Source organism: Triticum urartu, chromosome 5 (genome assembly GCF_003073215.2).
Source record: "Triticum urartu cultivar G1812 chromosome 5, Tu2.1, whole genome shotgun sequence".
NCBI classification, from domain to species: Eukaryota; Viridiplantae; Streptophyta; class Magnoliopsida; order Poales; family Poaceae; genus Triticum; species Triticum urartu.
The window spans coordinates 386,436,277-386,508,365 of NC_053026.1; the positions used below are offsets into that span (position 1 = coordinate 386,436,277).

The following is a 72,089-nucleotide window of genomic DNA, read 5'->3' on the forward strand; positions in this document are numbered from 1 at the left end:
TCTCTATAGATCTTGAAGCTCAATATGTAAGCAGCTTCACCGAAGTCTTTCTTTGAAAAACTCCTTTCAAACACTCCTTTATGCTTTACAGAATAATTCTACATTATTTCCGATCAACAATATGTCATTCACATATACTTATCAGAAATGCTGTAGTGCTCCCACTCACTTTCTTGTAAATACAGGCTTCACCGCAAGTCTGTATAAAACTATATGCTTTGATCAACTCATCAAAGCGTATATTCCAACTCCGAGATGCTTGCACCAGTCCACAGATGGATCGCTGGAGTTTGCACATTTTGTTAGCACCTTTCGGATTGACAAAACCTTCTGGTTGCATCATATACAACTCTTCTTTAATAAATCCATTAAGGAATGCAGTTTTGTTTATCCATTTGCCAGATTTCATAAAATGCGGCAATTACTAACATGATTCGGACAGACTCAAGCATAGATACGAGTGAGAAACTCTCATCGTAGTCAACACCTTGAACTTGTCGAAAACCTTTTGCGACAATTCTAGCTTTGTAGATAGTAACACTACTATCAGCGTCCGTCTTCCTCTTGAAGATCCATTTATTTTCTATGGCTTGCCGATCATCGGGCAAATCCATCAAAGTCCATACTTTGTTCTCATACATGGATCATATCTCAGATTTCATGGCCTCAAACCATTTCGCGGAATCTGGGCTCATCATCGCTTCCTCATAGTTCGCAAGTTCGTCATGGTCTAGTAACATGACTTCCAGAACAGGATTACCGTACCACTCTGGTGCGGATCTCACTCTGGTTTACCTACGAGATTCAGTAGTAACTTGATCTGAAGTTACATGATCATCATCATTAGCTTCCTCACTAATTGGTGTAGTAGTCACAAGAACAGATTTTCTGTGATGAACTACTTTCCAATAAGGGAGAAGGTACAATTACCTTATCAAGTTTTCTACTTTCCTCCCACTCACTTCTTTCAAGAGAAACTCCTTCTCTAGAAAGTTTCCGAATTTAGCAACAAAAGTCTTGCCTTCGGATCTGTGATAGAAGGTGTATCCAATAGTTTCCTTTGGATATCCTATGAAGACACATTTCTCCGATTTGGGTTTGAGCTTATCAGGTTGAAACTTTTTCACATAAGCATTCGCAACCCCAAACTTTAAGAAACGACAACTTTGGTTTCTTGCCAAACCACAGTTCATAAGGCGTCGTCTCAACGGATTTTGATGGTGCCCTTTTAATGTGAATGTAGCTATCTTTAATGCATAACCCCAAAATGATAGTGGTAGATCGGTAAGAGAGATCATAGATCGCACCATATCTAATAAAGTTCGGTTATGACGTTCGGACACACCATTACATTGTGGTGTTCCAGGTGGCATGAGTAGTGAAACTATTTCACATTGTTTTTAACTAAAGGCCAAACTCGTAACTCAAATACTCTTCTCTACGATCAGATCGTAGAAACTTATTTTCTTGTTACGATGATTTTTCACTTCACTCTGAAATTATTTGAACTTTTCAAATGTTTCAGACTTATGTTTCATCAAGTAGATATACTCATATCTGCTCAAATCATCTGTGAAGATCAGAAAATAATGATACCTGTCGCGAGCCTCAATATTCATCGGACCTACATACATCAGTATGTATGATTTCAACAAATCTGTTGCTCGCTCCATTGTTCCGAAGAGAACAGAGTCTTAGTCATCTTGCCCATGAGGCATGGTTCGCAAGCATCAACTGATTCATAATCAAGTGATTCCAAAAGCCCATCAGCATGGATTCTTCATGCGCTTTACACCAATATGACCTAAACGGCAGTGCCACAAATAAGTTGCGCTATCATTATTAACTTTGCATCTTTTGGTTTCAATATTATGAATATGTGTGTCACTACGATCGAGATCCAACGAACCATTTTCATTGGGTGTATGACCATAGAAGGTTTTATTCATGTAAACAGAACAACAATTTATTCTCTTACTTAAATGAATAACCGTATTGCAATAAACATGATCAAATCATATTCATGCTCAACGCAAACACCAAATAACACTTATTAGTTCAACACTAATCCCGAAAATAGTAGGAGTGTGCGATGATTGATCATATCAATCTTGGAAACCACTTCCACACACATCGTCACTTCACCCTAACTAGTCTCTGTTTATTCTGCAACTCCCGTTCGAGTTAATCTTAGCACTGAACCAGTAATCAATACTGAGGGTTGCTATAAACACTAGTAAAAGTACACATCAATAACATGTATATCAAATATACTTATGTTCACTTTGCCATCCTTCTTATCCGCCAATCACTTGGGGTAGTTCCGCTTCCAGTGACCAGTCCCTTTGCAGTAGAAGCACTTAGTCTCAGGCTTAGGACCAGACTTGGGCTTCTTCACTTGAGCAGCAACTTGCTTGCTGTTCTTCTTGAAGTTCCCCTTCTTCCCTCTGCCCTTTTCTTGAAACTAGTGGTCTTGTCTACCATCAACACTTGATGTTTTCTCGATTTCTACCTTCGTCAATTTCCGCATTACGAAGAGCTTGGGAATCGTTTCCGTTATCCCTTGCATATCATAGTTCATCACGAAGTTCTACTAACTTGGTGATGGTGACTAGAGAATTCTGTCAATCACTATCTTATCTGGAAGATTAACTCCCACTTGATTCAAGCGATTGTAGTACCCAGACAATCTGAGCACATGCTCACTAGTTGAGCGATTCTCCTCCATCTTTTAGCTATAGAACTTGTTGGAGACTTCATATCTCTCAACTCGGGTATTTGCTTGAAATATTAACTTCAACTCCTGGAACATCTCATATGGTCCATGACGTTCAAAACGTCTTTGAAGTCCCGATTCTAAGCCATTAAGCATGGTGCACTAAACTATCAAGTAGTCATCATATTGAGCTAGCCAAACGTTCATAACGTCTGCATCTGCTCCTGCAATAGGTCTGTCACCTAGCGGTGCATCAAGGACATAATTCTTCTGTGCAGCAATGAGGATAAACCTCAGATCACGGATCCAATCCGCATCATTGCTACTAACATCTTTCAACACAATTTTCTCTAGGAACATATCAAAATAAACACAGGGAAGCAACAACGCGAGCTATTGATCTACAACATAATTTGCAAAATACTACCAGGACTAAGTTCATGATAAATTTAAGTTCAATTAATCATATTACTTAAGAACTCCCACTTAGATAGATATCCCTCTAATCCTCTAAGTGATCACGTGATCCAAATCAACTAAACCATGTCTGATCATCACGTGAGATGGGGTAGTTTCAATGGTGAACATCACTATGTTGATCATATCTACTATATGATTCACGCTCGACCTTTCGGTCTCCGTGTTCCGAGGCCATATCTGTTATATGCTAGGCTCATCAAATTTAACCTGAGTATTCCATGTGTGCAACTGTGTTGCACCTGTGTATTTGAACGTAGAGCCTATCACACCCGATCATCACGTGGTGTCTCAGCACGAAGAACTTTCGCAACGGTGCATACTCAGGGAGAACACTTATACTTTGATAATTTTAGTGAGGGATCATCTTATAATGCTACCATCAATCAAAGCAAGATAAGATGCATAAAAGATAAAAATCACATGCAATCAATATAAGTGATATGATATGGCCATCATTATCGTGTACTTGTGATCTCCATCTCCGAAGCACCGTCATGATTCACCATCGTCACCGGCGCGCCACCTTGATCTCCATCGTAGCGTCGTTGTCGTCTCGCCAATCTCATGCTTCGACGACTATCGCTACCGCTTAGTGATAAAGTAAAGCATTACATCACGATTGCATTGCATACAATAAAGCGACAACCATATGGCTCCTGCCAGTTGCCGATAACTCGGTTACAAAACATGATCATCTCATACAATAAAATTCAGCATCATGTCTTGACCATATCACATCACAAACATGCCCTGCCAAAAACAAGTTAGACGTCCTCTACTTTTGTTGTTGCAAGTTTACGTGGCTGCTACGGCTTAAGCAAGACCAATCTCACCTACGCATCAAAACCACACGATAGTTTGTCAAAATAGACTCCGTTTTAACCTTCGCAAGACCGGCGTAGCCCCATACTTGTTCAACTAAAGTTGAGAGACAGTCGCCCGCAAGCCACCTATGTGCAAAGCACGTCGGGAACCGGTCTCGCGTAAGCGTACGCGTAATGTTGTCCGGTCGTCTCGCTCCAAACATGCCGCCGAACCAAAGTATGACACGCTGGCAGGCAGTATGACTTATATCGCCCACAACTCACTTGTGTTCTACTCGTGCATATAACATCAACATAAATAACCTGGCTCGGATGCCACTGTTGGGGTTCTTAGTAATTTCAAAAAATTTCCTACGCACACGCAAGATCATGTGATGCATAGCAACGAGATGGGAGAGTGTTGTCTACGTACCCACGCAGACCGACTGCGGAAGCGTTGATGCAACGTAGAGGAAGTAGTCGTACGTCTTCCCGATCCGACCGATCAAGCACCGAAACTACGGCACCTCCGAGTTCGAGCACACGTTCAGCTCGATGACGATCCCCGGACTCCGATCCAGCAAAGTGTCGGGAGAGTTCCGTCAGCACGACGGCGTGGTGACGATCTTGATGTTCTACCAGCGCAGGGCTTCGCCTAAGCACCGCTACATATTATCGAGGAATATGGTGGAGGGGGGCACCGCACACGGCTAAGGAACGATCACGAAGATCAACTTGTGTCTATGGGGTGCCCCTTGCCTCAGTATATAAAGGATGGAGGAGGAGGAGGCCGGCCAAGGCTTAGGTGCGGCCAGGATGTGGAGTCCTACTAGGACTCCAAGTCCTAGTAGGAGTCCACCAAGAGGGGAGGAAGGGAGAAGGAAGTGGAGGAGAAGGAGTGGCCGGCCCCCTTTTCCCTAGTCCAATTCGGACCAGAGGGGAGGGGGGCGCAGCAGCCCCTTGGCCCTTTCTCCTCTTCCCACTAAAGCCCATCAAGGCCCATTGCTTCTCCCGTAACTACCCGGTACTCCGAAAAATACCCGAATCACTCGGAACCTTTCCGATGTCCGAATATAGTCGTCCAATATATCGATCTTTACGTCTCGACCATTTCGAGACTCCTCGTCATGTCCCCGATCTCATCCGGGACTCCGAACTCCTTCGGTACATCAAAACTCATAAACTCATAATATAACTGTCATCGAAACCTTAAGCGTGCGGACCCTACGGTTCGAGAACAATGTAGACATGACCGAGACACGTCTCCGGTCAATAACCAATAGCGGGACCTGGATGCCCATATTGGCTCCTACATATTCTACGAAGATCTTTATCGGTCAGACCGCATAACAACATACGTTGTTCCCTTTGTCATCGGTATGTTACTTGCCCGAGATTCGATCGTCGGTATCCAATACCTAGTTCAATCTCGTTACCGGCAAGTCTCTTTACTCGTTCCGTAATACATCATCTCACAACTAACATATTAGTTGTAATGCTTGCAAGGCTTATGTGATGTGCATTACCGAGAGGGCCCAGAGATACCTCTCGACAATCGGAGTGACAAATCCTAATCTCGAAATACGCCAACCCAACAATCACCTTTGGAGACACCTGTAATGCTCCTTTATAATCACCCAGTTACGTTGTGACGTTTGGTAGCACCCAAAGTGTTCCTCCGGCAAACGGGAGTTGCATAATCTCATAGTCATAGGAACATGTATAAGTCATGAAGAAAGCAATAGCAACATACTAAACGATCGGGTGCTAAGCTAATGGAATGGGTCATGTCAATCAGATCATTCAACTAATGATGTGATCTCGTTAATCAAATAACAACTCTTTTGTCCATGGTTAGGAAACATAACCATCTTTGATTAACGAGCTAGTCAAGTAGAGGCATACTAGTGACACTCTGTTTGCCTATGTATTCACACATGTATTATGTTTCCGGTTAATACAATTCTAGCATGAATAATAAACATTTATCATGATATAAGGAAATAAATAATAACTTTATTATTGCCTCTAGGGCATATTTCCTTCATTCATCATCAGCAAAGCGTTGGGTAACGACTCCTACTACCTAATCGATGCTCAGAAGCCCCGAGCAGGCAAGAGGAACGACTTCGGCAAAGAGACGGATCGGCCATGGAATGCAAACCTCCTCCGAACATTTTATAGTTAATGCAGTATGTATCACGCTACCTTTTTGTATTAAAGTACGAAGACCTCGGGCCCCTCGAGAAGAGCTCGGGGACTGCCTTCTTTTATCTATATGATAAAGAGTCATGCCGATGAGTATGTTATTCTTTGTTATACCACTTGGCACCGGGTTCGACTAGTCGGCCCGGGGACTTGCCACTTGGCACACGGCTAAAGATCAACTTGTGTGTCTATGGGGTGTCCCCCTCCCCCGTATATAAAGGAGGGGAGGAGGATGCGGCCGGCCCTAAGGGGGCGCGCCCAATGGAGGGAATCCTACTCCAAGTAGGAGAAGAAGGAAGGAGAGGGAGAGGGAAAGAGGGGCCGCCCCCCTCCCCTAGTCCTATCCAGACCCCCTTGGGGGGGCGCCACCTCCTGGCTGCGGCCCTCTCTCTCCCCTAAGGCCCACTAAGGCCCATTACTTCCCCGGGGGGTTCCGGTAACCCCTCCGGCACTCTGGTTTTATCCGAAACCACCCGGAACACTTCTGGTGTCTGAATGTAACCTTCAAATATATCATTCTTTATGTCTCGACCATTTAGAGACTCCTCGTCACGTCTGTGATATCATCCGGGACTCCGAACAACCTTCGTTACATCAAATCACATAACTCATAATACAAATCATCATCGAACGTTAAGCGTGCAGACCCTACGGGTTCGAGAACTATGTAGACATGACCGAGACACATCTCCGGTCAATAACCAATAGCGGAACCTGGATGCTCATATTGGCTCCTACATATTCCACGAATATGTTTATCGGTCAAACCGCATAACAACATACGTTGTTCCCTTTGTCATCGGTATGTTACTTGCCCGAGATTTGATCATCGGTATCATCGTACCTAGTTCAATCTCGTTACTGGCAAGTTTCTTTACTCGTTCCATAATGAATCATCCCGCAACTAACTCATTAGTCACTTTGCTTGCAAGTCTTATAGTGACGAGCATTACCGAGAGGGCCCAGAGATACCTCTCCGAAACACGGAGTGACAAATCCTAATCTCGATCTATGCCAACTCAACAAACACCATCGGAGACACTTGTAGAGCATCTTTATAATCACCCAGTTACATTGTGACGTTCGAAAGCACACTAAGTGTTCCTCTAGTATTCGGGAGTTGCATAATCTCATAGTCATAGGAACATGTTTAAGTCATGAAGAAAGCAATATCAATAAACTAAACGATCATAGTGCTAAGCTAACGGATGGGTCTTGTCCATCACATCATTCTCTAATGATGTGATCCCGTTCATCAAATGACAACACATGTCTATGGCTAGGAAACTTAACCATCTTTGATTAACGAGCTAGTCTAGTAGAGGCATACTAGGGACACTCTGTTTGTCTATGTATTCACACATGTACTAAGTTTCCGGTTAATACAATTCTAGCATGAATAATAAATATTTATCATGATATAAGGAAATATAAATAACAACTTTATTATTGCCTCTAGGGCATATTTCCTTCAGCTTCGGTGAGAGAGAGATGAATAAGAGGTGATAGTAGAAACACACACACTCTCTCTCTCTCTCTCACACACACACACACAGAGAGATAGAGAGATGGGTGGAAGATGTAGTGGAGTGTGGTGGTAGATAATTAGGGGTTTTGGAGGTTCAAGTGGTAGGTGGGTAGTATGAATGAATGCTAAAGATGAAATGTAGTAGATTTTCTGCATACATCCATCGATGTTGTTCATATGTGTATTACATTTTGTCCCTCCATTCAGCTCACGTTCATATGTTCAATGTAGGACGACAATACTGCTTTGGGAAACTCCTCCAAGGGCAAGAAGGTTGTGTTCGACAAGAAAGGAAAGATGGTAAGTGATACGTCTCCAACGTATCTATAATTTTTGATTGTTCCATGCTATTATATTATCTGTTTTGGATATTTATATGCATTATTATGTTATTTTATATTATTTTTGGGACTAACTTATTAACCTAGAGCCCAGTGCCAGTTTCTGTTTTTTCCTTGTTTTTGAGTTTCGCAGAAAAGGAATATCAAACGGAGTCCAAACGGAATAAAACTTCATGATGATTTTTCTTGGAACAGAAGACACCCAAGGGACTTGGAGTCCAAGTCAGAAGAGCCGCGAGGCTGCGGCAAGGGTGGAGGGCGCGCCTACCTTGTGGGCCCCTCGAGACTCATCTGACCTAGCCCTTCGTCCTATATATTCACATATATTTCAAAGCCCTTCAGGAGAGCCACGAAACCACTTTTCCTCCACTGCAACCTTCTGTACCCGTGAGATCCCATCTTGGGGCCTTTTCCGGCAATCTGCCGGAGGGGGATTCGATCATGGAGGTCTTCTACATCAACCCTATTGCCCTTCCGATGAAGCGCGAGTAGTTTACCTCAGACCTATGGGTCCATAGCTAGTAGTTAGATGGCTTCTTCTCTCTCTTTGATTCTCAATAGCATGTTCTCCTCAATGTTCTTGGAGATCTATCCGATGTAATCTTCTTTTGCGGTGTGTTTGTCAAGATCAGATGAATTGTGGATTTATAATCAGATTATCTATGAATATTATTTGAAACTTCTCCTGAATTATTATATGCATGATTTGATATCTTTGTATTTTGGTTTGTCCAACTAGATTGGTTTTTCTTGCAATGGGAGAGGTGCTTAGTTTTGGGTTCAATCTTGCGGTGTCCTCACCCGGTGACAAAGTAGGGGTAGCGAGGCACGTATTGTATTGTTGCCATCAAGGATAAAAAGATGGAGTTTTCATCATATTGCTTGAGTTTATCCCTCTACATCATGTCATCTTACTTAATGCGTTACTCTGTTCTCTTGAACTTAATACTCTAGATGCAGGCATGAGTCGGTCGATGTATGGAGTAACAGTAGTAGATGCATGCAGGAGTCGGTGTACTTGGTACGGACGTGATGCCTATATGCATAGTCATTGCCTTGGATATCGTCATAACTTTGCGCTTTTTTATCAATTGCTCGACAGTAATTTGTTCACCCACCGTATTATTTGCCTTCATGAGAGAAGCCTCTAGTGAAACCTAAGGCCCCCAGGTCTATTTTCCATCATATTAGTTTCCAATCTACTATTTTGCAATCTTTTATTTTCAGATCTATAAACCAAAAAACCCAAAAATATTTTATCTTTTGTTTAGTTTTATCTATCTCTATCAGATCTCACCTTTGCAAGTGACCGTGAAGGGATTGACAACCACTTTATCGCGTTGGGTGCAAGTGTTTGATTGTTTGTGCAGGTGCATAGATTGGGGACTTGCTTGTACCTCCTACTGGATTGATACCTTGGTTCTCTAACTGAGGAAAATACTTATCTCTACTTTGCTGCATCACCCTTTCCTCTTCAAGGGAAAAACCAACGCAAGCTCAAGAAGCAGCAGTAAGTTGAGCTCGGTAGCGCCCAAAGAGGCCTAACAACTACGACCATTTCCATGAGGACGTTTTCCTAAGACACTTCTGCAAGGTCATCCTTGCACCCAAGTTGGAGTGCCTGTCGATGCACCTTGAGTTCACCAAGCACTTGACCACCATCCCAAAGGAACTCATGCTGAGGACGAACACCGGCTGCGCCTGGAGGGTCACAGTCCGGACGATCAACAACAAGCTCACCCTTGATAAGGGTTATGCCCCCTTCGTCGTTGCTCAGTAGATCAAGACGGGTACCTCATCGCCTTCAAGCTGGCGACTCCCAACACCTTGAAGGTGATTGTCTTCAATGATGACGGAGTTGAGGTGGTGACCAGGTGCAAGAGGCACAATGAGGCATTTCCCATGGATCTTTAGGAGGTTATCTCTGGACCAATTGGAGACTTTTGCGTTGGATGTTTAGTAGTGTAAGACTTTGTCACAACTGTTTGTCAACTTAACTGCTTATTAGTGTATGTTTAAGACTCTGGTTTATGCTACACCTGTTATTAGTTGTTTATGTTGTGTCTCTGTGTGTGTGCTCGTAAACTCACACTTCAATAGTGAGGTTATCAAACCACATGCAAGGCATGTAACCAATTAGCAATGCTTTGCATTATCTTAGAACAGGCTTGCAACCAAACACCATGACTGCGTTCTGCTCAACCATGGTTTGTTGCCTGTTTTCACTCAACCTGGCCGAGTCGGGCCACATATGTAAAGTGCACAAAATTCATGCATATAACAAAACATACCCTTCAAGGCCCGAAGGAGTGCCACTTCTTCACTTACGAAAAAAATAGATCTGTTGTGCTTTAAATATCCATGGAAGTTTCTGATATGACATTTGCTCGGTGGATCAAAAGCTATTGTAGACACCAAATTCTTCCAATAAAGGGAGCATAGAAGTAAGAAAAGCATCTGCTCAAAATCTTGCGACGTTGACGCGCCCGCATGGGCGCACTAAAAAGGTACATGCACACAACTCCAATCATAGTCATAGGGAAGTTTGCGGTTATCTTTAGTTTCTGCGAAAATCCATCCATTTAGTTGTTTCTGGTAATTATCTTCAAAGCAGTCTTTCGTTTTAAATGGTTGATTGAAAGTTATGATCTGGTAAAATTGCCGATGGTTAAAGTTCTGTTAGGTTACAGTAAACAATCAACGATCTAATAATTGTGTGTGTATGTGAACGTCTTCGACTGTACCATGCTCAAAATCAACAATCTACGAAAAGAAAGATCTAACCGTGCAAAAGATCAAAAAAGGTTGAGATTCCAGCACACATGCATCAGACAGAAACCTGAAAAACAAAGACTAATCCGAACATATATACGCTCTTTACTCTCCTCTTAATTTACAATCTAAACAGCACACGCATGCCATACACTCTGTCCGGAGCCACATACATACATGTCACCGCCACCAAGAACACATGACCTCGAGCTCGATCGACGTCTCTCGCTTCACGGAGGTTCTCACATGACGGAGCAGGCGTTGGGGTTGTCGTCGCTGAACATGGTGGTGAGCCGCTCCTCCTGCGCGCCGGCGCCGGGGCCGCCGTAGCTGGCGACGGGCATGACGGCGTCCACCTTGCGCACGTAGCCCGGGGGCGCCTTCTTGTCGTAGGTCTGCGCGGCGTAGGGGTGCGCCACGAGGTTGTAGGGGATGTATGGCCAGATCTCGGCCTTCTTCCCGGTGGCCTGCACCCGCTTCACCACCTTGTGCGGCTCCACGAACCCCTGCACCGTCACCTTGTACTGCTTCCGGTTGATCTCCACCGACTGCACCCCTGCAGCAAGCACAACAATAAAAATGCCTCTCAGTTTTCCAGCATTTTTCTTTCTTGGCCATAATTCTTTTGAAAGGACATCATCATTCCGTGATTCTTTGAGTTGTTGAAAGGTAGGATATGTGTATGTATGCATACCTTTCATGCCGGAGAGGGCGTTCCTGACTTTGAGCTCGCAGCCGTCGCAGTCCATCCTGACCTTGAGCTCCACCGTCTGGAACTGCTTCCTCTTCTGCTTGTAGCTCCGGCGCCGGCCGCCGCCGCCGAGAAGCTCGGACAAGTAGTCCAGAGTGCCGCCCACACCCATCCTCTCAGTCCAATTTGTCTTGTCAAGGAAAGCAACAAGAAACAGAGTCAAGAAAACACCCAAGGACCGGACGAATCAGGCTCTGCTCTCTTCCTGAATCAGTTGGTCACACGGTCGCACTGACAGCACAACTTCACCAAAGCTTAGCTACAAATGAGATGGCTGGAGACTTGATGGACACAAGATGGGTTGGTGTCTGTCCCTATATATATAGGCCCTTGGCAGTTGTTGGGTGGCTTTGTGGCAAGGCGGTACTCTACCCAGCAAAGCCTTACCAAAGCTGCCTGCTTTCCGGAATCTGTTTTGCTTTGTTTTGTTGCACAGCTAGCGGCGAGCCGGCCGGCCGTCTGCCCGCCTCCGTATTTTTCTGATGCCCGCCAGAAGCTTCCCAAGATACCTTGCCCCTCGCCGTACCTGCCTGCCTTGGTGGTTGGTGCTCGCACTGTACCTTTTGTTGAATCCCTCCGGTCGACCCCAACCGACTTCAGAAATAAATATGGACTTGTAATGTAAAGGTAGGGCATAAAGCTAGGCCATTGTTATCAGTAACGTTTCTCCCCCGCGCTAAGCAAGTGGAGACGTACCGTGTGCCGGGCGCCTCCTGATCCATTTCTTCTCGCGTGCATGGCTAGCTTGTTTCTCAGTTACAGTAGTTTTCTTCATGCAATATACTCCCTCCGTTTCTAAACACTTGTCTTTCTAGGCATTTCAACAAGTGACTACGTAGATACTCATCGTCTACTTAAACATTTGTCAGCAACTTTACGGGGCTGCGAGAATTGCGCGGTGGTGTGTTCCTTATGATTGCATTGCATTGAGCTGGCCCCAGCCTCCCAACTGGTTTCGGTTTCGGTTTCCAAAGGGCAATGCATACAACAGAAAACCAAGGTCATGCGTTCGCTGTGTGCTGGTTGGTGCCAGCGGGGAGAGAGGGGATCCACATAGTCATCCTAGGACCAATCTGGGGCTGCCAGCTGCCACGTCTTGTTGGCTGAGCTCCCTGATTGGGTAGCCGGGCCCCACTTTACAGGTCTTACAAAACTCTGTCATGGTTGGTTCACCAGCCAGCCTCCTTGTTCCATCTTGCATACAGCATGTCCCTCAATTCACTGAAACCTTTGGGGCAAAGAAACTCCTCTTGGCCATGCCCGGCATGCATGCTGCCAGAAGTGGTTCACTCATTGCTCATAGACTCCATCATTATTGGTACTCGTTGCGTTTAGGATAACCATATCCTTAATTTGCATGTCAGGTCTTGGATTTTCTAATGACACTTCTGCCTGAATAAGATGCTCATTGTGTTTCTTCATTTGAGATAAGGCGTTCGCCATTTTGTAATTTTGCTATAAAACTCGAGATGTTTTCATCTATCCTCCAAATTAAATCACGGGCATTATGCACAAAAAACAAGTGAACGACAAAGCTCTGAAAGGCTTGGTATGGAACTCTTGTGCTATCGTATCGGCATGATGCGACGATAACATAGAAGTTTTTGTTGACAATTTTTGTTATCCAGGTGGCCACTTGGAATGCCCATCTAAAAATAATAATTGCATATTTCTAGGTCGGCTTGTGGTACATTGTCGTGTGCTCACGAAGGATATGTTGCAAGCTAGACGTTGGTCTTCCTACTCCGCCATTGACATTTCGGAAGAGTAGAGTAGGGGAATCTCTAAGCTCTAAGTATACATCGTCAATACCAGGAACGCGGTGGCGGGGGTGATGTGGCGCACCGGCGAGCTCCATTGGCGCTGCAGTGTGGACGGCGCGGGTCTGGGGCCCGAGCCCAGATCTGGCGCGGCCGGTGGCTGCTGCGGCGGGCCACCGCGGGTGGCAGGCTGGTCGGGACGTGGCGGTTCCGGCCGGGAGCTGCAGGTCCGTGGCGGTGGCGGCGTGCCACGGAAAAGGACGGCGACGCGGCGGCGTCGCACGGGACGGGCGGGCGCGGATCCGGGCGGGGCTCCGGCGGATCTGGTGTGTGGCGGCCGGTGGGAGAGCGGCTCGAGGTGTTCCCAGCTTGTTGGTGCTGGGTCCCGGCGGCGTTCGGGGCGCGGATCCGGGCGAGGCTGCCCCGGATCTGGTGCGTGGTGGTCAACCTCGACTTCGGCGGGCTGTGGGCGGCGTTGCGGCGCGTTGGCTACGGCAGCGAGGAGGGAGGATGGCGGCGCGGCGGTGCCGCTCTTGGCGGTGGGTGCGGGGCTGCCATGACGGCGCGTGGTGCCGTGGTGGTTTTGCTTGCCGTGTAAGAGGCGGTTGGCGGTGGTGATCGGTGTAGAGTGCTCGGCCGCCGCCGGTGGTGATTGGTTGTGGTGAAGATGGGTTTGATGAGCTTCGGGTGAAAGCCTAGCTCGACCTCGGTCGATGCCGGCGTCGACGACGTCCTAGGATGTCGTTCCCTTGTTGGAGGTGGCGTCGTGGAGCCCCTTCACCTCCCTCGTCATCTCAGCCACGGGCTCTTCGGGTGAAAACCCAAACTTCGGCCTTGGCCGAAGTGGGCGTCGGCGGCGTTCCTCGTCGCTTCCCTCGTGGGGGCGACGCCTTTGGACGTCCGGTCCTTCAGTGGGCGTCGGCGGCGTTCCTCGTCGCTTCCCTCGTGGGGGCGACGCCTTTGGACGTCCGGTCCTTCATCTGCTGGTGGTGGCTCTGTGGCTTTGCAACTTCGTCGTCGGCTAGGCGTGTGCGCGGCCTCGGGGCTGGCGTGGAAGTCAGAGCGGCGGCTCCGGGTATCTCCTTCGTGTGGTGGTTGGCTTTGGTCGCGAGGGCGACATGGTCATTGACTAGGTGGGTTCGCGGCCTCGGGGCCGGAGTGGAAGCCGGTGCAGCGGCGGCGGTGATCTCGTGTGCGTTGGGTGTTGGCTTTGGCCTCTAGGGCGGCGGAGCCATCGACTAGGCTGGTGCGTGGCCTCGGGGCCGGTGTGGATGTCGGAGCGGCGGCTCCGGAGCCCATTGTTCTATTGTAGGTTGTCGTCTCTGGTCACTTGGGTGACAGTGTCGTCGACTCGAGTGGTGCGCAGCTTCGGGGCTGGCGTGTGTGTGTATCACAGATGTATCAGTTTTCGGCCAGTTTTCTTTATAAACTGGTCGATTCTCTTCTTCTCAATGAAAAGGCAGAGCTCCTGCCGGTTGCTCGAAAGAAAAAATCTACTTGGCCAATGAAATGGCCAGTTATAGGCATTTAGCCTTTTATAGAATTGTCTCCATGATAAGAATAATTGAGTTTTCCTAGCAATGTGTTTTAGGTTTTCTGGTTTTGTTGTTGCTTTTCTAAGCTGCTTTTGGTGACCCTTGTTCTTGTAGGTTCTCTCTGTACGGTTCAAGTTTTACACCTAAGAAAATAAGCAGAATTCCTACCATGCATCAGAAGAGAAAAATAGCAATATCTTCAGTGTGGAATGTGTTGGTGTCAAATTGAAATTGTGTGTTTATATCTGATAGGTATTATGCATTATGCGAATGCACATGGAAATAGTAAAAAGAAATCATAATAAGGAAATCTCAATTTCATAAAAATATAATGACCAGAGTAGTCGATTTGAAAGAAAGGATAAAACAAACAACCTACAACTAGACAAAGCTTAAAACATAATCACAAACTCCCGTCCCTTTCATACATATGTGATGTTTTGGACATGCCCCAAGTCAAACAATATCATTTTGGTTATTCATATGGAAATTATAGAAGTCATATGCATATTTGTTTTAAAAAATATTACTAGTAAACTTATAAATGTCTTGGTCTTTTACATATATTAAGATATTAATTAGTAGCCAAAGTTACATCTTGAAGCCCTGTCATAGTCCAAAACGTCGTTGTTTTAACCTGAGAACGTCACATATTTGTGACAGGGAGGTAGTATATTACATATATCAAACCTCCTCCAGGATTTGGCTCCGATTGTTGAGAGATTCCTGAAAAAAAATGCTCATTGGGAGATGACTTGCTGGCCAACAAGTCAAATTTAGTGGTCGGAAAGTGGCGTGGCAGAGGAACCATAATCTCACTTATTCAATACTTCAAGATCACAAAATCCATCTTTCAAGTTAGTGGAAGCTACGTCCTTTATCATGAAAATGAATGGTAAACTAGTGAATTTAGATGATCTTCTAGCATCCTTCTGCTTGCTAAAACTTGTAGTTTTGAACAATGACACAAATTTTTTTAAAAAAAATTGACCACTAGTTTCTGTTACTATATTTGTAAAATACAAAATAATTCTATCTTCTAACACTACTATTTGAGAAATTCACATACATGATTTTCAAGTGTCAAATCAAACTATATTTATAGATATTAGTAGTGAAATATTTGAAAGTGTGACAACATTTATATCCTAAATGGCAGCTTTCAAGAACCGGAGGGATTATATATTTTAAACCCATAGAATAACTAAGTGGTGAACATAGACACACCACACATAGTACCTATTGAACCGTTTTGGCTTCTGGGTCACTAGGAGATCAACTTAAACTGTCATAATTTTTTGAAAAGACCTCACATGCACCTACATGTAGATGCGATCTGCATACCATATAAAAAAAATCCATTTGTGTGCCGCACAACAATAAATGTCTGGATCTATATGTAGTATTGAAGGGTAGATCCATCATATATCCACATACTTGTTACTTTTATGTAGCCCTCACAGAAACATGTTTTGTAAAATTTACTGAATATATAATGAGAATGTATATGCACTTATTCAAAAACAATAATTTTCATATATTTTCAAAATGCATTTTATCTTTCTTTTTTCTTAAAAAAGGCCAATTGACCACAACTCATTTTATGTTTTTCGTATGGTACCAAGCTACATTTGTTGAGGGGTCGGCATGACAAAGGAACCATGATTTTTAATACATCTAGAAGTAAAATAAAGATGAACCGAAAGTTGCAGACAAAATCCATCTTTCGAGTTAGTGAAAGACTGAAAGCTACTCTCTTTTACCCCATATTGAAAAGTAAACTAATATGATTGTGACACTGGCTTGGAATCTAAGGTGGAAATGTGAAAAGACCCTAGCTACTCATCTGAAGCATGGTAGTTTACTTTGAAGGTGATGCCTAACCTCTTTAATCCCCAACCAGCCGCCCCTCTTTCGACCAATTCTGTTTCCACTTCCTTTGGATAAATGTTGGCATTGATCCTGTTGCTATGGCACCTACCCATAGCAATTAGCGTTAAGTAGCAGAATAATTGAAGGTGTCTGCAACTACAAGTTATTTGCAATTAGATAAAGCTAGCAGAAGTGAACTTAAAAATAATATCTTTTTCATAACGACCATCACTATTGAAACAAAGCAATCAGCACTATATTTGTGAGATAGCGACCAATAAATAATTGGACATTGGTCAAAGAGATCATATGTCTCTATTGATTCGGAGGAGTTATAGTGCCCAGTGGTAGTCAATTTTCATGACTCATGTGAATACTAACCTTATTTAGAATAAATTCTTTCAATCCAAAAAGAAGGATGTTCTGCAATGTTGAATGACAAAAATTGAACAAACACCTAGCCGGCCAATGGAATTTGGAATATTAATCAATGGCTAATCTCCGACATGATAGACCTCCACTAATCAGCATATAAAAGAGAAATTAAATAACATACCATACTAGCAACAACTAGCTAAGTGATATGGATTTCATTTGCACCATCAATACCCTCAAAAGTAGTACATTGTGAATATTGACTGCACTGGCATAAATCCCAAGCTAGCTCTGTAGCATAGCTATACCTATATCTATGTGGCTAAATTGTTAAATACCATCTCCAAACTTCCATGAGGATGCTAAGGAGATGCCAAATCGCATACCAAATTAAATACATGCCCCTTCTTTTGAGAGGATATCTATTGGAAACTGATGAGAACCAAGTGACAAATATGTTTTAAAGCTTTGAAAAAATTCTGAAAACAAACACAATATGTTAAGAAGGTGATATTGTATTAGCATCTTTTCTGGAATCTTCGCGGATTCGGCCATGATGGTCGGCGTCGCCAACTAGTGGACTACATGCGTGAAGAGAATATTGATATAGTGGCAATCCAAGAAACGATGAGGACCGAGTTCTCTCTCTCGGAACTTGATCGATTGAGCAGACACTTGTTTGCATGGCACTGGTTGCCATCTAGTGGGGTGGCGGGACACTCCGGTGGCATCCTTCTCGGGGTGAAGGATGACACCTTTGAGGTTGGCTCCATGGATCGCGGAGATTTCTTCGTGAGTATGGAAGTATGGGAGAGAGCAATTAACTTCAAATGGGAAGTGATTGTCGTTTATGGCCCGGCTGACCATAGCCGCTCCGCCGCTTTCCTCGCCGAACTGCATGCCAAGATTAGGGTGGCCACTCTCCCCGTGATCGTTGGGGGTGACTTCAATCTCCTTCGCTCCGTAGCAGACAAGAATAATGGTCGGGTTGACCAGTCAGGCATGCAACGTTTTAACGACTGGATTGCCGACCTCGAGCTCCGGGAGTTAGATAGGGTCGGAGCCCGCTTCACCTAGACTAATAAACAGGTGAATCCGACCCGAAGTGTTCTCGACCAGGTATTTATATCCCCTGAATGGGAACTCCGGTTTCCCTTAGCTACTCTACAGGCCATCACTAGGATTGGATCCGACCATGTACCACTCCTACTATCATCCAGGGATGAGCGCCCCCGACCGCCCCCTCGCTTTCGGTTTGAGTCGTTCTGGCTTCGCCATCCGGACTTCATTACGGTCGTCCGAGATCACTGGATCGCGGCTCGTGCTGAACCTCACCGGACTATGTCAGTCATGGACGAATGGCATCACCTGGCCAAGCGATCCCGACAATTTATGAAGGGGTGGGGTGCAAATATTGGACGAGACCTACGGGTCCAGAAGCAGGCTCTACTAATGGAGATCCGAGCTCTTGACATTCGGGCGGACGGCCCAGGTCTATCTTCGGAGGAGTGGTCCCTGAGATATAGTCTGGAAGATACCCTCACTGACATCTACGCCAAAGAGGAAGAATACTGGCGCCAGCGTGGCGCTGTCAATTGGGTCTTGTTTGGCGATGCCAACACGGCTTATTTTCAGGCCATCGCCAATGGCCGTAGGCGACGTTGCACCATCCCCATCCTTTGGGATGGGGACCGATTGTTACAGGACCCAGATGAGATTCGGGCTCATGTTGATGGGTTCTATACAACCCTGTTTTCCGCCCAGACGCGAGGGGGCCTCGCGCTAGCTGAGAACTTCTGGGAGGAGCATCTCCGCGTTTCCTCCGAAGAGAACCAAACCCTCCTTAACCCCTTTGAGGAATCTGAGGTAGAGGCCATCATCAAGTCCATGAACCCGACCTCTGCCCCAAGCCCAGACGGTCTCCCGGTTCGGTTTTTTCAAACTTTCTGGCACACCATCAAGGGTGAGATTATGGAGCTATTCCGGGAGTTCTCGAGGGGAACCCTTGATGTATCTCGCCTGAATTATGGGATCATTTCTCTAATTCCCAAGGTCCAGGGGGCATCGGATATTCGCCAATTTCGCCCAATCACGGTGATTAACGTGATCTTTAGGATCCTAGCTAAAGGGTACGCCACTAGGGCGGCTCTGCTGGCTCCAAGGATCCATCACCCGAACCAGTCGGCGTTCACTAAAGGCCGATTCATTCTCGATGGGGTTCTAGTGCTTCACGAGATCCTCCATGAGGTCAAGAGGAAACACCTCCGTGCGGTTTTTTTCAAGATAGATTTCCATAAGGCTTATGATACGGTCCACTGGTCCTTCCTCCGTGAGGTCATGGAGAAGCGTGGGTTTGACCCATATTGGATAGCTTGGGTGATGCAGCTGGTTACGTCCGGCCGTACGGCGGTCAATATCAATGGGGAGGTTGGCCCCTACTTCTGCATGTTGGGGAACGTAGCATAAATTCAAAATTTTCCTACGTGTCACCAAGATCTATCTATGGAGTCATCTAGCAACGAGGAAGGAGTGAATCTACATACCCTTGTAGATCGCGCGCAGAAGCGTTCAAGAGAACGGGGTTGATGGAGTCGTACTCGTCGTGATCCAAATCACCGATGATCCTAGCGCCGAACGGACGGCACCTCCGCGTTCAACACACGTACGGAGCAGCGACGTATCCTCCTTCTTGATCCAGCAAGGGGGGAGGAGAGGTTGATGGAGATCCAGCAGCACGACGCGCGTGGTGGTGGAAGTAGCGGGATTCCAACAGGGCTTCGCCAAGCGCTGCGGGAGGAGGGAGATGTGTCATGGGAGGGAGAGGGAGGCGCCAGGGCTTAGGTTGGGCTGCCCTCCCTTCCCCCCACTATATATAGGGCCAAGGGAGAGGGGGAGGCGCAGCCTGGCCCTTTCCTCCAAGGAAGGGTGCGGCAGGGAGGAGTCACCTCCCAAGGCACTAGGAGGTGCTTCCCCCTTTAGGACTCTTCCTTTCTTCTTACTCCTTGGCGCATGGCCTCTTGGGGCTGTGCCCCTTGGCCCATATTAGGCCCAAGCGGGCACACCCCTACAGGCCCATGTGGCCCCCCCCGGGGCAGGTGGACCCCCTTGGGTGGACCCCCCGGACCTTTCGGCACTCCCGGTACAATACCGATAATGCGCGAACTTTTCCCGACCAAAACAACTTCCCATATATAAATCTTTAACCTCCGGACCATTCCGGAACTCCCTCGTGACGTCGGGATCTTCATCCGGACTCCGAACAACTTTCGGGTTACCGCATACTAATATCTCTATAACCTAGCGTCACCGAACCTTAAGAGTGTAGACCCTAACGGGTTCAGGAGACATGCAGACATGACCGAGATGACTCTCCGGTCAATACCAACAGCGGGATCTGGATAACCCATGTGGCTCCCACCATGTTCCCCACGATGCTCATCGGATGAACCACGATGTCATCAAGGACTTAATCACCCGTATACAATTCCCTTTGTCTAGGTAACATACTTGCCCGAGATTCGATCGTCGGTAATCCCGATACCCCTTGCTCAATCCTCGCGTTACCGGCACTCAGTCTCTACTTGTTTCGTAACACATCATCCCGTGATCACTCTTGATCACATTGTGCACATTATGATGATGTCCTTACCGAGTGGCCCAGGAGATACCTCTCCGTTTACACGGGTGACAAATCCAGTCTCGATTCGTGCAACCCAACCAGACACTTTCGGAATACTGTAGTGCCTTTTTATAGCCACCCAGTTACGTTGTGACCGTTTGGCACACCAAAGCACTCCTACGGTATCCGGGAGTTGCACAATCTCATGGTCTAAGGAAATGATACTTGACATTAGAAAAGCTTTAGCATACGAACTACATGATCTTGTGCTAGGCTTAGGATTGGGTCTTTGTCCATCACATCATTCTCCTAATGATGTGATCCCGTTATCAATGACATCCAATGTCCATGGTCAGGAAACCGTAACCATCTATTGATCAACGAGCTAGTCAACTAGAGGCTTACTAGGGACATGGTGTTGTCTATGTATCCACACATGTATCTGAGTTTCCTATCAATACAATTCTAGCATGGATAATAAACGATTATCATGAACAAGGAAATATAATAATAACTAATTTATTATTGCCTCTAGGGCATATTTCCAACAGTCTCCCACTTGCACTAGAGTCAATAATCCAGTTCACATCGCTATGTGACTAACACTCAAGGTCACATCCCCATGTGACTAACACCCAAAGAGTTTACTAGAGTCAATAATCTAGTTCACACTACCATGTGATTAACACTCGATGAGTTCTGGGTTTGATCATGTTATGCTTGTGAGAGATGTTATAGTCAACGGGTCTGAATCTTTCAGATCCGTATGTACTTCACAAATTTCTTATGTCATCTTGTAGATGCAACTACTACGCTACATTTGGAGCTATTCCAAATAACTGTTCTACTATACGAATCCAGTTTACTACTCAGAATAATCTGGATTAGTGTCAAAGTTTGCATCGGTGTAACCCTTTACGACGAACTCTTTTACCACCTCCATAATCGAGAAAATTCCTTAGTCCACTAGTTACTAAGGATAACTTTGACCGCTGTCCTGTGATCCATTCTTAGATCACTCTTGTACCCCTTGACTGACTCATGGCAAGGCACATTTCAGGTGCGGTACACAGCATAGCATACTGTAGAGCCTATGTCTTAAGCATAGGGGACGACCTTCGTCCTTTCTCTCTATTCTGCCGTGGTCGAGCTTTAAGTCTTAACTTCATACCTTACAACTCAGGCAAGAACTCCTTCTTTGACTGATCCATCTTGAACACCTTCAAGATCATGTCAAGGTATGTGCTCATTTGAAAGTACCATTAAGCGTTTTGATCTATCCTTATAGATCTTGATGCTTAATGTTCAAGTAGCTTAATCCAGGCTTTCCATTGAAAAACACTTTTCAAATAACTCTGCATGCTTTCCATAAATTCTACATCATTTCCGATCAACAATATGTCAACAACATATATTCATCATAAATTCTATAGTGCTCCCACTCACTTCTTTGGAAATACAAGTTTCTCATAAACTTTGTATACACCCAAAACTTTGATCATCTTATCAAAGCATACATTCCAACTCCGAGATGCTTACTCCAGTCCTTAGAAGGATTGCTGGAGCTTTGCATACTTATTAGCATCTTTCAGGATTAACAAAACCTTCCGGTTGTATCACATACAACCTTTCCTCAAAAATCGTCGAGGAAACAATGGTTTTTGGCATCCTATCTGCAAGATTTCACAAATAATGCAGTAATTGCTAATATAATTCCAACAGACTCTTAGCATCGCTACGAGTGAGAAAGTCTCATCGCAGTCAACTCCTTGAACTTGTCGGAAAACATCTTAACGACAAGTCGAGCTTTCTTAATGGTGATACCTACCATCATTGTACGTCTTCCTTTTAAAATCCATATGTACCTAACAGCCTTACGACCATCAAGTAGTTCTCCCAAAGTCTACACTTTGTTTTCATATATGGATCCTCTCTCGGATTATATGGCCTTGAGCCATTTATCGGAATCCGGGCTCACCATCGCTTCTCCATAGCTCGTAGGTTCATTGTTGTCTAGCAACATGACTTCCAAGACAGGATCACGTACCACTCTGAAGTAGTACGCATCCTTGTCATCCCACGAGGTTTGGTAGTGACTTGATCTGAAGTTTCATGATCACTATCATAAGCTTCCACTTCAATTGGTGTAGGTGCCACAGGAACAACTCCTGTGCCCTGCCACACACTAGTTGAAGAGACGGTTCAATAACCTCATCAAGTCTCCACCATCCTCCCACTCAATTCTTTCGAGAGAAACTTTTCCTCGAGAAAGGACCCGATTCTAGAAACAATCCCTTATTGCTTTCGGATCTGAGACAGGAGGTATACCCAACTGTTTTGGGTGTCCTATGAAGATGCATTTATCCGCTTTGGGTTCGAGCTTATCAGCCTGAAACTTTTTCACACAAGCGTCGCAGCCCCAAACTTTTAAGAAATGACAGCTTAGGTTTCTCTAAACCATAGTTCATACGGTGTCATCTCATCGGAATTACGTGGTGCCCTATTTAAAGTGAATGTGGTTGTCTTTAATGCCTAACCCATAAACTATCGTGGTAATTCGATAAGAGACATCATGGTATGCATCATATCCAATAGGGTGCAGTTATGATGTTCGGACACACCATCACACTATGGTGTTCCAGGCTGTATTAGTTGTGAAACAATTTCCACAATGTCTTAATTCTATGCCAAACTCGTAATTCAGATATTCATCTCTATGATCATATCATAGATATTTTATCCTCTTGTCACGACGATCTTTCAACTTCACCCTGAAATTACTTGAACCTTTCAATAATTCAGACTCGTGATTCATCAAGTAAATGTACTCAACATCTACTCAAATCATCTGTGAAGTAAGAACATAACGATATCCACTACACGCCTCAGCACTCATTGGACTGCACACATCAAAATGTATTTCTTCCAACAAGTTGCTTTCTAGTTTCATTTTACTGAAAACGAGGCTTTCAGTCATCTTGCCCATGTGGTATGATTTGCATGTCTCAAGTGATTCAAAATCAAGTGAGTCCAAACGGTCCATTTGCATGGAGTTTCTTCATGCATATACACCAATATACATGGTTCGCATGTCTCAAACTTTTCAAAAATGAGTGAGTCCAAAGATCCATCAACATGGAGCCTCTTCATGCGTTTTATACCGATATGACTTAAGTGGCAGTGCCACAAGTAGGTCGTACTATCATTACTATCTTATATCTTTTGGCATGAACATGTGTATCACTATGATCGAGATTCAATGAACCATTCATTTTAGGTGCAAGACCATTGAAGGTATTATTCAAATAAACAGAGTAACCGTTATTCTCCTTAAATGAATACCGTATTGCGATAGACATAATCCAATCATGTCTATGCTCAACGCAAACACCAATCTCGATGGTAGAGGGAGCGTGCGATGCTTGATCATATCAACATTGGAAACACTTCCAACACATATCGTCAGCTCACCTTTAGCTAGTCTCCGTTTATTCCGTAGCTTTTATTTCGAGTTACTAACACTTAGCAACCGAACCGGTATCTAATACCCTGGTGCTACTAGGAGTACTAGTAAAGTACACATCAACACAATGTATATCCAATATACTTCTATCGACCTTGCCAGCCTTCTCATCTACCAAGTATCTAGGGTAATTCTGCTCCAGTGGCTGTTCCCCTTATTACAGAAGCACTTAGTCTCGGGTTTGGGTTCAACCTTGGGTTTCTTCACTAGAGCAGCAGCTGATTTGCCGTTTCATGAAGCATCCCTTTTTGCCCTTGCCCTTCTTGAAACTAGTGGTTTCACCAACCATCAACAATTGATGCTCCTTCTTGATCTCTACTTTTGTGGTGTCAAACATCGCGAATATCTCAAGGATCATCATATATGTCCCTGATATATTATAGTTCATCACGAAGCTCAAGCAGCTTGGTGGTAATGACTTCGGAGAACCATCACTATTTCATCTGGAAGATCAACTCCCACTTGATTTAGGCGATTGTTGTACTCAGACAATCTGAGCACAAGTTCAACAATTGAGCTTTTCTCCCTTAGTTTGCAGGCTAAGAAAATCGTCGGAGGTCTTATACCTCTTGACGTGGGCACGAGCCTGAAATCCCAATTTCAGCACTCGAAACATCTCATATGTTTCGCGACGTTTCAAAACATCTTCGGTGCCTCAACTCTAAGCCGTTTAACTGAACTATCACGTAGTTATCAAAATGTGTATGTCAGATGTTCGCAACATCCATAGACAACATTCGAGGTTCAGCACACTGAGCGGTGCATTAAGGACATAAGCCTTCTATGAAGCAATGAGGACAATCCTCAGTTTACGGACCTAGTCCGCATAATTGCTACTATCAACTTTCAACTAAATTTTCTCTAGGAACATAACTAAACAGTAGAACTGAAGCACGAGCTACGACATAATTTGCGAAGACCTTTTGACTACGTTCAGGATAATTAAGTTCATCTTATGAACTCCCACTCAGATAGACATCCCTCTAGTCATCTAAGTGATTACATGATCCGAGTCAACTAGGCCGTGTCCGATCATCACGTGAGACGGACTAGTCATCATCGGTGAACATCTTCATGTTGATCGTATCTACCATACGACTCATGCTCGACCTTTCGGTCTCTTGTGTTCCGAGGCCATGTTTGTACATGCTAGGCTCGTCAAGTCAATCTAAGTGTTTCGCGTGTGTAAATCTGTCTTACACCCGTTGTATGTGAATGTTAGAATCTATCACACCCGATCATCACGTGGTGCTTCAAAACAACGAACTGTCGCAACGGTGCACAGTTAGGGGGAACACTTTCTTGAAATTATTATGAGGGATCATCTTATTTACTACCGTCGTTCTAAGTAAACAAGATGCAAAAACATGATAAACATCACATGCAATCAAATAGTGACATGATATGGCCAATATCATATTGCTCCTTTTGATCTCCATCTTCGGGGCTCCATGATCATCATCGTCACCGGCATGACACCATGATCTCCATCATCGTGTCTCCATGAAGTTGCCTCGCCAACTATTACTTCTACTACTACAGCTAACGGTTAGCAATAAAGTAAAGTAATTACATGACGTTTATGTTCACACGCAGGTCATAAATAAATTAAGACAACTCATATGGCTCCTGCCGGTTGTCATACTCATCGACATGCAAGTCGTGATTCCTATTACAAGAACATGATCAATCTCATACATCACATATATCATTCATCACATCGTTTTGGCCATATCACATCACATAGCATACCCTGCAAAAACAAGTTAGACGTCCTCTAATTGTTGTTTGCATGTTTTACGTGGCTGCTATGGGTTTCTAGCAAGAACGTTTCTTACCTACGCAAAAACCACAACGTGATATGCCAATTGCTATTTACCCTTCATAAGGACCCTTTTCATCGAATCCGATCCGACTAAAGTGGGAGAGACAGACACCCGCTAGCCACCTTATGCAACTAGTGCATGTCAGTCGGTGGAACCAGTCTCACGTAAGAGTACGTGTAAGGTCGGTCCGGGCCGCTTCATCCCACAATGCCACCGAATTAAGATTGGACTAGTAACGGTAAGCATATTGAACAAAATCAACGCCCACAACTACTTTGTGTTCTACTCGTGCATAGAAACTACGCATAGACCTAGCTCATGATGCCACTGTTGGGGAACGTAGCATAAATTCAAAATTTTCCTACGTGTCACCAAGATCTATCTATGGAGTCATCTAGCAACGAGGAAGGAGTGGATCTACATACCCTTGTAGATCGCGCGCGGAAGCGTTCAAGAGAACGGGGTTGATGGAGTCGTACTCGTCGTGATCCAAATCACCGATGATCCTAGCGCCGAACGGACGGCACCTCCGCGTTCAACACACGTACGGAGCAGCGACGTCTCCTCCTTCTTGATCCACCAAGGGGGGAGAAGAGGTTGATGGAGATCCAGCAGCACGACGGCGTGGTGGTGGAAGTAGCGGGATTCCAACAGGGCTTCGCCAAGCGCTGCGGGAGGAGGGAGATGTGTCATGGGAGGGAGAGGGAGGCGCCAGGGCTTAGGTTGGGCTGCCCTCCCTTCCCCCCACTATATATAGGGCCAAGGGAGAGGGGGGAGGCGCAGCCTTGGCCCTTCCTCCAAGGAAGGGTGCGGCCAGGGAGGAGTCCCACCTCCCCAAGGCACCTAGGAGGTGCCTTCCCCCTTTAGGACTCTTCCTTCTTCTTATCTCTTGGCGCATGGGCCTCTTGGGGCTGGTGCCCTTGGCCCATATAGGCCAAGGCGCACACCCCTACAGCCCATGTGGCCCCCCGGGGCAGGTGGACCCCCTTGGTGGACCCCCGGACCCCTTTCGGCACTCCCGGTACAATACCGATAATGCGCGAAACTTTTCCGGCGACCAAAACAAGACTTCCCATATATAAATCTTTACCTCCGGACCATTCCGGAACTCCTCGTGACGTCCGGGATCTCATCCGGGACTCCGAACAACTTTCGGGTTACCGCATACTAATATCTCTATAACCCTAGCGTCACCGAACCTTAAGAGTGTAGACCCTACGGGTTCAGGAGACATGCAGACATGACCGAGATGACTCTCCGGTCAATAACCAACAGCGGGATCTGGATACCCATGTTGGCTCCCACATGTTCCACGATGATCTCATCGGATGAACCACGATGTCAAGGACTTAATCAATCCCGTATACAATTCCCTTTGTCTAGCGGTACGATACTTGCCCGAGATTCGATCGTCGGTATCCCGATACCTTGCTCAATCTCGTTACCGGCAAGTCTCTGTACTTGTTTCGTAACACATCATCCCGTGATCAACTCCTTGATCACATTGTGCACATTATGATGATGTCCTACCGAGTGGGCCCAGAGATACCTCTCCGTTTACACGGAGTGACAAATCCCAGTCTCGATTCGTGCCAACCCAACAGACACTTTCGGAGATACCTGTAGTGTACCTTTATAGCCACCCAGTTACGTTGTGACGTTTGGCACACCCAAAGCACTCCTACGGTATCCGGGAGTTGCACAATCTCATGGTCTAAGGAAATGATACTTGACATTAGAAAAGCTTTAGCATACGAACTACATGATCTTGTGCTAGGCTTAGGATTGGGTCTTTGTCCATCACATCATTCTCCTAATGATGTGATCCCGTTATCAATGACATCCAATGTCCATGGTCAGGAAACCGTAACCATCTATTGATCAACGAGCCAGTCAACTAGAGGCTTACTAGGGACATGGTGTTGTCTATGTATCCACACATGTATCTGAGTTTACTATCAATACAATTCTAGCATGGATAATAAACGATTATCATGAACAAGGAAATATAATAATAACCAATTTATTATTGCCTCTAGGGCATATTTCCAACACTGCACTGCCCAGGGGGTCCGCCAAGGTGATCCCCTATCCCCCTTCTTGTTCAACCTGATTGTGGATGCTCTTGGCACAATCTTGGACAAAGGTCGGCGGGCGGGCCATATCAAGGGGGTATGCCCGCACTTAGTCGATGACGGGGGTATTACTCACCTCCAATATGCAGATGACACCATCCTCATGGTGGAGGGCTCGGATACTGACATCCAAAATCTGAAGTTTCTACCCTTGTGTTTTCAAGAGATGTCGGGCCTGATAATAAACTTTGCCAAAAGCGAAGTAATGGTACTAGGATACTCAGAGGAAGAATCCCGGCGCATAGCCAATAGGTTGAACTGCCGTCTTGGCTCGTTCCCGACCACCTACCTTGGCCTCCCGATTAGCGATTCCCGCCTCCAGGCAAAGGACCTTCGCCCCACGGTGTCCAAACTCCAACACAGGATCGAACCATGGCAAGGGAGGTGGCTATCCAACGTGGCCCGGGTCGTGTTGATGAACTCTTCCTTGGTTAGCCTACTTATGTACCTGATGGGATTCTATAGTTTGCATGAATCCCTTCATCAGGAAGTCACCAAGTACTTGGCCCGGTTCCTTTGGGCGGGCCCAGATAATAAACAAAAGTATCACATGGTAAAATGATCTGAGATTTGCAAGCCAAAGGACCAAGGAGGCTTGGGGGTCATCTCGTCCAAACGAATGAACATAGCCTTGCTCTCCAAGTGGCTATGGCACATTGAGACGGGAGATGGAGGCCTATGGCTTCAAGTCATCCGTGCAAAGTACCTACGTGGACAGCCCCTGGCCTTCGCCCCCCGGTCGGGTGGCTCCCAGTTTTGGCAGGCAATCATCCAACTTATGCCGGTCCTACGGATTGGAACATCCATCTCGGTAGGGACCGGCACCAACACCCTGTTCTGGCTGGACCGTTGGTCGGGTGACCGACCATTTGCTCGGCGTTTCAACGCGCTCTTCTCTATTTATGTCCGACCGCACCTATCCGTGCATGCGGCCCTCACTGACCTAGGGGCTATAGCTTTCCGCCGTACTTTTGGACCATTAGAATGGGCCCAATGGGATGAGATGCTTCAATGCATTGCTCTTCACCCTTCCTCCTCGGAGGAAGATTCATTATCTTGGTCCCTGGAACCAAGTGGGAGGTTTTCTACCAAGTCCCTATACCGCGCCATGCTAGCCACCCCGGGCCCAACCGAAATGACCCTTCTCTGGGAGATTAAGCTACCGTTGAAGATTCGCATCTTTCTATGGCAATGGGTGAGGGGCCGTTTACCATCGGGTACGGAACGGTACGGAAGGTAGAACGGAATGGCCCCGGGATGGTCCTATGCCCCCTCTGTACCATACCGGAGACTCCAACCATTATTTCTTCCGTTGCCCGACGGCAGTCCTCCTCTGGAGCTGTGTCAGGGAGGTGATTCGTGTGAATGAACCAATGATAACCTCTCGATTTATTTCAGGCGTCCTAAACAGACGCCAGGACACGCCCTAGCTTGTGGGTAGGTAGGTAGGGGCGATTGCATGGACGTTTGTGGACGGCTCGCAATAAACTCGTGATTGAGGCATGTGATTCCATCCTCGTGCGACTGATTTATATTACAACTATCTGGCTTCTTACAGGTATGGAGAACCGCTCAGCAGCGGCGTGATCGGGACTTCATCGACAGGTCATCTCGGCCTTACGCTCACCGCTACCACCTCCACCACCGAGCCAGATTAGTTAGACTTTGATCCTCTCTTTTGGGGTTGTTTGGCTGTTGCCCCCAGCGATCCGTTCGTTGCTGTCTTCTGTTATGCCTGTGCAACTTATTTTCGTTTCTTTGGCGGGACCTTTTGTTGCCGCGACAGTTGAATTTGTTGTGATGGTTGCTTTATAATCTAAAGCGGGGGAAAACCCTATTTAACCCTATTTTGTGATATTGTATTAGCATGTGGAATTTCAAGTTCAAACACAAATTCTTTTCTGAGATATGAAAATAACAAACTCAACTATAAATAGCGCAGAACACTAAACGTCAATATTCATTGCTGAATATTATTTTAATACCTCGTAAATGAACTTATGCTTGAACTTTGAGTTTCACATGCTAATGGAACGGCACACTCTGAACATACTGTATTGTTTTTGGTATTATTGGAAACTTTTAAACTTGGTTTCTACAGAGTTTTCCATGAAAAAAATTAAAAATTGTACCTTTTTTTTACTATCCATTTAAGTTTTAACTTAGTTTAAACATGCTGATAGAGTATCACCTTCTTAACATACTTTGTTTTTAATATATATTTTTTCGAAGCTTCAAAACATTGTTTTCACATGGTTTTCGTGAGTACCCACCGTAACTTGGTTTTCATTGATATCTCACAAGTTTACTTGTAGTATAACCTTATTGAGAGTTGAACAGTGTTAACATCCGTTGGCTGCATATCCCACGGCGGGTAATCGGCCGGCGGAACTCCTGGGTAATATGTTTCTAAAACATGTTAGGGCATATACAATGGTGCTATCTTAACACTGCTACGTAGGATAAATGCTGAGATGAAGAAAAGAGAAACCAAAGAAAAGGCTTTGCCTTCTCTTAACTAAAAGATGGTATTTTTAACAACAAATCTTTCATCAAGTTACCGTGAAAGATTACGTGGCACGATTAAGATAGGATTATCATATCAAGCACCGTAGAAAGGTGCGACACACTCATCTCACGGTGCAATCACTCGGCTTCACAAGATTTTTGTGAGAGCTCAGCTCGGAGCTCCCCGGGCACGAAAGGTGTCCCGGCCGGCAGCCGGGCAAATCGAAGCGACAGCGGCGTCACGTCGATACCGGCTCAAGGGTCAAGAATAATCATGCCGCGGGAACGAACTAGCAGATCGCCTTTTTTTTAGTTGCCTTTGGGGGTTGGTACTCCACGTACTACGCATACGTGCATTTAAAATATACTTGCCAGAGATTCCGCGCGCATTTCTCCAAACTTTGCACCCCCCACGCCTGATCGAATATATTTCTTTCTTCTTTCCTTGACGCACTGCGCCGCCGCGTAAGCTTAGGCCATAAGGAATGGAACATGTACAAAAAAACATAGTAGTACATGATACGTGTGTGCATATATAATTATATATATATATATATAGCTGGAGTGTCCAAAGTTTGCACGTGCGGAAGCTTGTAATGTACTACGTGTTGATGGATCGACAGTGTCGCGCGAGTAGCGTACTAGCAGCAAAGCAAAGCAAAGGACTAGCATGTACGTACCTGCATTCTTTAATTTGAAACGAATTCGCTAGCTCTGGCTGTGCTAGCTAGAGGATTCACGAGGAGGCAAAAAGGTAGGTTGGGTGCACGTACTGTACTGAACAGGACGACCGGTCTGCTGCGGCATTGGACACACGTACTACGCTTGGTCTCTTGCACATGCCACGATCAACCAATAATTGGCATCCAAAGCGACGGACATGGACTTTTTCTATTTCCAAAAACGGAAACGAAAAGGGGCGAGGCACGAGGAACCTATACCCATTTGCGCAGGCACGAAGCCGCCATGTCCCTTGTCGGTTCACAGTTCACACATACACCTACTCTACATGTAGGCGCCGCCATGTCCCTCGTCGTATCACCCACTGGCATACCATTAACGAAACGACATTTGAACTTGTTCCAAGAAACAGTGCGAGGGTTGAGGCACACAAAGAAGTAAACCAAAACACTTGGCTGCTCAAATGCTTGTGGAATAGATCTTCAGTGGCTATTTTAGTTTTTTTTTTCAAAATGGAGGTTCATCCCCCAGCCTCTGCATCATAACGATGCATGCAGCCATCTTATTAAAAGTTCGTAAAATACCACAAAGTCATAAAAGTATTACAGCTCGCAAGCGGAGCAAGAGGAAATGAAAAATAGAAAAGTACACACTGAGAGTCACAACCGGTACGGCAAGATGTATGATACGACTCCTAGAGTCCTATCCTGCTATGCGACCCTCATCCGAACCGGTTGAATATAGCCCGTGCTACCATCTCACACTGGATGCACCCAGTAACAAAAGGCTCCCTGAAGTCCATAGGAGTGAGTAAGGACCACGTACGGATCCAAGCAGTAGCTCTGAAGATAACCTGCAAGAAATTTAAATTGTATTGTCTGTTAAAAATAAAATCATTCCGACAGTTTCATATAGCCCATAAAAACACACATATTTTCAATCTGAATGCGAGCCGCAATAGTATGTTCAACCCCAGCTAACCACGTTCCAAACAACGAGTCAATGTCAACTGGAGTGTTAATGTTGAAGGCTATATGAATCGTTCTCCAAAGCAATTTGGCTAGTGGGCAGTCAATGAATAAATGTTGTATTGTTTCATCATGATCACAAAAACAACAACGTGAACTACATACCCAACGCCTCTTAATTAGGTTGTCCTTGGTGAGAATAACTTGCTTGTGGACAAACCACATAAAATTTTTGATCTGCAAGGGAACCTTAATCTTCCAAATATGCAACGTTCTTGAGATTAGGCTAGAATTAATCAAATCCATATAAAACGACTTCACCGTAAAACCCCCATTTTTAGCTAATGTCCATTGCGTCGAATCTGGCTGGTGGGAGAGTTGAACATCTGTCAATCTCCGAACAAGGTGCATCCAGGCTGTCCATCGCTCCCCAACTAGCGCTCGTCTAAACTGGATATTCAAAGGAATCGTTTGGAAAACTGTGCCTACGTAGTCCTCCTTACGTTGCACAATGTTATACAGGGTTGGATATTGGATGGCTAAAGGCGTCTCTCCCAACCACGTATCCTTCCAAAATCTTGTTGACATCCCAATGCCAACCAAGAATTTGACCCTACGAAAGAACAAATCCTTCGTCCTCATAAGGCCTTTTCAGAATGGCGAATCAGCTGGTCTCATGGTAACCTGAGCGAGTGTTTTCGACTACAAATATTTATTTCGTAAAATCTATGCCCACATGCCCTCCGGCTCTGCCTCTGACCTGTAGATCCATTTACTCAAAAGACATTTATTCTTAATTTCTAAGTTCTCAATCCCCAGACCCCCTGGTCTTTTGGGCGGCAAAGGATATCTATTTTAGTTGAGGAAGGAAAAGCTACTACTTAAGTCTGGGCGTGATTACTCTATAGCACATGTTAGAGAAGTCAAAATAATGTAACTCATACTTTAGCACAAATGGGTAGATCATCTACTCGCACGGCCCAGACGAAATTGGCACTCTTTGCCAAGAGGATTGTAACGAACCACCTTGATTGAAATGAAATTAATAATTTCCGCAAAAGAAAAAGAAAAAGAAAACACACGCTGATTTGCTCGCGTATGTAGCACGAGTGCACCACTGCGGGCTGTGTTTTCTTCTTCTTTAGGTTAGCCTCGCCACTATAGTACCGCATTGCCAGATTGCTCCGGTAGTTTTCTTTGTACTACGAAGGGAAATCTTCCCAATAACAGTGCAGAGTTTAGTGACAGTCGTATGTTTTGTGAATGTAAAAAGTGAATGATGGACCAGTCTCTTTCACCAATGGATTTGGGTATATATATATACCCCTGGTACAAAGGCATTTACATGAGGCGGTTGCCAAAAGTAGGAATCAACATACTCCGAGTAACATGAGGTAGCAAGGATAGACCCTTGATTGTACGAACGCACCATCCACACAATTGCCAACAAAAGAGTCATTTGTCTGTCTCGCTAAGAACGAAAATGTATTTTCTCACCGTGAGAATTAACCATACAAGATTTTAAGCCTAGGGTCTGCTTGCTGATAGACTCGGAGTATAATCGTGCCACGTGCCATCCAACCAGCAAGTATCTATATCTAGATACATCCATATCTGCGACAAGTAATTCGGAACAGAGAGAGTATCTCTTTTTCTTTTGCAAAAACCAACCATTATCTCTAACAACACCAACACCAGGTATCTCTTTTTTTATGTAAAAAAAGGTTACCTCATCAATCATCATGTCAGCCGGCTCCATCGATAATATAAAAGTCTCAAATTTTGTGGGATTTGTGAATTAGTCCCCCAGTCCTGGTCGTCGAATAAATGTGCTTGTGTTTCTCCTAGTCTTGACTCTTTTGACATTCAGTTGCTAAAAGCAAGTATATAAGTAAACTTTCAAAAGTTTACCCTAAAAAAACTTACCAAAAGTTGATTCTGGCAAAGCTCAGCCGTTAATAACACATTAAGATGAAATGTTGCTGTTTTTTAATACATCAAAGATGGTATCTGAAGATTTGGGTTGAAAAGGCAGGCTTCTTCCACTTGCCGGACATATCTTGCATTCCAGATAGTTCTTGTAACGATTCTCAAAAAAAGAAGATAGTTCTCGTAAGTTACTCCTTCTGTTAAGAAATATAAAGGCGTTTAGATCACTATTTCTTTACGGAGGAAAACCTTTTACACGATTGTCCAATAACATAACAAATGAGACAAGCAAAGCAGAAACCGAAGCAGGAGCAAGTTATTAAGGCCTCCTTTGGTTCATAGTATAGGATTATTATAGAAATAAGAAACTTATAAAAAATGAGATGACATGTATCTCAAATTCTATGCGTAGTAATAGGAAAAGAGATGTCATTTGGTTCACATCATAATTTTTTTCATTGAGTCTAGGCTTATATTTATTTTTCTTTAAAATATGGAGGATAGGAACCAATCCTACTTAGGAATCCGTTCCTATCAACCAAAGGGCTCTAAAGAAAAAATCCCTATAAGAATCATATTATATAAAATTCCTCCAAACCCAAGGAGGCCTAAGTTTCTGCCTGCATGCTCATCCGGTGTTGTTACTAACGAAAGCAAGCATCAGATACAGTTTCAGAGACGGAAGCATGCGCCAATATTTTGCACATGCATATAACTGGAGTACCTGCTAATTTTGCAGTGGCTTTATATCCAATTAATGTGATTTCCTGGTGCAGATTTATAAGTCACAGCATACAATTCCAGACTCTTGACAATATGCATCTTCTCAACAAGAACGAGAAAAGAATGTGAAGATAACATCTTCAGGCTTCAGCGATGCTCACATGCTGCTCTTTTATCATCCAGAAAACTTGTCGATTGACAGCAATCCTGTGTCTGCTTCTATCAGACCATTGTACACGCATGAAGATTTCTTGAAACATCTCTGTTTTTAATTTATTAAGAGAGAACATTATGTTGTGTTTTTGGTAGCAGAAGTACATTAACAATGGTGCAATTTCAAGAAACAATGTCACACTGAATGAAAATGTAGACAATAACCATACATAACCAGTCCAGCAAAAGGCAAGCTGAAGCAGCAAAAGGATTCAGTAAGATGTTCTTTGGCAAAACAAGTTGTTATTGTGTGATGAAGGGTGTAGACGGGATTTACAAGTCTCTGGCAACCTTCGATAGATAAACGATCTGTGGAAATCATAGATTCTATCTCAAAATTCCAATGCAAACACATGATTCAGATGTAAAAACTGACTATAACAATTCTGCATGTTTGACATAGTAACACAAAACGTTAGGTACATGGATGCTGAAACATGAGAGGCATTCTCTTACTGTTCTTATGAGCCAAGCATACCAACAAAGATTCATTTGACTGATATTTTGCTATTATTACCAGTCAACAGCAAGCCCAAATGACACCCATGCTCCCACAAAAATCTTCAGTGAACAACAATCCCCCTCCGAGCAAGCTTAAATTGTACTATGCTTCTATGTGTTTCAAACCTCAGCCGGCAGTTTATAAGATATGATTATCTAAATGAAACTCGTGTCACAGAATGGAATGGAACACTCAAGCATCTATGACCGTAGCAGGTTCTGAAGGTTCTGGTACTTCAGAAGATTGCAAAATGCCTTTCATCTCCTTCTTGTTTGTTTTTTTATTGCCTTTCAGCTTATTTGTCATGCTATCTGCCCGCGAGACGACTTTTGAAACTGAGAATCCTGCTTCCTCAAAAATCGACGCCCTCTCATGGACAAGGGAGCTCCTGGGGACAACATCAACACCATCGTATGTCCATAACCCTAATACTGCCTCTCCTTTCAGCCCGATTCCATACCAGCCAAGACCTGAAATGGCTATATCCATAGTATTTGCATCCCAACTATTTCCAGAAACTTTGAATTGTTTCCTCACCCATTTCCCAAGCTCTTTCACTCGTTTCTGGCCTATAGGAGGCTGCACATATCACACCAAGCAGCAAGTTATTTTATGATGTAAATGAATTAGGATAAAAACAACATTTTTTTAAGGATAAGATAGATACCTGCAGTTGCAAGCCAAAGTGATCTTTCATCATAGACTCCGCATTTTCGGTCTTCCCCATGTGAAGTGGCACAAGTGGTGATGCCCAAACCGTAACATAGATTGATCCTACAGTCAAGTCTTCCACATCCAGGCGCACCAGTCCTCCTATATGTATCGACTGCCCTGCCTGAAAAAGTTGTGAACAAAACGAATTAGAAATAAGAATCCTGTCACACAAGTGATTCTTATCAAAAGACTATTCATGTCATTTCGGATTGAAGCAGAAATGTGATATATACAGTCAAAGGTCTAAGAACTGAAACTTTCTAAGCACACTCAGGGTGTCAATTGCCCCAATACACGCATTTGTCAACTTCAGTTTCAGAAAAACATACTATGGTTACTGCTTAGAGGGTGAAATAACGACCCCTCCCAAGTCCCGACCATTCCCTTCAGTCCCTCACATAATCACAATTGCTAAATGAAAAGCAGATGTAGCTATGTAGCACATAATAGAACAAGCAAGAAATACAGGCGACCAAGGGTATGAGGAAACAAGCACAAAATCTGTCCACATATGACCTAATCACAAAATTAACTGACAAAATGTGCATAAGATGGAACGAATGAGACCTTTATTCTGTATGTTCTGGGTCGCATCTCCTTCCTCACTTGAACAAGTTTCAGCTCCTCGGGCGTAAGTCTGGACGTCAGCTGGTGTCCATGAAGCAAGCCCGGAGTATCAAACAGCTTCGCCTGAGCACCAAGAACGCCGTCCACCCGGATCACCCCGAGGGTTGTTCCCGGAACAGGCGCCTCTGTCAAGGTTTGCCCGCTCTCTGCCCCAGAGCACCGAGCAATGGCGTTGAGCAGCGTCGATTTGCCCACATTCCGCGCGCCAACAGCCCAGACCTTGCCGCGCGCCCCGGCGACCTCGCGCACGTGGTTGAGCAGGTCGCGCACCCCCCACCCTCGCGCCGCGCTGACAAGGTGAACGCCGGCAAGCTGCAGGTCGGCGCCAGCACCGGCGCGCGCGCGGGCCTGCGCCCACGCGTGCACGTCGTCGGGCGAAAGCGACGGCGTCGGGAGCAGGTCGAGCTTGGTGACCACGAGCACCGCGCGGGGGAGGTTAGACGGCGCGCCGCGCTTCCAGTCCGCGTGGTGGGCCTCGCTGGTGACGGCGACCAGGCGCGCCACGGCGCGCGGGAAGGAGCCGTCGAAGTCCGACGCGTCTGCGAGGAGCAGCACCAGCGACCTGGCCCCCGAGGGCGACGCGAGGCGCGGGCCGACGGCGGCCACGAAGTCGAAGTCCGGGAGCAGGACCTCGGCGTCGGGGCGCTTGACGTGGCCGTAGTGGCGCAGCGAGTGGCACCGAGCACACAGCACCACCTTGCTCTTCTTCTCGGCCTCCGCCTCCGCGGCCACCACCGCCACCGCCACCGCCCCGCCCTCCCGTGAGTTTTCTTGGCCCTCCTGGAGGAGCCCGCTTTTCAGAGAGGCCGAGATGCCGGTGTCGTCGGCGGTGACGGGCGCGAGGCGCGCGCGGTAGTCGGGAGACTTGGGGGATGGGAGGTTGAAGAAGCCAGGGAGGGCCGGGTCGGCGGACTGCATGGCGATGCCGCAGCCCGGGCACTTGCCATTGGTACTGACTGCTGGGAGGTCAGAAGACACCACAGCCGGAGGGGAAGACACCGGCGGCGGTGGGGACGAGAGGTGGCGGCGCAGGAGGGGGATGGGTTTAGGGATTTGGGAGGCAGCTAGGATGTGTTGCGTCGGAGGAGGGTGAGGGGACGAGTGCGCAGCGCTTGCACGGAGGAGGCAGCGGAGAGCGGGGTGGAGGCGCCGGGCGCGGGACAGCATCTTGCCGTGTCGCCGCCGCCGCCGCCGCCAATTCGTGAGTCGTGACCGGCGGTGGGTGTTGGACGTCTCAGCGGGGAAGAGTTAACAGAAGCTGGGCTTTCGGCCTCGTGAAGAAGCACCTGGGCCTTTAACGGGCCATCAACACCACACAGGACCTTATCATGTCCAGCAGGGAAGCCCATATCTCAACGCCTCAGCACGACGTCAGCGGGCCCTTTCTCGCCCCAAACTCCGGCGACGATCCACACCACGAGCTAGGGTTCTACAGAGAGGCGATGGCGTTGACTAACTTAATCCTGACGGTGGTGGGCGTGGGCGCGGCGGTGATGCTGCTGCGGAAGGACGTGAAGCAGTCGTCCGCCGTCTTCCGCCGCAACATTCGCCACATCAAGACCTGGCTCGAGGAGGAGTCCGCCGCCACCACGTACGCTCTCCACCCCCTCCCTTGCGTGTATTAGTCGATTGTCGTTGAGTCAATTGCGGTGGAACTGGAGGGATCGGAATCATCGGCTCAGATCTTAGCACTGTCTGGTGTCTGATTGCTTTGCTCTTTTCTGAAATTGCAGTATGATGTCTTCTTATCCATGGTAGCTCAGCATTGTTTGTTATATTCAACGAATTGACAAATCATATATAGATCTACCTATTCAATGAAGAAACGCCGAGGTTATTCCTGCATCGCGGTAAGAGATATGGCGCTTATAAGTGCTATAGGTGTAGATTCATATCCCCGATTTCGCCTTTTTGGCATAAATTCTGTATCGTGTTTGTCTAGTGCTGGAAATTATCATCCGTGATTTTCTAGTGCTGGAATTATCATTCCATGCTTGATTCATTGGCGACAAGTAGTTCCCTGATCCCTCACTAGAAGATATAATCTTCACTTTTGTTTCCACCTGCTTGGCCAGTCTCAGCTTTTATAGAGAACCTGAATTCTGCACACGGCTGCGTGCCGAGTCTATATTCTTCTCCCTTTGTCCGCATCAATATGCTGTGATTTTCCTTGAAAAGTTCGTTCATGTTCATTATGGTATAACATAAACATGTACACTTGCAAGTTTGTGCAAAAATTTGACTACATCTGACTTCGACAAAAAGGAAAACTGAACCTCTGATGTACTCATCTTGTAACAATTTGTTCTTTGGGTGCAAAACATGTATGGTCAATTGGTCATATTTTTGTACTGTAATTTTCAAGTGTACACTTTATAACATGATGAACATCCATGAATTTATTTCTTTAAATCACACCTGTTTTGGGGTTTGGAGTGAGGGCAGAGGAGAGAGAATGGAGGTTACGCACAAAACCGTTTCACTATGGAAATTACCCCTTTTGTAGATTTAATGTTGCATGATAGTGTAAGCTTTCTTTCAGATTTAGATTTCTGCCTTTCAAGCTACAAACTTAGTATTTCAATATCTTGGCCCAGCACCTTATGCCACTCTGGAGCCTTACAGGCCCTTCTATCCTTTGCTGACAACATATTCATCATTTCATTCATGATAACAGATTTGAGCTGAAACCCTGAAATATTTTGAATTATTTAATTAATACCACCAATAATGGTTGTGGTTAATATTGAGCTCAGGCTTGTAACAAATTTCACCTCCAGTTTAGATGCTAGCCTAGTTTCTTTTATAGCTTTCTTTGTGCTTTTATTTCTTCCTTGATGAAGAGGCTATAATTAATACACTTGTGTTAAATGATTATGAACTTTATTTAGCTTTATCAAAAACTAGTCGTAAAGGATTAGACATGCTAGGCTAGCCACCTCAACTTTTCGAGACCTAAAACCATGTGCCTATTGTCTATTGGCAATGCCAAAGAGAGCAAACTTGTCCCCTAGTTCCACCCCTTGGTTTTTCATTCCTTCTTTTGTTGCCCTTATTTTCCATGCTGTGACTTGGTTCCTGATGTGAAGGCTTAACCATATTGATTGGCATCAGTTTAAGAGAGGGCTGGGCAGGAATTGCTCTTGCTAATTGTTCTTGTACAATTCGATTTATTTATGCTGTAACTAGCCTTTATGCACTGAGTTGAGAAAAAAAGTTGTACTAATCTCATGTTCCAAAATAACATTAGCAGCACTTGCTAGTATTTCACCTTTGTACTATGTCCCAGTGGTATGAAACTGCAAATCATGTTTGACATCACATTTCTACAAAGCTCCCTTTCGAAGATAACATTAATTTTTAATCGTTCCATTCTATAATACCATGATTGCATGCGTTTCTATTTCCTTTGCTTTATTCAAGGCTTCGTACTATGGTAAAGTCAACACAGCATATTTGATTTGGTCCCTGCCTACTATATCTTTGATCTCCACAGATCTGCTGAGCGATCGGTACCAAAGGAGCTGGAGTCCCAGGCTGCCAAGAAGGATTCCACACCCAAAGTGGACAAGGATTAGATGATTTTACACTGTTTCTATTCGACGCTACTGCGGGTTTAGATTCACAAGAAGTACTTGTAAATAGAAGATGTTTGGTAGGATCTTCACTCTAAAGAATATTGGAATCAAATAATTTGGGCATGTATGGATAGCTGCATGTGGGTTCTATATGTCTTCAGGTTGGTCTGAAGATTTGAGTGCATTTTTATATTTCTGTCTGGTAAGATATTTTACTGAAACTCTGCGGTTGAGATCAATCATAATGCGATCATTCTTTAAGTCGTGGTTTTATCTGGCAGTAATTTGTCAGCCACCAATATTTTTTATGGTACCATTCACCTCCATTCTTTTACAGGAAGTCGGTGTTTTTTTACTTCATGTATGTGGTTTTTACATTAGAAACATGTTTGAAATCATCACATGTCAAGTTGAACAAACTCGTGTTGCTCCCAATTTGGTACTAGTATTTTCATCTAATGTTTATAACGCACTTATGTTGTCTGCATTTGATTGACGACTAATGTAGAATCCCAGTTTACAACAAATAAATCGACTGTAGGCTTTCAAGTTACATGGAACAAATAAAAGAATGTGCTTACAACAAAGGAGCACGGCATGGAGTGCATACAAGCCAAGCCAAAATGCCTATGTACAGGAGTGCAAGCCAATAAAAAGCAAGGAAACCCACAACCGAAAGCCTATGTACACGAGAGCAAGCAACTCAAAAAGGCTAGCTCTCCCTTTTTAAAAACAAACACACCAAGCAATCCTCTCTAAAGAAAATAAAAAATGAAGCAATGAACATGTGAATCAATGGTGGACCGGCGGCGACGTCCAGGACGGCAAGTCAAGCCTGAGTTGCTCGCAGCTGGTCTGAACATTCAACGATCACGTGAGCCAATCACGGAGCGGAGGAACGATCAGACCAACAACCATGGGTGCGATGCGACGGTATCATTGTGGAGCGGCAGGCGGCTGGCCGCCGGCGACGCGGCGCTTGAGCATCTGGGTGTAGTTGAAGATGGATTTGAGGCGCTGCTGCCTGAGGTCCTCCTTGAACCCCTGGATGAACTCCTCCGCCTTGGCGTCCACCTCGGACCCGGCCGCCTCCTCCTCCGTCGGCGCCGCCCGCTGCCGCCCCGCCAGGGCGAGCGCGTACGCCTCGTCCATGCTCATCGAGCTCTCGTCTTCCACGACGTCCTCTTTCGCCGGCTCTGCCGTCGCGTGTGGGCGCGGTGGACGCGGTGTAGCTGGCGACCTCCTCGGCGTCCCCGCGTCCTCTGTTTCTCGGAAGGTGGTGGCGGCGGCGACGGCGCCCGGGCTGGGCTCCGCCGTGTGGAAGGACGAGGACGGGAAGGAGAAGATGCTGAAGGAGCGGATGCGCTGCAGCACCGCCGACGAGGCCCTGCGCGTGATCCCGCTGCCGCTCCCGCTTCCGCCGCGGCGCGGCGACGGCGACTGCGGCTGCGCACGCGACGACAGGGCGAAGATGGCGCCCACGACGAGGTTGAGGGCCACGAACCACGCCGCGCCGGAGCCCATCCACGCCGGCAGCGGCCAGCACCACTCCGTTCCAGCCATCGGTCACCAGCTCGATCGCGTGTTTCTCGTGCGCTGCTCTCTCCTCGGGCTCGCGGGAAGCTCGACAGACGAGATGGTAAACGAGCTTTGTTGTTGCCTGTTGTGACTTGTGAGTGGCGCTGATGGCGGCCGATGGTATTTATAGAGCGCGCGGGAATAGCCCGGGTTCACGGTGGAAAAGGGGGATTAGGTTACGGAATCGTGGGTGGGCCTCGGGCTCTCGGCGCGTCCTCATCTCGGCCGCGAACAGAGACGGTCAGACGGAGAGGCCGGGCAGGCATGCCTTCCATGTGCGGCTTCCTGTCCTGTCAGTGAGTTAGTAATCAGCATTAATCTGCTGCCCGCCTGGATAAGCACCCTGGCCCTGTTCGTTTGTTTGGCACCGCCGGCAGCCGTAAACACCAGAGACTTTTCTTGGCACCATTTGACGGGAGTTCGGAGCTTTGCTTTCGTACGAGTAATTAGCAGCGGGAACCATGCAAATGTGAAGCTCGTGGCAACTGAATGTTGGCCATTTCATTTCGAATGCTCCTGCTTGTACGTACTTGGAATTGGCAAACCACGAGACGAGAGCTGGATTCCGCGTCGCCGCCACGCCGTCACACAGGCTGGCTACTCGGACGTACGGAACCTTCGTTCATTACTCAGTCAGTCACACAAAAGCGGTCAACGAAGTTGTTCGGGGCGGCCGAGGTTACCGATCAGCTCACGCCTCCTCTGTTGCCGGTTTGATATATGCCGCTGTCGGACGCTTCCTGTTTTTCTATTACTTTATTTTTCCAAAAGAGAGCAGTAGTAGTAGTAGTAAACAAACTAGTCAAGTCGATTGCGCCGGAGCAACTTCGAGGATAAATCCATGGTGCTTACGAGTAGCTACTACTACTCAGTTTGCAGTCAGAGGGGTCTTTGACTAACTCCTTCTAGCCAGCTTTGGAAAGCAGAACGAGCATCTCCACATTATCATTTCTCCTTCCCAATTACCATTCCCGCCAAAAGAAAAGGTCCAAATTACTAATTAATAATATTAATGATCTAACTTGTTTCAGCTATCAACAAGCTCCAAAGCGACACTTTGGCCATGAAACATAGGTCAAGACGGTCCGGTAGGGATAGGCAAGCGACACGTCGACGGCCCGTTTTGCCGGCAGCAGCGATCGTTCGGTGGTGCAGGGTTCTCAATGTAATTTTTATTATGTTTAAGATACCTTCTACTTATTGTGAACCTTTATAATTAATTTGGGTACTTTTTCACACACAAAATAATTTGATGAACCAATAATTATAAACATGATGGAGATCCGGATGAACAACCCATGGTCGTATGTGCACTCATAATTATTATATGTCACGCTTGGTAGATCGAAACTAATGCTACGTTTTCTCCTACTTTAGTGGAATTTCATGGCTGTTTTATCCCCCACTATTTCTTTACTTATATTTTTCAAAAAGAAAACTGAGCCGTGAGTAGTATGGCTGTCGCGCTAACTAACTACTGGGCCAAGTCTTGGTCGCTATCGTATTATATATCATCATCGACCAAAACCTTATCTTTTCTCCTAAGTTTCGTTGTGCTGACTTGGTGTAGATATCCCTTTTGAGGAAGAACCGTGCAAGGTGTCACTGGCTGCACTAAGTATCAGGAAGGCACTGGCTGCACGTCACTCAGAGGCTTGGCCCTCAAGTAGCGTCACCCATTCATTTTCCACATGTACGTATAGTATACTACTGTAGAATAGAAGAAGTGGTCTACTGTACTGTTATTGGTGTCGATGTCGATATCGATAAAATATACTCCCTCAATTCGGTATTACTTGTCGCAGAAATGGATGTATCTAGACGTATTTTAATACTAGATACATCCATTTCCGAGACAAGTAATTCCGAACGGAGGAAGTACATGGCTCTACGCGCATATCCCTCGCTGTCCATCGAGCTCGTTTCTTGTCCTACTTTAAGCATTTCTCTCATCATCGTCATGGAAGAAAAGAATAACAAAAAACCTGTGTATCAATGTTTGCTCCCCTAGCCCGTTTATTGGTCCACCATGATACTATTAATTAGAGTAGTTTTGTTTTCGTTAGCTGTGAGCGTACATGGGCAACGAAAACGACCAACATAGTGTACTAATCCTTCAGGTAAAATATTTGAACCATTCCACAAGCATCAAGCTATATAATGTTCACCATAAAAATATATTTGCAAGAGCAGCTCACTACTACATCAATACCCCCAACATAATTATGGAATATCAAAGAACTCGTGTATGACATGCCTGCTATGTCAACACAACCAAAACATACCAAACTTGAGCAATAGGAACCAATAGTAAGTAAGCACCCGAGCAGCAACCAATATGACAAGTGAAACACCAAATCAAAGGGAGATACAAGGATTTACGCCAAAACCCTTGCGGGCAAAAACAAGGGCGGCGCCGAGCAATCTTTCTCTATAAAGATGAATCAAGTACAATGTGAAAGCAAACAAGGAGGGAAAGTTCTAAATCCCCAATTTTAGCACTCATATTTCGGTGGGTTTATAGATCAAATGGTCTTACCCCTCGCATGAGAGCATCTACAATCGGAGTGGCCAAATCTGCACCCCCCCCTCTAAACATCGGCCCACGCCTCAAATGTCCTCCTTTGCAACCACATGTCCCATTTTCAATCTCAAATCCATGCAACCACAGACACATCGATCATTGGTGATACATATACATGAGCAATGAATAATTTACAAAAAAACTATTATTCGTGCATATAAATACATAGTTCCAACACAAATTTTATTCGTACATAAAATACATAGCGGTGGAGATGTTGTGGGTTGGGGACAGTAGAGGAGATACAAAGGTGCGGTGCGGACGAGGTAGAAGAGAGGAGAGGAGGATGGCAGGTTCAGGCTTTTTGGAGAGATTTGGGATGGGTCCGGACTGTTGGATCCGACATGGCAAACGCGTCCGGGCGTCTTCATATCCGCCCCCACATATGTGATGGGTTTGAGGGTGTTGGAAATATGCCCTAGAGGCAATAATAAAATGGTTATTATTATATTTCTTTATTCATGATAATTGTCTATTGTTCATGCTATAATTGTGTTATCCGGAAATCGTAATACATGTGTGAATACATAGACCACAACACGTCCCTAGTGAGCCTCTAGTTGACTAGCTCGTTGATCAAAGGATAGTCATGGTTTCCTGACTATGGACACTAGATGTCATTGATAATGGGATCACATCATTAGGAGAATGATGTGATGGACAAGACCCAATCCTAAGCTTAGCTCAAAGATCGTGTAGTTCGTTTGCTGTAGCTTTTCTGAATGTCAAGTATCATTTCCTTAGACCATGAGATTGTGCAACTCCCGGATACCGTAGGAGTGCCTTGGGTGTGCCAAACGTCACAACGTAACTGGGTGACTATAAAGGTACATTACAGGTATCTCCGAAAGTGTCTGTTGGGTTGGCACGAATCGAGACTGGGATTTGTCACTCCGTATGACGGAGAGGTATCTCTGGGCCCACTCGGTAATTCATCATCATAATGAGCTCAAAGTGATCAAGTGATTGATCACGGGATCATGCATTACGGTATGAGTAAAGTGACTTGCCGGTAACGAGACTGAACAAGGTATTGGGATACCGACGATCAAGTCTCGGGCAAGTAATGTACCGATTGACAAAGGGAATTGTATACGGATTGATTGAATCCTCGACATCGTGGTTCATCCGATGAGATCATCGTGGAGCTTGTGGGAGCCAACATGGGTATCCAGATCCCGCTGTTGGTTATTGACCTGAGAGGCTTCTCGGCCATGTCTGCATGTCTCCCGAACTCGTAGGGTCTACACACTTAAGGTTCGATGACGCTAGGGTTGTAGAGATATTAGCACACGGTAACCCGAAAGTTGTTCGGAGTCCCGGACGTCACGAGGAGTTCCGGAATGGTCAGGAGGTAAAGATTTATATATAGGAAGTCCAGTTTCGGCCTTCGGGAAGGTTTTGGGGTCATCGATATTGTACCGGGACCACCGAAAGGGTCTCGGGGGTCCACCGGGTGGGGCCACCTATCCCGAAGGGCCCCATGGGCTGAAGTGGGAGGGGAACCAGCCCCTAGTGGGCTGGTGCGCCCCCCCCTTGGGCCTCCCCCTGCGCCTAGGGTTAGAAACCCTAGGGGTGGGGGCGCCACCCTTGCCTTGGGGGCAAGGCACCCCCTTGGCCGCCGCCCCCCTAGGAGATTGGATCTCCTAGGGCCGGCGCCCCCCTAGGCATCCTATATATAGTGGGGGGGAGGGAGGGCTGCGCGCCCAAGCCCCTGGCCTCTCCCTCTGTAACGCCCTCGATGCGGCTATAGCTCCCACGTGTCGAGGCACGACTTAGAGACATAACCGCATTGAAAGCAATGTCGCAAGTCAGGCAATCATTACAACATCCCATGTAATACATAATAAAAGGGGGAGATAACATAGTTGGCTTACACTCGCCACGTCACATCAGAGTACATAAATAACATCCATCAAGCAAACACTCATGGCCCGACTACGGCGCCAAAATGGAAAAGAACCCAACATGCGACAAGGCCCTGAATCGAACCCCAACTAGGCACCACTACTGATCATCGGGAAAGGAAACATAATAACGCTGAGAGTCCTCGTCGAACTCCCACTTGAACTCATACTTGTCACCTGGAGCGGAATCACCTGGACCTGCATCTGGAATTATAGTATTTGTGAGCCACAAGGACTCAGCAATCTCGCACCCACGCGATCAAGACTATTTAAGCTTATAGGACAGGATAAGGCAAGTATATGTGGAGCTGCAGCAAGCGACTAGCATATATGGTGGCTAACTTATTCGCAAAGGAGAGCGAGAAGAGGAGGCAAAGCGCGAGCGAGAAACTAGAAGGAACAACCTGCGCAAGCATTACTCCAACACCGTGTCCACTTCCCGGACTCCGCCGAAAAGAGGCCATCACGGTAACACACTCAGTTGATTCATTTTAATTAATTAAGGTTTACGTTGTCTACAACCGGATATTAACAAATTCCCATCTGCCCATAACCGCGGGCACGGCTTTCGAAAGTTCAATCCCTGCAGGGGAGTCCCAACTTAGCCCATGACAAGCTCTCACGGTCAACGAAGGAATAGACCTCCACCCGAGACACACCGATCAGACTCGGTAACCCAGTACAACAAGACAATTCGAGAGGTTAAAACAAGTCCAGCAACACCGCCCGAATGTGCCGACAAATCCCGATAGGAGCTGCACATATCTCTTTCTCAGGGCATACTCAGATGAGACTAGCTACGAGTAAAACCAACCCTCAAGTTTCCCCGAGGTGGCCCCGCAGGCAGCTCAGTTCGGACCAACACTCAGAGGGAGCACTGGCCCGTGGGGGGCTAAAATACGATGACCCTTGGGTCTGCAGATCCCAAGGGAAAGAAAAGGGTAGGTGGCAAATGGTAAAACCAAGGTTGGGCATTGCTGGAAAAGCTTTAATCGAGGCGAAATATCAAGGGGTTCCCATTATAACCCAACCGCGTAAGGAACGCAAAATCCGGGAACATAACACCAATATGACGGAAACTAGGGCGGCAAGAGTGGAACAAAACACTAGGCGAGAGGCCGAGCCTTCCACCCTTTACCAAGAATATAGATGCATTAAGATAACATAGCAATATAATGATATCCCAACAAGTAAATAAATGTTCCAATAAGGAACGCTCCAATCTTCACCTGCAACTAACAACGCTATAAGAGGGGCTGAGCAAAGCGGTAACATAGCCAATCAACGGTTTGCTAGGACAATGGTGGGTTAGAGGTTTGACATGGCAATTGGGAGGCTGACAAGCAAAAGGTAGGCATCGTAGCATTGGCAAAGCAAGAGCGAGCAAACTAGCATAGCAAAGATAGTAGTGATTTCGAGGGTATGATCATCTTGCCTGCACAGTTGTCAAAGTTGACTGGATCCTCACAAGCAAACTCAACGGGCTCCTCGGTAGCGAACCCGTCTCCCGGCTCTACCCAACAAGACAAACAAGCAACAAGAAAACAATCAACCACGTGCAAGACCAAGCAATATGATGAAATGATGACATGCTATGCGGGATGCGATGCGGGATGCAAAATGCAAGATATGACAGGAAATGCATGAACCTGGCCTCAACTTGGAATTCCAAGGGTGCCACTGGATAGAGGGGATGAAATCGCTTGAAAACGATATAAAGATCATTGGAATCGGAGTTACGGTTTGGAAATGGCAAGCGTTTTAAGATATGACACTGGTCTGCGATTTACAGCAAGTAGGCATCTAAATGCAACGAAATGAACATGCTACAGCCACCAAACATGAAAAAAAAATAAATGGCAGTGATGTACACAAGATGGTTAACAAAACACTAGCACTGATCCATAGGCAAATTCATCCATTAAGAGGTTCAAACAAGCATGGCAAAAATGAATATGCAAAACAGATTCCAGACTTAGTGAAATTAACACTAGCCTGAAATTTCAGATCACGATGTTCTCTTTGGAGCAGCAAAACAACATGATAAATGACCTGAAAATGACAAGTAAGAACATGGCATGGAGCTACTCCACAAGCTTAACAAAACACCCAAAGTGACCTGGGGCCAAAAGGGTTCACAAAATACTCTACTGAGCTCACGAACATAGCTCGAACACAATCAGTTTTCAGACTTAGTGAAAACTGAGACATGCAGAAATTTAACTCACGAAGGCATGTAAACGAGCTCGATGCACTCAACATGGTGCAAGTCATAGCAAGGCAAGCATATAACCAGCAAGAAGGCACAATATGCTAGCTACACATGGCGAGAACAAAGGCATAGCATGCATGAAACATTAACGGTAGCATCGGTAAAATCGCAAACAAGTTGACGATCTGCCCAGATTAACAACGAAGCAAAAGTTGAGCTCGATTGAGTCAACCTAGAGCACTCCACATATGCAAACAAAGACATGGATGGATAGAGCATAACATAAATATCAAAACACCCTTACTGATCATCCTCAAAAGAGGCACGGATCACTAGGAAACAAGCTGGACATATAGCATCATGAACTAAAATATCCCAGACTTAGTGAAAATCACTAAGTCCCTGAAATCAGCAATCTCAGGTACCTCTCTTCGCAAGCTTGCACAAGACAACACACACATCCTAAGAATGCATGGGTGGAACCTATGGAAAGAAGACAAAATGTTTAACAATTCGTCCCAAAGGGGCACAGGCATATCATGCACGGATTAAACATGGCAAAAATGACAAAAGTGCATGATGAACTAACGGATCTGCAATTTAACTCATGAAGCCTCCTTCTAACAGAATTTTGGGCATCAAGGTGACCTCAAATGCAAATGATGCAATGGAATGAAATGATGTACATGTCGAGGCGAAGATTTTGATATATCATACGCCCAAAACGGAGCTACGGTTGCGGAGATACGAGCAGTCAAAATAGCACGAAAAAAATAAGGGGGAGAGGGAAAGTCAACCGGATCTAGGGTTTCCAGATCTGGCGGTTACTGTAGCAGCACTGTAGCACTCGCGCGAGTTCGCCGGAGACGGCTCGCCGGAGCCGGTGGAGGCGGCCGGAGCAGCAAGGAGAGGCCGGGGCGGCGCCGGGAAGGTCGGGGGAGGCCGGTGGCGGCGCCCGGCGGCGGCGGTGGCGGCCCGCGCACCGGCGAGGAGGTGCGGGCGGCGGCCGGCCTCGGGCTCGCCGGAGATGACCCGCGGCGGCGACGGCGGCTCCGGTCGCCGGAGCCTGAAGAGGCGGCGGCGCGCGTGGAGGAAGGAGGCGGCGGGGCGCGCGTGGAGGAGCCGGGTCGCGGGGGCCGGATCCGGGCCTCCCGGCCCGCGGCGGCGGCGGCGGCGGTGCCACGTGGCACACGGTGGTTGGGCGAGGGCGCGGCGGCGGACGCGTCCGGCTGGGGCGGACGTGTCCGTCGGTGCCGGGAGATGTTCTGGGTTTTTTTTTCGAGGAGGACGGGGAGGAAGACGAGATCCGAAATGGGGGGGTGTTTAAATAGGCATAGAGGGAGCTAGGAGAGTCCAAATGAGGTGCGATTTTCGCCCACGCGATCATGATCGAACGATCTAGGACATGGAGCAGAGTTTGGTGGGTTTTGGACCAAATTGGAGGGGTGTTGGGCTGCAACACACACGAGGCCTTTTCGGTCCCTCGGTTAACCGTAGGAGTATCGAACGAAGTCTAAATGACCCGAAACTTGACAGGCGGTCTACCGGTAGTAAACCAAGGCCGCATGGCAAGTCTCGGTCTAGTCCGTAAATGTTTGAACCCCACACACAAAAGAAAGCTAGAAATGGCCACCGGAGGAGAACGAAGCGCCGGAATGCAAAACGGACAACGGGGAAAATGCTCGAATGCATGAGATGAATATGTATGCAAATGCAATGCACGAGATGACATGATAAGAGATGCACGAAAAAGAAAACAATACACGGAGACAAAGACCCGAACCCGAGAAATAAATATAACTTAACACCGGAAACGGCAAGAGTTGGATACAAATATGGAAAGTTACATCCGGGGTGTTACAACACTCCACCACTACGAAAAGATCTCGTCCCGAGATCTAGGACTGAAAGAACTCTGGGTACTCAGAACGGAGGTGATCCTCGCGTTCCCAGGTAGCTTCACGGTCGGAATGGTGAGACCACTTGACTTTGAGAAATTTGATTGACTTGTTGCGAGTCTTGCGTTCAGTCTCTTCAAGAATAGCAACTGGGTGCTCACGATAGGAGAGATCTTCTTGGAGCTCAATGTCCTCGAAGTTGACGGTGCGTTCAGGAGTCTTGAAGCACTTTCGGAGTTGGGAGACATGGAACACATCATGAACATTTGCAAAGTTTGAAGGAAGCTCGAGTTGATAGGCGAGGTCGCCTCTCTTGCTGACAATCTTGAAAGGTCCCACGTATCTAGGGGCAAGCTTCCCTTTGATACCGAAGCGACGAGTACCTTTCATAGGAGAGACACGGAGGTAAACATGATCTCCGATTTCGAAAGCCAAATCACAGTGCTTACTATCATAGTAGCTCTTCTGGCGGGATTGGGCTGCTTTGAGGTTATCACGAATGACTTTGCACATTTCTTCTGCTTCTGTGATTAAGTCATTACCCAGCAGCTGACGTTCACCGGTTTCAGACCAGTTGAGAGGGGTACGGCACTTCCTGCCATATAGAATTTCAAAAGGGGCCTTGCCCGAACTTGCTTGAAAACTGTTGTTATAGGAGAATTCAGCATAAGGAAGACAATCCTCCCACTTCATGCCGAAGGAGATCACACAAGCCCTGAGAATATCTTCAAGAATCTGGTTGACACGCTCGACTAGTCCGCTTGTTTGAGGATGGAAAGCTGTGCTGAAGCGAATGTTGGTACCCATGGCCTTCTGAAAAGAATCCCAAAACTTGGAGGTAAAGATGCTGCCACGGTCTGAAGAGATCACTTGAGGAATACCGTGCAGAGAGACAATGCGAGAGGTATAGAGTTCCGCCAATTGAGCTGCAGTGATCGACTCTTTGATAGGCAGAAAATGAGCCACTTTGGTGAGCTTGTCGATGACAACGAATATAGCATCATTGCCACGCTTGGACTTTGGAAACCCAGTCACGAAGTCCATTTCAATGTGGTCAAACTTCCATTCTGGAATGGCAAGAGGTTGGAGGAGACCAGCTGGCCTTTGGTGTTCTGCCTTCACTCTTCTGCAGACATCACACTCGTTCACGAATTGAGCGATCTCGCGCTTCATTCGAGTCCACCAATAAGCTTGCTTGAGGTCCTGATACATCTTCGTGCTCCCAAGGTGGATGGAGAGGAGAGAATTATGAGCCTCGTTCATGATCACTTTACGAAGTTCACCTTTGGGCACAACAATTCGATCCTCGAAGAAGAGAGTGTCCTTGTCATCAAGTCGGTAACACTTGTACTTGGACTGACTCTTGGCAATCCCAATCTTCACCTTTTTCACCATCGCATCAAGAAGTTGGGCTTGGCGAATCTGGTCTTCTAAGGTAGGAGAGACTTGAAGGTTGGCGAGGAAACCTTGAGGAACAACTTGCAGATTAAGTTTGCGGAAAGCTTCACAAAGCTCGGGTTGATAAGGCTTGAGAATCAGACTGTTGCAGTAGGCCTTTCTGCTCAAAGCATCAGCAATGACATTGGCCTTGCCTGGAGTATACTCAATACTCGGATTATACTCTTGAATCATTTCGACCCATCGAGTTTGCCTTAGGTTGAGATTAGGCTGAGTGAAGATGTACTTGAGACTCTTGTGATCAGTGAAAATGTCCACTTTTCTTCCCAATAGAAGATGTCTCCAAGTCAACAAAGCGTGCACAACTGCCGCCAACTCAAGATCATGAGTGGGGTAGTTCTTCTCATTAGGCTTCAACTGGCGAGATGTATAAGCAACCACTTTCTTCTCTTGCATCAAAACTGCGCCAAGACCTTGGAGAGAGGCATCACAAAAGACCTCGTACGGCTTGGATTCATCAGGCGGAGTAAGAACTGGAGCAGTGATCAACTTCTCTTTCAACGTGTTGAAAGCAATATCACACTCCGGAGACCAAACGTACTTGACGTGCTTCTGAAGAAGATTTGAGAGAGGCTTCGCGATCTTAGAAAAGTTTTCAACGAATCTTCGACAATAGCTTGCGAGACCGAGGAAACTGCGGAGTTGCTTCACGTTCTGAGGAGGTTCCCAATTCACAATTGCGGATACCTTCTCGGGATTCACGGAAATGCCCTTGGCAGAGATGATATGACCAAGATAAAGAACCTCATCGAGCCAAAATTCACACTTGGAGAACTTGGCATAGAACTGATGTTCCCTGAGCTTATCGAGAACCAAACGCAAGTGCTTGTCATGATCTTCCTTGTTCTTCGAGAAAACCAGAATGTCGTCGAGATAGACCAAAACGAGGTCATTGGTGTAGGCATTGAAGATGAAGTTCATCATGCGAGAGAACGTCGGAGGAGCGTTGGCGAGGCCAAAAGACATGACAGTGTATTCATATGAACCAAAGCTTGTTCTGAATGCTGTCTTGGGAATATCTTCTTCACGAATGCGAATCTGGTGATAACCCATACGAAGATCAAGCTTGGAGAATACTTGGGCACCCTTGAGTTGTTCGAACAGATCATTGATGTTGGGAAGTGGGTATTTGTTCTTGATGGTCTTCTTATTCACTGGACGGTAATCAACACAAAGTCGACTCGATCCATCCTTCTTCTTCACAAAAAGAACACCACAACCCCACGGAGAAGTACTAGGCCGGATGAGACCCAATCTTTCTTGCTCATCGAGTTGTTTCTTCAACTCCTTCAACTCTTCGGGGCCGAGCTTGTAGGGACGTTTGCACACAGGTTCCGTACCGGGCTCAAGTTCAATAACAAATTCAACCGGCCGGTTTGGAGGCATCCCTGGGAGTTCTTCTGGAAAAACGTCTTGATATTCGCAAACGACTGGAATTTGCGAGATAGCATCCAGTTCACCCTTCTCATTGAGAGAAAACAGACGGATGGTATTATCCCGAGCGGCAAAGACAATTACTTCCTCAGACGAATGAGTCAATTGAATCTGCCTGGCTGCACAATCAAGCTGAGCCTTGTGCTTAGAAAGCCAATCCATTCCGAGAATAAGATCAATATCAGAGTTACCAAGAACCATTGGGGAAGCAAGAAACTTGAAATCACCCATCAAGATAGAAATATCCGGCACCTCCATACTAGAACTCAGTCGCTTAGCTGGAGAGACGACTTGCATAGCTCTAGGTAATGCCTTAGTGCTAAAATTGTTCTCCGATGCAAATGGAAATGACATGAAGGAATGCGATGCACCAGAGTCAAAAAGAACTTTTGCAGGAATATCATTAACAGGAAGGTTACCCATGATCACATATGACGAGTCCTCTGCCTGAGCTGCATTCATCAAATTGACCTTGACGTGCTTGGGATTATGCTTGACCACAGCTGTACTTGCCGATCTGACAGGAGGAGGAGGAGGAAGATGCCTCTGGTTGAAACACTTGTTGGCATAGTGACCCTTCTGTTGGCACTTGTTGCACGTGACCTCTGAAAGCGGACGGTGATACGGAGCACTCGATCTTGGAGCTTGAGACGAAGTCTTGTTCTGAAAGCCTGGGTTGGGTGGGTGGGAAGAACCACTGCCACCTTTGCTCTTCTGCTGATACGACCGACAGAACGGAGGAGGAGGAAGCCAATACTTCTGCTGCTTGGCCACTTGAGTAGAGGAAGACGGAGTAACATCTCTGACTCGCTTCCTGGAAGCATCACACCTCAACTGAGCAGCCTCTTACTTCAGTGCCATGTTGTAGAACTCATCGTATCTCAAAGGCTCGAAGAGAACAAGAGCGAGCTGAATATCTTCTCTGAGACCACCCCTGAACTGATATATCATGCTCTTCTCATCAGGCACGTCCTGCTTGGCAAAGCGGGCAAGTTTCTGGAACAATTTGTTGTAGTCATAGACAGACAAAGAGCCTTGCTTCAGATTGCGGAATTCCTCACGCTTGCTTTCAACCACGCTCTGCGGAATGTGATGAGCTCGGAAATCTCGACGGAAATCATCCCAAGTGATAACACGTCCACCTCTGGAATCCTTGTACTGCTGGAACCATTCTGTAGCTTGATCTTTGAGTTGGAAGGAAGCGAACTTCACAAAGTCCTCAGGCCTGACGTTGCTGCACTCGAAATGCTTACACAGATCCACAAGCCAATCGTCAGCATCGATTGCCTCAACACAATTACTGAAAGTCTCTGGCCCATTAGCAAGGAACTGGTTGAGTGTAGCAAAGTGACTCTGATTGCTGCCTTGATTCCCTTGACTGCCTTGATTGCGCTCTTGGATAATTTGCATGATCAGCTGAGTGTTTGCATTGGTTGCGGCCATCACAGCTTGCCATGCCTCTGGAGGAGGTGGAGGCGGTGGCGGATCTTGATTCTGGTTCTGACTGGTGCTCTTAGCGGGAGCCATCCTGAAGAGGTTGACCACCGTTAGCACATAGACAGATAAATATTGAAGCTGAATCCAACGAAATGATAATTGCAACATAAAGTCTTCACATCCAAACAAAATGAACGAATGTATTTCTCTTGAAGTGGTCACATATTCCTAAATTGCGAAGCCACGAAGAATCAGGTAGAAGGGGGTACAACAACGAGGGATGGAATCAACATATGACATCGAAGCAAAACGAATGCCACAACTTGAAATAAAACCAAGGGTTGGCTTGCGGAATAAGCCGGAACAAATACATGATAGAAATTTCGTCCGAAGTTTTCGTGGTGGGACCTACACGGGCTCGATCGTACAGCACCATCATGTACAAGGCAGTGCACATGACATACGAAGCGTCCCCGAGTCAGCATAGCCAAGGACTCTTTAAGACACAACGCGACCACTGTAAAATCGACCGTGAATAGGCGAACCACTAGACGTCGAACCCCAATTTCATATCATACATCTGTCGGAAAGATATCCTAAGGCTACTTGAATTCCCACCTATGAAATTCCCGAAATTTTCCCGGTTATGCAATCAGGTGTTGGGGATACAGGGGAGCATAATATCTCACTCAAGCTAGCAATCCTACATCCAGCTGTATCCATCCTTCAACACATAACCAAGAAATCTTCGGAAACCATCTATCTCAACCTTCGAAAAGCATCCGTTATACAAGTTATGGCGATACTCCCGAACTCCCGCCCCAGTACTGGGTGGCGTCGAGGTTATCTCACCAACGAACTGCATAAAAGAGATTTTCGATGTCGCGCACATATCTCAAGTATACCGGAATTGCAACGATAAAATTGTGACGACAACACCTCGGAGCTCAACTCCCCGGGACACTGCCACAACCCCTAAAGACAGGAGGCACCAAGAACAATGTTCTCGTCACAAAACCATCGGAACAAAACCAAGATACTCGCGTGATCCTAAATTTTTTTTTTAGTGAAATTTGAGAAGAGAAGAGTCAAAACTCTACGTCAGGATGCCTTACCAGAGCGATGAGGAGACTGGGAAGTAAAAAGAATTCCTAAGCTCTCCGATATATAGTTCCTAAATGACTGACAACATTTTCTAGACACAACTCGGCTGCTAAAAACGATCAAGCAAAGGGGCTCCTAAGGTCGGGGAAGGCTCTGATTACCAACTTGTAACGCCCTCGATGCGGCTACAGCTCCCACGTGTCGAGGCACGACTTAGAGACATAACCGCATTGAAAGCAATGTCACAAGTCAGGCAATCATTACAACATCCCATGTAATACATAATAAAAGGGGGAGATAACATAGTTGGCTTACACTCGCCACGTCACATCAGAGTACATAAATAACATCCATCAAGCAAACACTCATGGCCCGACTACGGCGCCAAAATGGAAAAGAACCCAACATGCGACAAGGCCCTGAATCGAACCCCAACTAGGCACCACTACTGATCATCGGGAAAGGAAACATAATAACGCTGAGAGTCCTCGTCGAACTCCCACTTGAACTCGTACTCGTCACCTGGAGCGGAATCACCTGGACCTGCATCTGGAATTATAGTATTTGTGAGCCACAAGGACTCAGCAATCTCGCACCCACGCGATCAAGACTATTTAAGCTTATAGGACAGGATAAGGCAAGTATATGTGGAGCTGCAGCAAGCGACTAGCATATATGGTGGCTAACTTATTCGCAAAGGAGAGCGAGAAGAGGAGGCAAAGCGCGAGCGAGAAACTAGAAGGAACAACCTGCGCAAGCATTACTCCAACACCGTGTCCACTTCCCGGACTCCGCCGAAAAGAGGCCATCACGGTAACACACTCAGTTGATTCATTTTAATTAATTAAGGTTTACGTTGTCTACAACCGGATATTAACAAATTCCCATCTGCCCATAACCGCGGGCACGGCTTTCGAAAGTTCAATCCCTGCAGGGGAGTCCCAACTTAGCCCATGACAAGCTCTCACGGTCAACGAAGGAATAGACCTCCACCCGAGACACACCGATCAGACTCGGTAACCCGGTACAACAAGACAATTCGACAGGTTAAAACAAGTCCAGCAACACCGCCCGAATGTGCCGACAAATCCCGATAGGAGCTGCACATATCTCTTTCTCAGGGCACACTCAGATGAGACTAGCTACGAGTAAAACCAACCCTCAAGTTTCCCCGAGGTGGCCCCGCAGGCAGCTCAGTTCGGACCAACACTCAGAGGGAGCACTGGCCCGTGGGGGGCTAAAATACGATGACCCTTGGGTCTGCAGATCCCAAGGGAAAGAAAAGGGTAGGTGGCAAATGGTAAAACCAAGGTTGGGCATTGCTGGAAAAGCTTTAATCGAGGCGAAATATCAAGGGGTTCCCATTATAACCCAACCGCGTAAGGAACGCAAAATCCGGGAACATAACACCAATATGACGGAAACTAGGGCGGCAAGAGTGGAACAAAACACTAGGCGAGAGGCCGAGCCTTCCACCCTTTACCAAGTATATAGATGCATTAAGATAACATAGCAATATAATGATATCCCAACAAGTAAATAAATGTTCCAACAAGGAACGGCTCCAATCTTCACCTGCAACTAACAACGCTATAAGAGGGGCTGAGCAAAGCGGTAACATAGCCAATCAACGGTTTGCTAGGACAATGGTGGGTTAGAGGTTTGACATGGCAATTGGGAGGCTGACAAGCAAAAGGTAGGCATCGTAGCATTGGCAAAGCAAGAGCGAGCAAACTAGCATAGCAAAGATAGTAGTGATTTCGAGGGTATGATCATCTTGCCTGCACAGTTGTCAAAGTTGACTGGATCCTCACAAGCAAACTCAACGGGCTCCTCGGTAGCGAACCCGTCTCCCGGCTCTACCCAACAAGACAAACAAGCAACAAGAAAACAATCAACCACGTGCAAGACCAAGCAATATGATGAAATGATGACATGCTATGCGGGATGCGATGCGGGATGCAAAATGCAAGATATGACAGGAAATGCATGAACCTGGCCTCAACTTGGAATTCCAAGGGTGCCACTGGATAGAGGGGATGAAATCGCTTGAAAACGATATAAAGATCATTGGAATCGGAGTTACGGTTTGGAAATGGCAAGCGTTTTAAGATATGACACTGGTCTGCGATTTACAGCAAGTAGGCATCTAAATGCAACGAAATGAACATGCTACAGCCACCAAACATGAAAAAAAAATAAATGGCAGTGATGTACACAAGATGGTTAACAAAACACTAGCACTGATCCATAGGCAAATTCATCCATTAAGAGGTTCAAACAAGCATGGCAAAAATGAATATGCAAAACAGATTCCAGACTTAGTGAAATTAACACTAGCCTGAAATTTCAGATCACGATGTTCTCTTTGGAGCAGCAAAACAACATGATAAATGACCTGAAAATGACAAGTAAGAACATGGCATGGAGCTACTCCACAAGCTTAACAAAACACCCAAAGTGACCTGGGGCCAAAAGGGTTCACAAAATACTCTACTGAGCTCACGAACATAGCTCGAACACAATCAGTTTTCAGACTTAGTGAAAACTGAGACATGCAGAAATTTAACTCACGAAGGCATGTAAACGAGCTCGATGCACTCAACATGGTGCAAGTCATAGCAAGGCAAGCATATAACCAGCAAGAAGGCACAATATGCTAGCTACACATGGCGAGAACAAAGGCATAGCATGCATGAAACATTAACGGTAGCATCGGTAAAATCGCAAACAAGTTGACGATCTGCCCAGATTAACAACGAAGCAAAAGTTGAGCTCGATTGAGTCAACCTAGAGCACTCCACATATGCAAACAAAGACATGGATGGATAGAGCATAACATAAATATCAAAACACCCTTACTGATCATCCTCAAAAGAGGCACGGATCACTAGGAAACAAGCTGGACATATAGCATCATGAACTAAAATATCCCAGACTTAGTGAAAATCACTAAGTCCCTGAAATCAGCAATCTCAGGTACCTCTCTTCGCAAGCTTGCACAAGACAACACACACATCCTAAGAATGCATGGGTGTGCACCTCTGGAAAGAACAAAACGGACGGAAAATGCTCGAATGCATGAGATGAATATGTATGCAAATGCAATGCACGAGATGACATGATAAGAGATGCACGAAAAAGAAAACAACACACGAGACAAAGACCCGAACCCGAGAAATAAATATAACTTAACACCGGAAACGGCAAGAGTTGGATACAAATATGGAAAGTTACATCGGGGTGTTACACTTGAAGGGAGATCGGGAGTTGGTCCTTCACAAGAACTCCGCACTGACGAATGAACTTGTCCGCAATCTCTTAGGCGCTAATGGTTCGCCATTAGGTTTGATGGCCTCGATATTGTACTTTACGCCCTCCTTCAACTTTTTGTTCGGGCCTCGTTTCCTGTTGCCTGAAGATTTGCTCGATCCGGATGGCTGAAAGAAGAAAGATCGATTCGTTAATATATCTTCAAGTCATTTAAAACATGTGATGATCACCAGATGCCTGCTTATATAAATATATATACCTCGCCGGTCTTTGTTGTTTCAAGATCAACATTTTCTTCGTCATGTTCATAGTTCATGACTTCATCAATTCGGTCGTCGCGATCGAATATCATATCACCCTCCCCGGTGTTGTTTAGATATTCGGAGCCGTCATAATCTTCTTCATTCTGATCATCATCTGGCCCGCGAGGATTGCGTATGATATTGAACAGGGCCTCTTCTCCCTCTCTGCCGGTATTGTCCGCCATAGGTTTTGTTTAACTAATCCAAAAGAAATATATTCAAATTACAATGCATGGATGCAATCAATTAATAAGGAAAAACTGAATCAATCATAGTACATAATAAGCATCATCGAATATAATCTCGGAATACATCGTCTCGAATAATAGATATAATCTTGAATACATCGTCTCGAATAATAGATATAATCTCGAATACATCGTCTCGAATAATAGATATAATATCGAATACATCACTAGCTAGCTAGCTAGCTAGCAAGCTAATAAAGATCGAATACTACAGAGTAATCTAGGCCACTCGCGGTTCCTGAGGTGCGGGCGGTGGACACCCAAAGAGAAGGAACCATCACTGGATCATAGCTCGGGTGATCTCCCAAAAGAACCTGCCAGGTATTGGAGAACCTGACGTCCATAGCAGCCATATAGCGATGGACGTGCTCGTCCTCCTCTCTAACACGGCGACGTACCACCTCCGGCGGGGCCGGCTCCCTGCGCACCGAAAGTGGCCCACGCGAACGCCGCCAAAGGAGATGAGGGTTGACGACGGACACCCGGGGCCGGGTTCCTCACCAAGCGTCGCGCCCCTGAAGGTAGCACCTCTCTAGTGCCAGCCCGGCGGAGCCCAGTCCCGGACATGGGTCCTCTGAAGCAGGACGTTGTCGCGAACGGGTCGACGGCGAGGATGCGGGCCGGGTTATCGTCGACAACAAATACTATATGCCGCAAAAGTAAAGTAACATTTTTTAAATGATGGATTGTGATTTCATATATGCAAATTCTAAATTTTATAACTAAAACTAACATTTCTAATATTTCTATAACTAAAACTAACATTTCTAATATTTCTATAACTAAAAAACATTTCTATATAACTAACATTTCTAATATTTCTATATAACTAACATTTCTATATAACTAACATTTCTATAACTAAAACTAACATTTCTAATAATTCTATAACTAAAAAACAGAAAGATTGCTAACAATTCTATAACAATGTGTGTGTGTGTGGTTGGCGGCCGGGGCAGGAGCTCACCGGCGAGGCGCGACGACGGTGGGCGGCGACGGGGACGGGGACGGAGACGGGGCGGCGACGACGGGGCGGCGACGATGGGGACGGGGACGGGCCGGGCGGGGACGACGGGAGGACGGGGCGGGGCGCGGCGACGGGGCGCGGCGACGGGGACGACGGGACGGGACGGACGGCGACGGACGGCGACGGGGCGGCGACGAGGGCGGCGGCGACGGGGCAGAGGAGAAAGAAGCAGGGAGAGATGAGAAACTGACAATTTTTTTGAAGTGTTTTCTTATATAGAACCCACCTTTAGTACCGGTTGGAGCCACCAACCGGTACTAAAGGTCTGTTTTGGCCAGGCGAAGCGGCGGGAACCGCACCCCCTTTAGTACCGGGTCGTGCCAACCGGTACTAAAGGCCCCCCCTTTAGTACCGGTTGGAGCCACGACCCGGTACTAAAGGTGTGCGCTGCCAGGCGAGAGGCGTAAAAGTTTAGTCCCACCTCGCTAGCCGAGGGGCACTCGCACCTGCTTATAAGCCCCCCGCGCTGCTGTCTCGAGCTCCTCTCTTAAGCAGGCCTTCTGGGCCTACCTCTGCTGCGATGCCCTGTTGGGCCTACTGGGCTAGCGGGCCTGCATCCTGGCCCAACTAGAATTTGGGTTTCTAGTCGTATGCAGGCCGCTGTGGCCCAGTAGGTGGGCTTTTTTTCTTATTTTTTTGCTTTATTTATTTTTGTTTTATTTATTTTTGAGTTGTTTTTTGCTGTATTTAGAGTTTCTTTGTGAATATTTTTGCTTTAGGTACAAAAAATTACAAACTTTCTGTTAGTACCGGTAGTTTACAAATTTGAATAGTTTAAATTTTGAATTATTTGAAATTTGTGTGAATCACTAGTTTGTGAATAACTTAACTTTGAAAATAGATTTTTCAGTGATTCTTTTTTCTTATGTTTAATATTAGTGTGTTTTATCATTATATTCAATTTGGTAATGCTTAGGTTATTTAAAAATGAAATGCCTTTGTAACGGATGAGTTTTCGTCCGAAACCCTGATACTTCGAAAGAGATTGTCCATTTTGTACACGAAGTGCATCCAGTTTTTGCGGTAACCCTCTCTACTTTTTTGCACATGCTATATGGGTGAAATTATGATACCAATGCCAACTTTCAACCTTTTCTGAGTTCATTTGAAATGCTTTTCAACTTTCCAACCTCCTGGAGGTGTGAAACACAGAAGAAAGTGATGATAGTGAAGCCGATCACATCCCAGATCTTTGGGTGTGAAACTTTTTCTTCGCGTGTGTCCCTTTGCGCCGTAACCATGGAAAATCTTCATCATTTAACGGGATGCTCGGGTCAATATTCACTGTGAATGGAGAAATTTCATCAAACTTTTCATAATCTTCTGACTTGTCTGTCTTGTCATCCACTCCCACGATGTTTCTCTTCCCAGAAAGAACTATGTGCCGCTTTGGCTCATCGTACGATGCATTCGCTTCCTTATCTTTTCTTTTTCTTGGCTTGGTAGACATGTCCTTCACATAGAAAACCTGTGCCACATCATTGGCTAGGACGAATGGTTCGTCTGCATACGCAAGATTGTTGAGATCCACTGTTGTCATTCCGTACTGCGGGTCTTTCGTTACCCCGCCTCGTATCATATTGACCCATTTGCACCGAAACAAAGGGACCTTCAAACCACGTCGATAGTCAAGTTCCCATATGTCCTGTATATAACCATAATATGTTTCCTTTCCCGTCTTGGTTTCTGCATCAAAGCGGACACCACTGTTTTGGTTGGTGCTCTTCTTATCTTGGGCGATCGTGTAAAATGTATTACCATTTATCTCGTACCCTTTGAAAGTCATTATATTCGAAGATGGTAACTGGGACAGCAAGTACATGTCATCTTCAATAGAGGTGTCATGCATGGTACGTGTCTGCAACCAGCTGGCGAAACTCCTGATTTGTTCACGTGTAATCCAATCATCAGACCGCTCCGGGTGTTTGGAGCGTAGCAAATTCTTGTGTTCATCCATATACGGAGCCACCAAGGCGGAATACTGTAGAACTGTGTAGTGTGCTTCAGTGAGAGAATGTCTGTCCATACATATTATTTGTTCCCCTCCTAGCGTGCCTTTTCCATCCAGTCTGCCCTTATGCCGCGATCCAGGAACACCAATCGGCTTAAGGTCAGGAATAAAGTCAATACAAAACTCAATGACCTCCTCATTTTGACGGCCCTTGGAGATGCTTCCTTCTGGCCTAGCACGGTTATGAACATATTTCTTTAAGACTCCCATGAACCTCTCAAAGGGGAACATATTGTGTAGAAATACAGGACCCAAAACGTTAATCTCTTCGCATAGGTGAACTAGGACGTGCGTCATGATGTTGAAGAAGGATGGTGGGAACACCAACTCGAAACTGACAATACATTGCACCAAATCATTCTCTAACCTTGGTATGATTTCTGGATCGATTATCTTCTGAGAGTGCATTGAGAAATGCACATAGCTTCACAATGGCTAATCGAACGTTTTCCAATAGAAGCCCCCTCATTGCAACCGGAAGCAGTTGCGTCATAATCACGTGGCAGTCATGAGACTTTAGGTTCTGGAATTTTTTCTCTGCCATGTTTATTATTCCCTTTATATTCGACAAGAAGCAAGACGGTACCTTAATACTGAGCAGGCATTCAAAGAAGATTTCCTTCTCTTCTTTGGTAAGAGCGTAGCTTGCATGACCCTGATGTATGCCGTCTTTTCCGTGCATACGTTGCTGGTCCTCTCGTGCCTCAGGTGTATCTTTTGTCTTCCCATACACGCCCAAGAAGCCAAGCAGGGTCACACAAAGATTCTTCGTCATGTGCATCACGTCGATTGTGGAGCGGACCTCTAGGTCTTTCCAATAGGGCAGGTCCCAAAATATAGATTTCTTCTTCCACATGGATGCGCGTCCGTCAGCGTCATTCGGAACAGGTTGTCCACCAGGACCCTTTCCAAAGACCACCTTCAAATCCTTGACCATATTATGTACATCAGCACCAGTACGGTGGCGAGGCTTCGTCCGGTGATCCGCCTCACCTTTGAAATGCTTGCCTTTCTTTCTTACGGGATGCCTGCTCGGAAGAAATCGACGATGTCCCAGTTACACATTCTTCTTACAATTATCCAAATATATACTGTCGGTATCGTCCAAACAGTGCGTGTATGCGCGGTATCCCTTGTTTGTCTATCCTAAAAGGTTACTGAGAGCAGGCCAATCATTGATGGTCACAAACAGCAACGCCTTTAGGTCAAATTCTTCCCCCATGTGCTCATCCCACGCACGTACACTTGTTCCATTCCACAGTTGTAAGAGTTCTTCAACTAATGGCCTTAGGTACACATCAATGTCGTTGCCGGGTTGCTTAGGGCCTTGGATGAGCACTGGCATCATAATGAACTTCCGCTTCATGCACAACCAAGGAGGAAGGTTATACAAACATAGAGTCACAGGCCAGGTGCTATGGTTGATGCTCTGCTCCCCAAAAGGATTAATGCCATCTGCGCTTAGACCAAACCATACGCTCCTTGCGTCATTTGCAAACTCCTTCCCGTACTTTCTTTCGATTTTTCTCCACTGCGACCCGTCAGCGGGTACTCTCAACTTTCCGTCTTTCTTACGGTCTTCTTTGTGCCATCGCATCGCCTTGGCATACTCTTTGTTTTGGAACAAACGTTTCAACCGTGGTATTATAGGAGCATACCGCATCACCTTGGCAGGAATCTTCTTCCTGGGGCGCTCGCCCTCGACATCACCAGGGTCATCGCGGCTGATCTTATAGCGCAATGCACCACATATCGGGCAAGCGTTCAAATCCTCGTACTCACCGCGGTAGCGGATGCAATCATTAGGGCATGCATGTATCTTCTGCACCTCTAACCCTAGAGGGCAGACAGCCTTCTTTGCTTCGTACGTACTCTCGGGCAATTCGTTGTCCTTTGGAAGCATATCCTTTATAATTACCAGCAGCTTTCCAAATCCCTTGTCAGATACACCATTCTCTGTCTTCCATTGCAGCAATTCCAGTGTGGTGCCCAGCTTTTTCTTGTCACCTACGCAATTCGGGTACAACAATTTTTTGTGATCCTCTAACATGCGCTGCAACTTCTTCTTCTCCAAATCACTTGCGCAGTTTCTCTTTGCATCGGCAATGCCCCGACCTAGATCATCAACGGGCTCATCTGATGCCTCTTCTTCAGCTTCTTCCCGCATTGCCGGCTCAGCTTCTTCCCGCATTACCGGCTCAGCTTCTTCCCCCATTGTTGTATCATCGTATTCAGGGAACCCATGGCCAGGATAGCTGTCGTCGTCCTCTTCTTCTTCATTGTCTTCCATCATAACCCCTCTTTCTCCGTGCTTGGTCCAAACATTATAGTGGGGCATGAAACCAGACTTAAACAGGTGGACGTGAATGGTTCTTGACGTAGAGTAATTGTGACCATTCTTACAGCGAGCACATGGACAAGGCATAAAACCATCCTCCCGCTTGTTTGCCTCGGCCGCAAGCAGAAAAGTATGCACGCCCTCAACGAACTGGGGAGAGCATCGGTCATCGTACATCCATTGCCGGCTCATCTTCATTACACAACACCGAATAGACCAAATTAATACAAGTTCATACATAAAGTTCATACAACACTTAAATGCAACAAACAAATAACTATCTAGCTAAATCATTTAAATGCAACAACAAATACGATCAAGATCGCAACTAAGGTAACAATGGATCCAACAGCATAATGATACCAAGCCTCACTATCGATGGCATATTTTCTAATCTTTCTAATCTTCAAGCACATTTTCTCCATCTTGATCTTGTGATCATCGACGACATCGGCAACATGCAACTCCAATTCCATCTTCTCCCCCTCAATTCTTTTTAATTTTTCTTTCAAGTACTCGTTTTCTCTTTCAACTAAATTTAACCTCTCGACAATAGGGACGGTTGGAATTTCCAGTTCACATACCTCCTAGAAAAAATTTCTATGTCAACTTGATGGGCATAATTTGTCATAAACACGAAATGCAACTAGTTTTAAAAGAGAATATATATATATACCACATCCGAATCATAACAAGGACGAGGGCCGACGGGGACAGATATCAAAACCATGGCACTATATGTATAACAAATAACGTACGGGTAAGATAATTATACGAGTAACTATATATCCAAATCATACAAACATCAATTTTTATATAAAATTTCATGAACAAGAGGCTCACCACAAGGTGGTGCCGGCGACGGCACGGTGCGGGCGATCGACGGTGGTTACGACGGAGATTTAGAAGGCACTAAGTAAACCACACCTACATATGCAAACTAAGTGTTATTTTTTACCTCAAATTGCATATAAATCAAATACTAGCACATATATATATATATATATATATATCCTCCCAAATTACTAAACTCACAAATTAATCACTATATAAAGCATTGCAAGAGCTAATCTAGCAATGAGAGATGAAAGGACAAAGTTGCTAACCTTTGTGATCATTTGAATGGATGGGGGCCTTCAAATCTTGACAAATTTTGGGCAAAATGTGTGATGAGCTCGAGAGGAAGAGGGGAAGAACAGAGAGGAGAGGGGAAAGGGGAAGAACAGAGCGAGCTTGGGTGGACGAAGGGTTTATGTAGGACGACCTTTAGTACCGGTTCGTGCCAAGAACCGGTACTAAAGGGGCTGGAGGGGCCCCAGTCTGACAACATCCTGCCACCACTCTCATTAGTACCGGTTCGTGGCACGAACCGGTGCTAAAGGTTCGCCACGAACCGGTACTAATGAAAGTGGCCCGGCTAGCCGTTGGAACCGGCACTAATGTATACATTAGTGCTGGCTCAAATACAAACCGGCACTAATATGCTTCACGTTTGACCCTTTTTCTACTAGTGGCAATAATAAGCTTCTTGCAAACAACAACAACTACATCTTTCAATCCCAAACAAGTTGGGATAGGCTAGATTCCCTAAAAAGTAGGGATGGGCTAGGGTTAAAACTCATAAGATCTTGAACTCTAGTTATGATAGTTATGATTCTAGCACGTGGATAGCTAACTTTCACTTGACCCAGTCCATGGCTAGTTCTTTGGTGATATTCGAGCCCTTCAAGTCTTAAATAAGGGACTCCTCACATGCAGTGTTTTTTGAAGATGGATCAGGTGATATGGTTGCAGTCGTCCGAGATTCGAGAGGTCATGTTGCGGGGGTAGACGAGTTGATCCATCAAGTGCATGATGCAGCCTCGGCAGAAGTAATGGTAGTTAAGTGTGGCCTACAGTTGACTCTTGATATTGCATGTTCTCGTGTACTCATGGAAACAAATTGCCCTAAGATTGTTCAAGCATGCAAAGGAGATATTGACATCTGAGCTCCATACTCAGCGATCTTGGCGAATTGTTTTGATTTAGCACATGTACTATCGTTGCGAAAATTTCAACATTGCCCTAGGAAGCAAATAGGTTGGCACACCTACTAGCTAGACATGTTTATCCCCAATTGTCTTATTTATGGGATAATGAATCTCCAGATTTCTTATTACCGCATGTACTCAATGATGTAACTCTTTCATCCTTGGAATAAAGTTCCAACAGGTTTTCCCTAAAAAAATCTCTCTTGACATTATCGGCAAACATTATCCTTCTGCTATGCATCAACGCTTCTGGAGGCCCACGTTGTATATACCCGAACCATCTTAGAGGATATTGGACATGCTTCTCTTCAATTGGTGTGAACCCACGACTCTATCGCATATATCAACATTTCAGACCCGATTTTTTCTTGTGTGGTCACACATCCATCTCAGCATGTGCATATTTTCTACACCTAACAGTTGGACATGTCACCTTTTAGTTGACCAACATAATATCCCGGGTCAAATCGATGTCCTATAGAATGTCTTTTAGCTTTTGTGAAATTCTCATGTCTCATAGGACACACAAAGCTTGGCGCCACTTCGTCATCCATCCGACTTTGATTCCATGGCTCACATCCTCATCGATATTACCATTCTTGTGCAACAATGAACCAAAATATCAAAAGGTGTCTTCTTAGTCCATCAAGGATGACCTCCTTCTCCTCGTGCCTAATAGTACTGAAAATGTACCTCTTGTACTTAGTTTAAGTTCTAGTAAGCCTAAAATCTTTGGATTCTAATATTTGTCTCCAAAATTCTAACTTCCTATATTAATTATTGTCCTACTATCGTCGGCTAGCATCACATCATCTACAAAGAGCATACACCATGAAATATCTCTGGTATATGCTCAATGATCTGATCCATCACCAAGGCAAAAAAGATAAGGGCTCAAAGTTGACCCTTGGTGCATACCTATTTTAATTGGAAAGGATCAGTGTTGACATCACTTGTATGAACAATTGTCACAATATTATGATACATATCCTTGACGAGGTTAATGTACTACCTCTATCCGGGTTTATTAGTCCCCCTCTTATTCTGGGCTAAAGTTTGACCAACAAATTTAACTAATAAAATGTAAACTATATGTCATAAAAATCGCACCTTCGAAAAGCTCTTTCAAATACAAATCCAACAGTGTACTTTTTGTAGCATATATTCTATATCTTTTTAGTCATGAATCCACGCCCGAACCCTTGTTTCACTCACACTTTGCTTTGCGGTCTTCTTTGTCACCTTATATTTCTCTATGTTGACTCTTATCCAGGTATAGGTGCTAAAAATTCTTTTTTTCCTGCTTAATAGTTGTTTTGACATCATTTTTCCATAACCAAGTGTCTTTAGCTTCGTTTCGACTTCCCCTAGTCGCCCCAAACTTTTATGAAACCACCTTATGAACGCAAGTCGTCATGTTCATCCACATATTGTTTGTGTCATCCCCTTCCTCCCAAGATATATCCTTAATAACTCTCTCCTTGAAAGCCTGAGCTCCCCCCCCTCTCCCTTGAGCTTCCACTACTTGTCGTAGCAACTTTGACCATCGAGAAGCGAAAGTCCACCGCCACAAGGTTATGTTGAGGGACAACACTCTCTTCAGGTACCACCTTACAATCTAGGCAAGCACGCATGTCTTCTCTTCTCAAGTGGAAAAAATCAATCAGGTTAGTATTGACCACTACTAAAACTCAGTAGTTGGGATTCTCTCTTTTTAAAGAGGGTGTTAATACGATCATGTTGTAGGGTAAATCAAAGATTAAGGCTTCATCTCCTTCTTTTTGACAGGCATTTCCTCTTTTATTCGGTCATAAGGATCGTAGTATTGTTTACAATAGGAGGAATAACCGCATTTGGAGCGGTGTCCATCCAGAGATTTGGATGAGAGGATCTAGATATCCTAGCCAGTTCATAAACTGCTTGATTTCTTTCTCTATTACATTGACATGAGTAAGGTCAAGTGACATAAAAAGACAGTCATCAATCAAAGATGGCAAAAGCTATTGAAGAAGAGTAACCATCAATTAGGGCAGTAACAACCTCAGCATACCAGAGTTAGACCTCGTCGATCTTACTGTATCCAACTGTACGCGCAAGGTTCATTCCAAACTTCACTGCAACTGCCTCCGTTGTGAATGAGTCAAAGCAACTATCAATCTTTTCAGTGAGGCTACAATGAACTTTCCATGATGATCTCGAATGACTGCTCCAACCATCCCCTGGAGCGTGTCCACATCAAAACCCACATCCATGTTTAATTTAATGTAGCCATGTCTTTGTCTCAACCAAGCATCCGATCACACTTTGGCCTTCTCACTATATGAAATTAATATGCTGGTGAGATTTAGAAGCGTCCTCTCCTTGGTTCATGCTTTCGTAACCACAGCCCTATTCACCCCTTCAAAATCTATGATAGACGTACCCATGTGGCCACGTGGCCATTGAGGTCTTCTCAATTCACAACCTATGATAGACGTACCACATGGCCAATGATGTCCTCCTATGATGGGCTTCTCGCCAATAGGTCCACTGCCGATTTGCCAAAACTCCAAAGTAAGCAAGGATCCCATGTAGACATTTCCATGCAATTTTTTCTTTTCATTTTTTCCTGTAGGGAACACCGGTTAATGGTATTAGTTCCCACTCCATGTGATGTCACTTACGCCTTCAACATGTATAAGCAGTTTTTCGTCCCAGATGAACATCTATTACAAATTTATGACGAAAGCCGGATCATGATGGAGGGTGCGTCATAGATGTACATCTATGACAATAGATTTCTTGTTTGTTTGTTTTTTTGTTGTTCTAGAGTTCAAACAAAGAAGGGAGAGGAAAGCGGTACAGACTCAAATGGCAGGTTGAAAAAAAAATGGCTGGATTCAACCATCAACTGCCCAGTTTCCTCATCAATGAAAATTTCTTGTGACTGTCCGATTCTCATTTCTTGTAGTTATACCTGACCAACCTACGTACGGTCAGCTACAAAACCACGAATCCGCAGCAGGTTTTCGATCATGGCCCGGCTCACCTGTTGGGGACACGCTAGGACTTGTCTCAGTGGCTTAGCTTAAGAAGTCATGGACATCAGGCATGCATCATCAACCTCCAAGAGATAGGTGGCTTGAGCATGTTGTCATTCAGCAGGATCAAACTCGTGGAACCCTTGCTTAAAATCATCCACCATCTTAACTTCTTCTTCCTTGGAAAGCTTACAGTTCCTCCAGTCTGCACGGTCTGCCATGCTTAACAATCCCGCCAATACCTGTCACAAGTACATGGAAAGACTCAGCTGCAGCTGTAGGATCGCACTCGTGTATTGGTCAAACATCAATTTCAGGCATCGCCTTGTAGGCGAGTTATGCCTTGGGATTAACCAAGTAAGTTACTGAAGTATGTCTTAAGATTGACAAAGTTAGGTTGCTGAGGTATCAGGTTATCATCTGAAACTAAAAAATGGATCAATAATCATCTCTGACATACCTCACGTCCAAACTGGGCAGGGAACTTCTCACCACTGTCAATTATATGCAAGAGTAGTGTGCCATCTGGGAGCTCTACATAAAACAAGCCCGATTTGCCGTCATACTGCGACCTTAACAGTTCTCTACCTTGGTTAGCATCACCATCTGTCATAAGCCAAAACAAAAAGGAGCTTAGCAATAGAATACATGCACAAACTTTTTATTTTAAAAGAAAGGATATACAGCTATAGTTTACTTGTGATCAGAGTTAAGACCATTTAATCGATAGAACAAGCTGAAAAGGCTATTTACAAAGGACAATGATTTGCAACCCATTAATTTCAGTTATCTAATCCCCAGAACAATGACTTGACATGAGACCGAGATCAACCTATGTTTACAATTCGAAGGCTTTCTGAAAGTAGCAGTATCATATGTAGAAGTAATATTGGCATCACAATAAGAAAATGCCGCCCAATAGGAAAATTGGTGGAAAGATCAATATGTTTCTGGAAGTTTCTTAAACAGGAAATAATGACGAGTAGGTAACCAGGACAAGGCATGTATCTTGCTGCATGGATTGAAAGAATGTGCCTATGTTTGTGTCTTTCCTTTACATTAAGTCGGGCCATATAAAAAAATTACATAATGGCGCACCTGGATTCACAACAGAAAATTCAAATCCCAGTCGTTGGGCTGCTAGGTGAAAGATCTTCTTAACATTAGCTGCCTTTGACAATGGTACAGGGACAGCCTTCACAAAGAAATTTGGTCGATTAATATCCAATGTAACAAAAAATGAAATGCATGGAACAAATCATACTACAGAGGTATCCTTACCTGAAGGTTTGCATGGCGAGACTGCTGTGAAACCCACTCAAAATATACTGCTGCTTTTCCTCGTTTCTCAAAATACTTGCCCAGTGAATCCTTATATCTCCTGAGCTCTGCCTCAGGTTCCACAGGCATCGCTATTGTAGTAGGGAAGTGTTCAACCGGTATCACTAGAACATGGTCCGGAACAAGTGGTCCCTTTGCAAGCGCACAGTAGTAACCATCTCCGATACTAATAACAAGATGTGACTCGACATCTGGACTTG

The 72,089-nt window shown here is 45.5% G+C and overlaps 5 protein-coding genes across 5 annotated transcripts in view; 1 reads left to right on the forward strand and 4 right to left on the reverse strand.

The window, feature by feature from the left end:
- Window positions 1-10,916: 10,916 nt before the first annotated feature.
- LOC125509198 (heavy metal-associated isoprenylated plant protein 23) lies at window positions 10,917-12,163 on the reverse strand. Its single transcript, XM_048674112.1, has 2 exons — window positions 11,543-12,163; window positions 10,917-11,404 (listed from the first exon to the last, which is right to left on the reverse strand). Exons 1-2 carry the CDS (start codon window positions 11,709-11,711, stop codon window positions 11,091-11,093), a joined length of 483 nt encoding a protein of 160 aa, XP_048530069.1. The 5' UTR covers window positions 11,712-12,163; the 3' UTR covers window positions 10,917-11,090.
- A 23,460-nt stretch (window positions 12,164-35,623) lies between these two features.
- Window positions 35,624-38,365, reverse strand: LOC125509199 (GTP-binding protein BRASSINAZOLE INSENSITIVE PALE GREEN 2, chloroplastic). Its single transcript, XM_048674113.1, has 3 exons — window positions 37,050-38,365; window positions 36,436-36,603; window positions 35,624-36,347 (listed from the first exon to the last, which is right to left on the reverse strand). The coding sequence occupies exons 1-3, from the start codon at window positions 38,274-38,276 to the stop codon at window positions 35,961-35,963; spliced, it is 1,782 nt and encodes a 593-aa protein (XP_048530070.1). The 5' UTR covers window positions 38,277-38,365; the 3' UTR covers window positions 35,624-35,960.
- A 61-nt stretch (window positions 38,366-38,426) lies between these two features.
- On the forward strand, window positions 38,427-40,948 carry LOC125509201. The gene is made up of 2 exons (XM_048674115.1): window positions 38,427-38,700; window positions 40,606-40,948. Exons 1-2 carry the CDS (start codon window positions 38,438-38,440, stop codon window positions 40,685-40,687), a joined length of 345 nt encoding a protein of 114 aa, XP_048530072.1. The 5' UTR covers window positions 38,427-38,437; the 3' UTR covers window positions 40,688-40,948.
- Window positions 40,949-41,203: 255 nt separating this feature from the next.
- On the reverse strand, window positions 41,204-42,377 carry LOC125509200. The gene has a single exon (XM_048674114.1). It carries the CDS (start codon window positions 42,248-42,250, stop codon window positions 41,624-41,626), a length of 627 nt encoding a protein of 208 aa, XP_048530071.1. The 5' UTR covers window positions 42,251-42,377; the 3' UTR covers window positions 41,204-41,623.
- A 27,884-nt stretch (window positions 42,378-70,261) lies between these two features.
- Window positions 70,262-72,089, reverse strand: part of LOC125509202 (disease resistance protein RPM1) — a 10,361-nt gene continuing 8,533 nt past the window's right edge. Inside the window, 4 exon segments of the mRNA XM_048674116.1 lie at window positions 70,262-70,790; window positions 71,009-71,154; window positions 71,647-71,743; window positions 71,830-72,089. The exon segment at window positions 71,830-72,089 is cut by the window's right edge and continues 41 nt beyond it. Of these exon segments, the coding sequence (XP_048530073.1) occupies window positions 70,662-70,790; window positions 71,009-71,154; window positions 71,647-71,743; window positions 71,830-72,089 (632 nt within the window). The 3' untranslated portion in view covers window positions 70,262-70,661.

Excerpts from the sequence above, each read along its gene's own strand:
- LOC125509198 (XM_048674112.1), bottom strand. The coding sequence starts at position 11,711 with ATGGGTGTGGGCGGCACTCTGGACTACTTGTCCGAGCTTCTCGGCGGC. Across the intron at positions 11,405-11,542 it reads CGCCCTCTCCGGCATGAAAG|GGGTGCAGTCGGTGGAGATC; the intron begins GTATGCATACAT and ends TGCTTGCTGCAG.
- LOC125509200 (XM_048674114.1), bottom strand. The coding sequence starts at position 42,250 with ATGGCTGGAACGGAGTGGTGCTGGCCGCTGCCGGCGTGGATGGGCTCC.
- LOC125509199 (XM_048674113.1), bottom strand. The coding sequence starts at position 38,276 with ATGCTGTCCCGCGCCCGGCGCCTCCACCCCGCTCTCCGCTGCCTCCTC. Across the intron at positions 36,604-37,049 it reads CCAGAACATACAGAATAAAG|GCAGGGCAGTCGATACATAT; the intron begins GTCTCATTCGTT and ends CAACTTTTTCAG. Across the intron at positions 36,348-36,435 it reads ACTTTGGCTTGCAACTGCAG|CCTCCTATAGGCCAGAAACG; the intron begins GTATCTATCTTA and ends TGATATGTGCAG.
- LOC125509201 (XM_048674115.1), top strand. The coding sequence starts at position 38,438 with ATGTCCAGCAGGGAAGCCCATATCTCAACGCCTCAGCACGACGTCAGC. Across the intron at positions 38,701-40,605 it reads GAGGAGTCCGCCGCCACCAC|ATCTGCTGAGCGATCGGTAC; the intron begins GTACGCTCTCCA and ends TGATCTCCACAG.